The following is a 72089-nucleotide window of genomic DNA, read 5'->3' on the forward strand; positions in this document are numbered from 1 at the left end:
GTTGCTGTTCATGAAAGATGCTGCTACTTTTATAATGTGTTGCTGTTTATGAAAGATGCTGCTGCCTTGATGTGTTGCTGTTTATGAAAGATGCTGCTGTATTTATAATGTGTTGCTGTTTATGAAAGATGCTGCTGTATTTATAATGTGTTGCTGTTTATGAAAGATGTTGCTACATTTATTATGTGTTGCTGTTTTTGAAAGATGCTGCTACATTTGTAATGTGTTTCTGTATGAAAGATGCTGCTACATTTATAATGTGTTGCTGTTTATGAAAGATGTTGCTATATTTATAATGTGTTGTTTATGAAAGATGCTGTTGCATTTATACTGTGTTGCTGTTTTCATAAGATGCTGCAGCATTTATAATGTGTTGCTGTTTATGAAAGATGCAGCTACATTTATAATGTGTTGATGTTTATGAAAGATGCTGCTGCATTTATAATGTGTTGATGTTTATGAAAGATGCTGCTACATTTATAATGTGTTGAAGTTTACGAAATATGCTGCTGCATTTATAATGTGTTGCTGTTTATGAAAGATGCTGCTACATTTATAATGTGTTGTTTATGAAAGATGCTGCTGCATTTATAATGTGTTGCTGTTTATGAAAGATGCTGCTACATTTATAATGTGTTGCTGTTTTCGTAAGATGCTGCAGCATTTATGATGTGTTGCTGTTTATGAAAGATGCTGCTACATTTATAATGTGTTCAAGTTTACGAAATATGCTGCTGCATTTATAATGTGTTGCTGTTTATGAAAGATGCTGCTACATTTATAATGTGTTGTTTATGAAAGATGCTGTTGCATTTATACTGTGTTGCTGTTTATGAAAGATGCAGCTACATTTATAATGTGTTGCTGTTTATGATAAGATGCTGCAGCATTTATGATGTGTTGCTGTTTTCATAAGATGCTGCAGCATTTATGATCTGTTGCTGTTTTCATAAGATGCTGCAGCATTTATGATGTGTTGCTGTTTTCATAAAATGAAGCTGCATTTGTAACGTGTTGCTGTTTTCATAAGATGCTGCAGCATTTATAATGTGTTGCTGTTTATGGAAGATGCTGCTGCATTTATAATGTGTTGCTGTTTATGAAAGATGCTGCTGCATTTATAATGTCTTGCTGTTTATGAAAGATGTTGCTATATTTATAATGTCTTGCTGTTTATGAAAGATGTTGCTATATTTATAATGTGTTGCTGTTTATGAAAGATTCTGCTGCATTTATAATGTCTTGCTGTTTATGAAAGATGTTGCTATATTTATAATGTCTTGCTGTTTATGAAAGATGTTGCTGCATTTATAATGTCTTGCTGTTTATGAAAGATGTTGCTATATTTATAATGTGTTGCTGTTTATGAAAGATGTTGCTATATTTATAATGTCTTGCTGTTTATGAAAGATGTTGCTATATTTATAATGTCTTGCTGTTTATGAAAGATGCTGCTGCATTTATAATGTCTTGCTGTTTATGAAAGATGTTGCTATATTTATAATGTCTTGCTGTTTATGAAAGATGCTGCTGCATTTATAATGTCTTGCTGTTTATGAAAGATGTTGCTATATTTATAATGTCTTGCTGTTTATGAAAGATGCTGCTGCATTTATAATGTCTTGCTGTTTATGAAAGATGTTGCTATATTTATAATGTCTTGCTGTTTATGAAAGATGTTGCTATATTTATAATGTCTTGCTGTTTATGAAAGATGTTGCTGCATTTATAATGTCTTGCTGTTTATGAAAGATGTTGCTATATTTATAATGTCTTGCTGTTTATGAAAGATGCTGCTGCATTTATAATGTCTTGCTGTTTATGAAAGATGTTGCTATATTTATAATGTCTTGCTGTTTATGAAATAAGTTGCTGCATTTATAATGTCTTGCTGTTTATGAAAGATGCTGCTGCATTTATAATGTCTTGCTGTTTATGAAAGATGTTGCTATATTTATAATGTCTTGCTGTTTATGAAAGATGTTGCTATATTTATAATGTCTTGCTGTTTATGAAAGATGTTGCTATATTTATAATGTCTTGCTGTTTATGAAAGATGCTGCTGCATTTATAATGTCTTGCTGTTTATGAATGATGTTGCTATATTTATAATGTCTTGCTGTTTATGAAAGATGCTGCTACATCATAATGTGTTGCTGTTTATGAAAGATTCTGCTATATTTATAATGTGTTGCTGTTTATGAAAGATTCTGCTACATTTATAATGTGTTGCTGTTCATGAAAGATGCTGCTACTTTTATAATGTGTTGCTGTTTATGAAAGATGCTGCTGTATTTATAATGTGTTGCTGTTTATGAAAGATGTTGCTACATTTGTAATGTGTTTCTGTATGAAAGATGTTGCTGTATTTATAATGTGTTGCTGTTTATGAAAGATGCTGCTACATTTGTAATGTGTTTCTGTATGAAAGATGCTGCTACATTTATAATGTGTTGCTGTTTATGAAAGATGTTGCTATATTTATAATGTGTTGCTGTTTATGAAAGATGCTGCTACATTTATAATGTGTTGCTGTTTATGAAAGATGCTGCTGTATTTATAATGTGGTGCTATTTATGAAAGATGCTGCTGTATTTATAATGTGTTGCTGTTTTCATAACATGCTGCTACATTTATAATGTGTTTCTGTATGAAAGATGCTGCTACATTTATAATGTGTTGCTGTTTATGAAAGATGTTGCTATATTTATAATGTGTTGCTGTTTATGAAAGATGCTGCTGCATTTATAATGTGTTGCTGTTTAGGAAAGATGCTGCTACATTTATAATGTGTTGCTGTTTATGAAAGATGCTGCTACATTTATACTGTGTTTCTGTATGAAAGATGCTGCTACATTTATAATGTGTTGCTGTTTATGAAAGATGCTGCTACATTTATACTGTGTTTCTGTATGAAAGATGCTGCTACATTTATAATGTGTTGCTGTTTATGAAAGATATTGCTATATTTATAATGTGTTGCTGTTTATGAAAGATGCTGCTACATTTATAATGTGTTACTGTTTATGAAAGATGTTGCTGTATTTATAACGTGTTGCTGTTTTCATAACATGCTGCTACATTTATAATGTGTTGCTGTATGAAAGATGCTGCTACATTTATAATGTGTTGCTGTTTATGAAAGATGTTGCTGCATTTATAATGTGTTGCTGTTTAGGAAAGATGCTGCTACATTTATAATGTGTTGCTGTTTATGAAAGATGTTGCTGCATTTATAATGTGTTGCTGTTTAGGAATGATGCTGCTACATTTATAATGTGTTGCTGTTTATGAAAGATGTTGCTGCATTTATAATGTGTTGCTGTTTATGAAAGATGTTGCTGCATTTATAATGTGTTGCTGTATGAAAGATGCTGCTACATTTATAATGTGTTGCTGTTTATGAAAGATGCTGCTACATTTATAATGTGTTTCTGTATGAAAGATGCTGCTATATTTATGTGTTGCTGTTTATGAAAGATGTTGCTATATTTAAAATGTGTTGCTGTTTATGAAAGATGTTGCTACATTTATAATGTGTTGCTGTTTATGAAAGATGTTGCTATATTTAAAATGTGTTGCTGTTTATGAAAGATGTTGCTACATTCATAATGTGTTGCTGTTTATGAAAGATGTTGCTATATTTAAAATGTGTTGCTGTTTATGAAAGATGTTGCTACATTCATAATGTGTTACTGTTTATGAAAGATGTTGCTACATTTATAATGTGTTGCTGTTTATGAAAGATGTTGCTATATTTAAAATGTGTTGCTGTTTATGAAAGATGTTGCTACATTCATAATGTGTTGCTGTTTATGAAAGATGTTGCTATATTTAAAATGTGTTGCTGTTTATGAAATATGTTGCTATATTTGTGTTGCTGTTTATGAAAAATGTTGCTACATTCATAATGTGTTACTGTTTATGAAAGATGTTGCTATATTTAAAATGTGTTGCTGTTTATGAAAGATGTTGCTACATTCATAATGTGTTGCTGTTCATGAAATATGTTGCTATATTTATGTGTTGCTGTTTATGAAAAATGTTGCTACATTTATAATGTGTTGCTGTTTATGAAAGATGCTGCTACATTTATAATGTGTTGATGTTTATGAAAGATGCTGCTACATTCATAATGTGTTGCTGTTCATGAAAGATGTTGCTATATTTATAATGTGTTGCTGTTTCATAATGTGTATTATGAAAATGTATTAATGTATAATGTATTAATGTGTGACCTTTGACATTGTTTTATTCATCAGACTGTATTAATGTGTGACATGTGACTTTACTTTATTCACCAAACTGTATTAATGTGTGACATGTGACTTTACTTTATTCACCAAGATGTATTCATGTGTGACATGTGACTTTACTTTATTCACCAAACTGTATTAATGTGTGACCTTTGACATTGTTTAATTCACCAAACTATATTAATGTGTGACCTTTGACAATGCTTTCTTCATCAGACTGTATTCATGTGTGACATGTGACTTTACTTTATTCACCAAACTGTATTAATGTGTGACCTTTGATATTGCATTCTTCATCAGACTGTATTAATGTGTGACCTTTGACTTTACTTTATTCACCAAACTGTATTAATATGTGACCTTTGACATAACTTTCTTCATCAGACTGTATTCATGTGTGACATGACTTTACTTTATTCACCAAACTGTATTAATGTGTGACATGAGACTTTGCTTTATTCACCAAACTGTATTAATATGTGATGTTTGACTTTGCTTTATTCACCAGACTGTATTAATATGTGACATATGACTTTGTTTTATTCACCACACTGTATTAATGTGTCACATGTGACTTTGGTTTATTCACTACACTGTATTAATGTGTGACATGTGACTTTCCTTTCTTCATCAGACTGTATTAATGTGTGACATGTAACTTTACTTTATTCACCAAACTATATTGTGTGACATGTGACTTTACTTTGTTCACCAAACTTTATTAATGTGTGACATGTGACTTTACTTTATTCACGAAACTGTATTAATGTGTGACCTTTGACTTTACTTTCTTCATCAGACTGTATTCATGTGTGACATGTGACTTTACTTTTTTCACCAGACTGTATTAATGTGTGACATGTGACTTTGCTTTATTCACCAAACTGTATTGTGTGATGTTTGACTTTGCTTTATTCACCAGACTGTATTAATGTGTTACCTTTGACTTTGCTTTATTCATCACACTGTCTTAATGTGTGACATGTGACTTTACTTTAGTCACCTAACTGTATTAATGTGTCATGTGACTTTATTCACCTAACTGTATTAATGTATGAGCTTTGACTTTGCTTTATTCTTAAGACTGTATTAATGTGTAACATGTGACTTTATTCACCTAACTGTATTAATGGGTGAGCTTTGACTTTACTTTATTCAACAAACTGTATTAATATGTGACATGTGACTTTGTTTTATTCACCAAACTGTATTAATGTGTGACATGTGACTTTGTTCACCAAACTGTATTAATATGTGATATGTGACTTTCCTTTCCTCATCAGACTGTATTAGTGTGTGACATGTGACTTTACTTTATTCACCAAACTGTATTAATGTGTGATGTTTGACTTTGTTTTATTCACCAGACTGTATTAATGTGTTACCTTTGACTTTGCTTTATTCACCAGACTGTATTAATATGTGACATGTGACTTTGTTTTATTCATCAGACTGTATATGTGACTTATGACTTTACTTTATTCACCAGACTGTATTAATATGTGACATGTGACTTTGTTTTATTCATCAGACTGTATATGTGACATGTGACTTTGTTTTATTCACCAAACTGTATTAATGTGTGACATGTGACTTTGTTCACCAAACTGTATATATGTGTGACCTTTGACTTTATTCACCAAACTGTATTAATGTGTGACATGTGACTTTACTTTATTCACCAAACTGTATTAATGTGACATGTCACTTTCCTTTATTCACCAAACTGTATTAATGTGTGACCTTTGACTTTACTTTATTCACCAAACTGTATTAATGTGACATGTCACTTTCCTTTATTCACCAAACTGTATTAATGTGTGACCTTTGACTTTACTTTATTCACCAAACTGTATTAATGTGTGACCTTTGACTTTACTTTATTCACCAAACTGTATTAATGTGTGACATGTGACTTTACTTTATTCACCAAACTGTATAAATGTGTGACCTTTGACTTTACTTTATTCACCAAACTGTATTAATGTGTGACATGTGACTTTACTTTATTCACCAAACTGTATTAATGTGTGACATGTGACTTTCCTTTATTCACCAAACTGTATTAATGTGTGACCTTTGACTTTACTTTATTCACCAAACTGTATAAATGTGTGACATGTGACTTTACTTTATTCACCAAACTGTATAAATGTGTGACCTTTGACTTTACTTTATTCACCAAACTGTATTAATGTGTGACCTTTGACTTTACTTTATTCACCAAACTATTAATATGTGACCTTTGACATTACTTTCTTCATCATACTGTATTGATGTTTGACATGTGACTTTAGTTTATTCACCAGATTGCATTAATGTGTGACATGTGACTTTCCTTTATTCACCAAACTGTATTAATGTGTGACATGTGACTTTGCTTTATTCACCAAACTGTATTAATGTGTGACATGTGACTTTGCTTTATTCACCAGACTGTGTTAATATGTGACATGTGACTTTGTTTTATTCATTAGACTGTATTAATATGTGACATATGACTGACTTTACTTTATTAATCAGACTGTATCAATGTGTGACCTTTGTCTTTGCTTTATTCATCTGACTGTATTAATGTGTGACATGTGACTTTTGCTTTATTCACCAAACTGTATTAATGTGTAACATGTGACTTTATTCACCAAACTGTATTGTGTGACATGTGACTTTGCTTTATTCACCAAACTGTATCAATGTGTGTGACCTTTGACATTGCTTTCTTCATCAAACTGTATTAATGTGTGACATGTGACTTTACTTTATTCACCAAACTGTACTAATGTGTGACATGTGACTTTATTCACCAAACTGTATTAATGTGTGACATGTGACTTTACTTTATTCACCAAACTGTACTAATGTGTGACATGTGACTTTATTCACCAAACTGTATTAATGTGTGACCTGTGACTTTACTTTATTCACCAAACTGTATCAATGTGTGTGAGCTTTGATATTGCTTTCTTTATCAGACTGTATTAATATCTGACATGTGACTTTCCTTTCCTCATCAGACTGTATTAATGTGTGACATGTGACTTTCCTTTCCTCATCAGACTGTATTAATGTGTGACATGTGACTTTACTTTATTCACCAAACTGTATTAATGTGTGACATGTGACTTTGCTTTATTCACCAGACTGTATTAATGTGTGACATGTGACTTTACTTTATTCACCAAACTGTATAAATGTGTGACCTTTGACTTTATTTTATTCACCAAACTATATTAATGTGTGACATGTGACTTTACTTTCTTCATCAGACTGTATTAATATGTGACTTTCCTTTCCTCATCAGACTGTATTCATGTGTGACATGACTTTACTTTATTCACCAAACTGTATTAATGTGTGACATGTGACATTGCTTTATTCACCAAACTGTATTAATGTGTGACATGTGACTTTGCTTTATTCACCAAACTGCATTAATGTGTGACATGTGACTTTCCTTTCTTCATCAGACTGTATTAATGTGTGATATGTGACTTTATTTTATTCACCAAACTGTATTAATGTGTGACATGTGACTTTACTTTATTCACCAAACTGTATTAAAGTGTGACATGTGAGTTTGCTTTCTTCATCAGACTGTATTAATGTGTGAGCTTTGACTTTACTTTATTCATCATACTGTATTAATGTGTGACATGTGACTTTATTCACCTAACTGTATTAATGTGTCATGTGGCTTTATTCACCTAACTGTATTAATGTGTGAACTTTGACTTTGCTTTATTCTTCAGACTGTATTAATGTGTAACATGTGACTTTATTCACCTAACTGTATTAATGTGTGAGCTTTGACTTTACTTTATTCAACAAACTGTATTAATATGTTACCTTTGACTTTGCTTTATTCATCACACTATATTAATGTGTGACATGTGACTTTACTTTAGTCACCTAACTGTATTAATGTGTCATGTGACTTTATTCACCTAACTGTATTAATGTGTGAGCTTTGACTTTGCTTTATTCTTCAGACTGTATTAATGTGTAACATGTGACTTTATTCACCTAACTGTATTAATGTGTGAGCTTTGACTTTACTTTATTCAACAAACTGTATTAATGTATTACCTTTGACTTTGCTTTATTCACCAGACTGTATTAATATGTGATATGTGACTTTGTTTTATTCATCAGACTGTATATGTGACATATGACTTTACTTTATTCACCAAACTGTATTAATGTGTGACATGTGACTTTGTTCACCAAACTGTATTAATGTGTGACCTTTGACTTTGCTTTTTTCATCAGACTGTATTAATGTGTGACAGGTGACCTTTCTTTATTTACCAAACTGTATGAATGTGTGACCTTTGACCGGGGGCAGAGTTAGCCCATTTTTAGGATTGCTCAAACACCCCTAAATATGTTTTAAGCACCCCTAAAAAAATACATAAATAAATAAATAAATATATATATATATATATATATATATATATACACACACACACGAGGTATGTCTTTTTATTTTTTACAAAAACTATATGGATTTGAATCATGTGCGCTTGCATCAGCCAAGCTTGAACCTTCGTGCGCATGCGTGAGTTTTTTCACGCCTGTCTGTTGCGTCATTCGCCTGTGAGCACACCTTGTGGGAGGAGTGATCCAGCCTCCTCGGCGGATTTTCATTGTCAGGAAATTGGCTTATCGACTGCCTCTTTAGTGCATCAAAATTTTTTCAGAAACTGTGAGAGACAGCCAGTTGGAAACCATTCGGAAAATTCAGATGGCTTTCGGTGAAGATCTTTTGGGGATCACACAGGTTAAGGAGTGTTACAACCGGTTTAAAGACGGCGCACAATGGCGGAGGGTGCGCCGCGCTCCGAGCAGCAATCGGCAGGCTGAAACGACCAGATAATTTCCAAAGTGAAGGCTGTGTTGATCTGGGATGTCGTTTGACTATTACAGAAATGGCAGAAGATGTGGACATGGCACTTTTTCGGCACATTCCGCTGTTACAGGAGTTTTTGTCATGGAAAGAGGAGCGGAGGAATCCGCCACAGAGCCGCTAATGGCGCGGGACAAAGGCACCTCTGTGTTGGTCTCACAGGACATGTTCTAACGTGCCCAGCTTTTGCACCATTCGGAAGATTCAGACGGCTTTCAGTGGCTTTTCAGTCGTGTGACTATCTGAGAAATTGTGGACGAGCTGGTCATGCCACAACATGTCCTGTGAGGCTTCATCACGGCGTTGCTTTTTTGTTGTGCGCCTCTGTCCCAACGTGCGAATTCCTCCGCACGTCTTTTCATGACAAAAAACTCCTGTAACAGTGGAATGTGCCGTTCATTTCCAAAGTGAACGCTTTTGTTGATACGGGACGTCGTCTGACTAACAGAGAAATGCAAAAGAGTTGGACATCAGCACTTTTTTGGGGCTGGAGCCTATCCCAGCAGCCATAGAGCGCAAGGCGGGGTACACCCAGGACAGGACGCCAGTCTGTCGCAGGGCCACAAACAGACAAACAAACACAGACACGCCAACACACACACCTACGGACAATTTCAAAGATTCCAATCCACCTAATCCACATGTCTTTGGATGTGGGAGGAAACCGGAGCACCCGGAGGAAACCCACACAAACACGGGGAGAACATGCAAACTCCACACAGAAAGGCCACGGGAATTGAACCCATGACCTTCTTGCTGTGAGGCAATAGTGCTAACCACTAAGCCACCGTAATAGAGACACATGTCCTTTTTAATATTTTTGCTGTTTATAATTCATTTTTTAAACTCTGAATCAGTTGTTACACCTGACCTGGTAGCCAGCAGTAATCCAGGCAAAGTCTGCTTTTTTTTTAAGCTATAAATCAAACTGGAATTGATTTATTGATTACCAGTGTGGAGGAGTGGATAAGGAACTGACGGGGTTTGAATCATGCTCATGGTACCTGTCTTTGTCCTTGGACAAGACACGTAATTAATATGTTGTTTGAGTCCACCAGCTGTAAATGGGAACCAACCTTAACTGAGAGAGAAAGTCTGGTGGATTTTCATGATTTTAATATGTACACTGGTTGCACAGGATCAGAATGTGTGTTTTGGGCTTCACTTTTATTTTGAGATGCTCCTTTACTGCACTTCTCCAAAGATTGGACACTAATGTTAAGGTTGTCTTCATCCCCAGTTGCTCCTCAATTCCCCAAAGATGTCAATAAGTGTTTTAAGAACCTTTTGTTTGTGTCTTTCAGTCACTGCATAGTCAAAAAGGTGGTCCAGAAAAGGTGAAGGTACCTTTATTGAACAATAATCTAAAGTCTTATTATTTAAGAGAGTCCTTTCAGGGCCACCCTGTAGTCGAACTCGCTCCGTGACCACGTAGACACTTTGACAGATTCCACTGATCGACTGCATTGAGAGATGGACACGATGTTGAACTCTGCTAACAGCAAAAAAAATACTAAGTGCGACAAAACAAATGCACGTCTGATTTACATTTATAATTAGAAAGAAATCTCGAGCCTTTTGTTCCACAGTGTCTGATGTCTGATGTTGTTGCCATAGTAACCATAAAGCTGGTTAAATTGTTCCCCTGCTGGTCAGGCAGCGCCGGTGGAGCGAATAATTATTCAAATGTAAATGTTTATTAATGACACCTGTCCCCACAGATCCATCATACGTCAAAATGCATCATGTCCCTGTGAACATTGGTCTCCTTCTCTTCCTCCTCTTTCAACTTCTGACCTCAGCTGACCTGGAGGAGACAGAGCTCATGGACGTGGAGGTCGTGATCAGCAGGACACCCTGTAGCGCCACCTGTGGGGTGGGGCTTCAAACTGAGATGCTGTGTTTCCTCAGAGGTGGAGAGAAAGTCCTGGAAGAAGCACCAGGAGGTCAAAGTGACCTTGAGGTCTGACACAAAGCTCTTCCCACTTTTCATTCTTACATTTGGTCATAATTCATGACAATAACAATTATTATTGACTTTAATGACTAATGTTTCTGTTTCTCCTCATGATGAATTCTGCTGTGGAAAATATCTGGAACAAAGGTGTCAGACAAGTGTCGGGTCCGTAAGGTAAATTGTCTACAGATGTGGTGGTGTGGACTCAAGACCTTCACTGTGACTGTAGGAGACAGAGTGGAGCTCAACTGTCTGCAAGAGGTCTTGGAAGACAAGGGGAGGTTCTCCTGGAGGTAAGGTCTGAGAGGAGATGAATGGAAGGATGCAGAAGTGTCTTTTCACTGCTATTTGTTTTGGAACTAGAACGGCACTCAGAGAGTTCAGTCTTTATCCCTTCTGACCTTTGTGATGTTATAAAGTGAGGACACAAAAGACATAAAAGGATAAAACTCTGAGGCAGATCTGGATCACTAAAAAACATGACTCAACTCTTCACGAATAAAGACCAACTTTGCACAAAAATTTTACCAAAGCCTTTGTACTCCCTTATGCCGCTTTCACACCGGACGACACGCGGGCGACAGTGGCAACGGGTTGCCATGTAATCCCTATGGAAGGATGCGTTGTGGCGACACAAAAGTTCAAGCCACGCAATGCGACATGATGGACATGAATGAAGCGGCGCGAATGAAGCGTTTTTGAGTGATTGGCGCATTTGTGGCATGATATCACGTTGCGTTGCCCTCCTCCCCAAGTTGAAAAATCTGAACTTTTTCGTCTTGTCGCGCCGCGATGACCAATCAGGGACTGGATATGTAGTGACGTGGAGATGTCTGGAGTTTATATGTGGACATGTCCTGTCTCTGGCAACCAGCCTGTGAGCAGGACTTATGTCCCTTATTTCATAATTATGGGAGAGCGAGCAGCACCACCGCAGCAGCGGCAGCAGCCAGTTTTTTGTTTTTTATGTGAGCGCGTGAACGAATCATCTGTGAAGATTATTTTATTTATTAACTACACAGATGTATAATTAAACAAATGGTGACTGGTTTATAACACAATTATGACAGAGTTTGAGGGGAGAGCGAGCAGCAGCACCGCAGCAGCGGCAGCAGCAGTGGCAGCAGCAGCCAGTTTTTTTTTTTCACATGTGCGCGCGAGCGAATCGTCTGTGAAGATTATTTTATTTATTAACTACACAGATGTATAATAAAACAAATGGTGACTGGTTTATAACACAATTATGACAGAGTTTGAGGGGAGAGCGAGCAGCAGCACCGCAGCAGCGGCAGCAGCCAGTTTTTTTTTTTTTTTTTCACGTGTGCGCGTGAACGAATCGTCTGTGAAGATTATTTTATTTATTAACTACACAGATGTATAATAAAACAAATGTTGACTGGTTCCTAAAACAATTATGACAGAGTTGGAGAGGAGAGCAAGGAACTGCAGCGGCAGCCTTTTTTTTTTTTTTTATTGTTTACATGTGCGCCCATGAATGGGACAGGAGGTCCTCAAACTGGGTCCTGGAGAGGCAGAAGTACCGCTGAAAGCGGCCGTCATCCAGACGCAGCTCCTGTGGCAAATAATGAAACTACCCGAATTGGGAACACCTCATGAGGATGTTGTGAACACAGGGTCGCCTCAAATGTCGCCTCTGGTGACATTTGTCAGCTTTCCACAACAAATTGAGCACAGCAACTCGCTCCGTTGATCAAGGTCTGCCGTGTTGACTTGACTGACAACTGGAGCCTGCAAGCAGAATGGAAGCTTCTCCTATTTGAGGACTCATTGGGACAAATTTTCGCAGCGAAAGCAGAGAGACACACCGGGTGATGGTGGCGCGTCCATCACCAGGCGAGGCACGCAAATTTGTGGTGTCGCGTGTTGTGCGGTGTGAAGGCGGCATTATGAGATACCACAAGGTCCACAACCAGTGCATCATGATTCAGAAGCTTCATCCAGATCTGGATGAAGATCAGTCAGGGCGATGTGACGTTTTGTTTCAGTGTGATGTGATGTTTCGTTTCAAGATGTGTCATTTTGTTTCAGGGTGATTTGGCGTTTTGCTAAAGGGCTCATCACTCCTGAGGATGCTCTGTTTGCTCATCTCAAGGCTCCTATGATGGACCGGGTGATTCTAGATCCAGTCACAGAGAGTGATGCAGGTAATTACACACACATATTAAAGACATCTTTACAATGACAACTAATATATTTCTAACAGTTCTAAAAAAAAAAAAAACACCCATTCAGTTGGTCTGATTCAGTGTTTTACGATTACAACTCTGCACAAATGGACTTCATGAGACAAAATACAGTTTCAATTGTTGCTTTAAAACTCAGTAATGATTACAAATATGAAGAAGTGCCTTAGATTGAAGATAAATCAGTGTGAGTAACTAATCATACAATTCACCAAAAATTTAATTGATTGACAAATTATACAAACTGAAATATTTTTGTGGCACTCTTCAAATTGAAAACATCAGCTAAAACACACACACACACTAAACAGCATCCCGTTTGATAAAAATCAATCTGGTTTCTTTCAGGTACCTATCGCTGCACTGTGCTGGACTCCGGCTTCCGCAGGGTGAAGAGGATCGAGTGGGGGATCCGGGTTCTGCCTGTTGGGTTTATGGATCTGCAGTACCACAGCTCTCAGGAAGACTGGGACCAGCAGAACCAGACTGTGACCTCAACCCAGCAAAACAAGGAGAGAACTGCACTTAAAGTGGTATGTTTTAATTTGAATTATTTTAGATTACTGTCATCCTGCTTGATTGGTTGAGGCTCAGTCTGTCAGAAGGACCTTCGGCAGTGAATTAACTGATTATTTTTGCAACACGCAATATTAAAATTGATCCCTTTCTGATATGTATCCAGATCATTATGATTTGGGCAAACAAAACATGTAAACATGTGCGCTTGGAGGGGGTCTTGCCCGGGGAGTAATTCAGTGCAGAACCGCCACTGTGGCCGATCGTGTTCACTGTCACCTTACCGATTTTTTTTAAACTAATCTTTAAAATTAGGATATTTTCCATTTTTGAAACTATAAATGATATTAAGAGTGTCCTCAGAACAGGCTGAATGTCTGGGTTGTGGGAGGTTTTTGCTCCTCAGTGTTTTTGTTTTCACTATACAAATTTTAAACATGTAAAAAAACAGAAATAAAGAAACGAAAATCAAAGTATGAATATCATATGTGCAAAACTGAGCAAGCACACAGGCGACAGTGTTGACAATGAGGAAGAAACCTCAAGCAGACCAGACTCAGAGGGGTGACCCACTGCTTAGGCCATTCTAACAGTTACAAGGTTTTTACAGATTGTACAAGAATGTCTTAACAACAGAAGAAATAGAAAACAGAAAAACAAAAACCAGAAAAGCAACAAACAGTATTTAATTGAAACTAAAAAGCAGCCCATCTGGGGTCTTTAATCCACAGATGTCCAGGTCCAGGTAGGTTCCAAGATGTCCGAGTTCCAGTCATTAGTGCACCAATGACGGGAAGTTGGACCTCTTGCCGGGGCTAAACACGCATTTAAAAGATGAATGACTGCTCGTCGCCTTGCCTCTGTCTCTTGTAGCTAATGTTACTGTGTGGTTAATGACTCAGCATGCAGGCGTATTTGTGAGTGTATTTCTGAAGCACGTTTTTACACACACGCAAACCGTGATTAAATCAGGCCTTGTAGCCCCAAAAATGCTGACTTTTACAGTGACTTTCCTACAATCTGACAGAGGTTCCTAAAAGTCAACTTTACAAAATAAGACTTTATTCATCTCACATGTTACATCAGCTCTTAAAAAAACACACAAGATGAGTGTGAATAGAGGAAAATGTGCATCAAACAGCGTGTGCAAGGATAAGCAATAATAATAATAATAATACTTGTAACAATACAAGATAAGAAAATGAGGTAGAAATAGAATATATATATATACACACACACACACACACAAACATGACTGAATTAAAAAATAGGATATATATAATAGGATGTAAATATATTCACAATATGTGAAGTGGAATTTAGATGTGATAAGGTGACATTAGTGCTGGGATGTGAAAACAAGTTATTGCACGTGAGTGTTATTGTACAGTCTGACAGCAGCAGGGAAGAATGATCTGCGGTATCGTTCCTTCTTGCACTGAGGGTGCCTCAGTCTGTCACTGAATGAGCTGCACAGCTCCACTACAGTCCGATGCAAAGGGTGAGAGGAGTTGTCCATGATGGATTTGAACTTGGCTAACACCCTCCTCTCAGCCACCTCCTCCGGAGAGTCAGGTGAGACAGGACGAGCTGCTCCATGGTCTTCATGAGGTGGGAGGTCAGGGCAACAGTGTTTTGGGAACCCGGACCACACAGGAGGTTTTCCACAGGGTGGGGACCACCCCCAGGCTGAGGCTCTTGTTAAAGATGTGGCTGAGGACCTCACATAACCTCACTCACCTCACTTTTATTTTTAATCTGAGCTGAAAGTTGTGTCCAAGGCTTCAGTGTCACTTGTTCCACTGCAGACAAACAAACGTTTCCTGGTTAAACCCTTTATATTTACACAGCTTGGTTTGTTAGTGAGGTTTAACGCCTTGTGACCAAGTAAAAACTCTGTTAACAAAATCCAGATGATCATGTTATTTCATAGAGTGATGGACATCAGTGAATAAATGTGACAGAACAAAATCATCCCAATCAACCCCATTTTACAAATAACCCATGGAATTATTTTTTACACTTTTATTTGGTGAAAGCAATTATTGTTTTTTTAATGTGCTAGATAATTACAGTTATTTATTCTTATTATTATCTGTAATAGTAATCAGAGTACTCAGCAGCAGTGTGTGTTTCTGTGTGTTGATGTAAAGGTGGTGATGAGCTTCGTCATCGGTGGAACGACATTTGGACTCATCGTCCTGCTCCTGGTCAGGACGAACAGACGACTGCTGAAATGGAAGAGATGGTCAAGATGATCCTGAAAGTTCCAGCTGGAGAACTGAAGAAATGTGAAGCTAAAGGTTCCACCAAAGTCAGCCGACTCGTTTCTTCATTTGTGTTCTCCATCGTGTCAAAATGTCAGAAAGTCAGTTTGAATAAAACTGTGAAACATGAAACAGTATTTGTTCAGTGACAGAATAGTAATTAAAAAGCTGCCATGGAACAAACCGTGACATCTCAACACATCCACATCATGACACTTTGTCATTTCCCAACCAGAGAGGGCGAGAACACAGACCTCTGCCAGGGCTGAGGTGTCCTAGAACTTAGACACCAACACCACGTTCACTAGAACACAGACCTCTGCCAGGGCTGAGGCGTCCTAGAACTTAGACACCAACACCACGTTCACTAGAACACAGGCCGGCCGTCTGCGTAGGCCAGTCTGGTTATTACCTTCTTTCTAAGAAGAAGAAGCCATAAATATTCCAGACATCCTGTGGTTAAATGACATGACTCCACCTTACTGTATAAAACTAATCATGTCTGCAGCTTTGATCCTTTTGGACAGGATGACCTGGGTTCACATGCAGGTCTGTTAATGTCATTACTGACAGTGTAACAGTGATTTTAATCCAAATACATTGTGTTATTTATCAGAAGGCATGCTGCCGTGTCACTAATGACTCTGGTGACTTTTACCTTCTCTAAAACCATCTTTAGAAGTGACCTCATTACTGATCCCGTGCAAACAGACATGTCTGTAAATATTCTGTCATGTAATTTGTGGTGCTTCCTCTGTCAGGACTCTTGTGAGGTCATGGGCGGGGCCAAGCTGTATAAAGGTCTGTGACTTGTGTGAATAAAGAAGGACAAAGAAAATGTAGAAATAACGAGAGAAATAAACGGCACACACTTGTGTTTCCAAAATGGGGAAATGTGTCTCCTTCATCCATCACAATTTCTACAAGATTAACTTTTTTTTTGAGCAGCAAAAGCTTCATATTATGTATCTATATTTGAGAGGTGACAGTCGTGGAAAAAAAATCCCAAGAAAGTGCAAATTGGCCACAAATCATCCTGTGATAAAACTACATGACAAAGTAATGCTGTTTGAAGTGAGCAGCAGTGAGGGAACAGTAACTTTCACTTTAGTGGAAATGACACACACCTCAATAACCAGGAGGATCTTCATTTAACTATAAAAAATAACCATAAAAAGCATCATCACAACAGTTCAGTTTTACAAAGAGTGGAAAGAACTAGATTAAACTTACTAAAGTGTAAGTTCAACAAACAGTTAAGACACATTGATGTGTTCAGACAACTGTAATATCTCCCCCTGGTGGTACGTTGCTGGAACAGCTTTTCGGATCATAGCAGAAACTCGTTTCAGGAGAGAAAACGAGCAGACTCCATCCATCCATCCATCCATCCATCCATCCTCTAAGCCAGTTCATTGAAACCTGTGTTTCTGTGGAAGTGGGAGGAAGCCGCCAGAGGGAACCCACACAAACATGGGGTGAACATGCAAACTTCACACAGCAAGGACCTGGTCAGAAGAGAACCTGGAACCTTCTTGCTGTGAGACAGCAGTTCTAACAACTGAGTCACCGTGTCACCCACAGGAGCAGTACTCCTTCAACAGAACTTCTCCAAAGATCACACAGCTAACACTAAAAAAAAATGAGCCAATCTGAACATTCATTCATTTATTTACATTTTGTTTTCCTTTCAGCTGCTCCCGTTTCATTCAGGGTCACCACAACAGATACAACCAGTGTTAAGGTTTAATTGCAGAGTTCAATTGCAACCCAAAAATGCAGTCAGCGTGGACACAAAGGATTTTATCAACCACAGCGATTTATTGTGACATAGTTCCAAAAAAAAGGTGCAAAGGTTTTTAACAGTCCCAAAATATCCCATACATACAGTGCGGCAAAAACACAACAGAGGCTGCAAAGTAGTGATATTAAGCTCGACTCAGTCTGCTTGACACAGCATCGAGCTTTTTGAACCAGAAGTGTCAGTGAGCAGCGTTTCGACCACGCCCCCATCACGTGACCACTGCGAGCGAGGCCTCGTTACGTCACACCACGTGTCGAGCTTCGCGGAAAATTTGAACAATCTGGACATTTCAATACAACCCTCCAAGTATTTAAATGAGATCTGAATCGCGGCTCAAAACCGTGGGTTTTTGAGAGGAGAAGATTGCTAGTGACATTGTTATTGCCAATTATCAGAATCAGAAGAACATGATTACCAGATTACCACGTGAATCTGAGCCAGGGAAAGTATTAGTTAATATTTAGGTCTAGTTTAGAGTTGATTTAGTATAGTTAGCTACATACACATAGGATCTAACAGACAGACACACACCATACACAACAGGCATCTATATACATTTATTCACACAGGACATCAACATAGGTTAGACTATATATTATAGGTAGATCAGAGACTGAGCTGAGTGACTGAAGAGCTGTGATTTTGTTGAAGAGAAAGGTGTGAGAAAGGTGAGTGTGTGTGTGAGTGAGTCGTGAGGAAGGGACATGGAGGAGCCAGTGCCAAAAAGAGCACGATCAATTGCTTGGGAGCACTTTGATCTAATAAGCCCCAAAAAGGTCAAGTGCTTGATTTGTGCTCAAGAGCTGAGGTACAGTAACAATATGTCTTCAATGCTGCGACACCTGAGGTCCAAACACCCCGAGACATCAATGGCTGCTGCTTCTGTTGCTGCTCCTGGAGCAGGAATCAGGCCATGTAAGCTATATTTTATTCTTTATCTAAGATTAAAACATACTCATAAACAAAAATAGCTAAGCATGTCATACTGTATTTCCATTAAAAGCAGACAAGCTGATTTGGATGAGGCACTGGTGGACTATGTTGTGCAAGATGCACAACCGTTCAAAATAGTGGAGCGCAAAGCCTTCAGGACTTTACTACAAAGGTTTGAACCAACATATGCCCACCTCCAGAGGAGAAGACCTGCTCAAATACTGGGCGACACGAGTCGCAGTCTGTCCCAATTTACAGAGAATGGCAAAAAAATATTTGTCGATGCCAGCAACATCAGTGCCTTGTGGGTGGGTCTTCTCCAAAGCTGGAGAGGTAGTGAGGCAGAAGAGGAGCCGATTAAAGCCCAGCACTGGTGAAATTATTCTTTTTTTGAATAAAAATTGTTGAAAGTTGCACAATCACCATCTCCTATCCCCTCTATTCTAATTTACAAATTACAGTAACATAAGCACATGCCTATGGGTGCGACGATGTTCTTAACAGTAAACGTCTTCAAAGGAGCATGAATTTCAACTCAAGGCAAGAATAAGCTCTTAAATCATGCAAGTGCAATATCAGGATTATCAATCAATCTATCAATCAATTTTATTTATATAGCGCCAAATCACAACAAACAGTTGCCCCAAGGTTCTTTATATTGTAAGGCAAGGCCATACAATAATTACGTAAAAACCCCAACGGTCAAAACAACCCCCTGTGAGTAAGCACTTGGCGACAGTGGGAAGGAAAAACTCCCTTTTAACAGGAAGAAACCTCCAGCAGAACCAGGCTCAGAGAGGGGCAGTCTTCTGCTGGGACTGGTTGGGGCTGAGGGAGAGAACCAGGAAAAAGACACGCTGTGGAGGGGAGCAGAGATCAATCACTAATGATTAAATGCAGAGTGGTGCATACAGAGCAAAAAGAGAAAGAAACACTCAGTGCATCATGGGAACCCCCCAGCAGTCTAAGTCTATAGCAGCATAACTAAGGGATGGTTCAGGGTCACCTGATCCAGCCCTAACTATAAGCTTTAGCAAAAAGGAAAGTTTTAAGCCTAATCTTAAAAGTAGAGAGGGTGTCTGTTTCCCTGATCCGAATTGGGAGCTGGTTCCACAGGAGAGGAGCCTGAAAGCTGAAGGCTCTGCCTCCCATTCTACTCTTACAAACCCTAGGAACTACAAGTAAGCCTGCAGTCTGAGAGCGAAGCGCTCTATTGGGGTGATATGGTACTATGAGGTCCCTAAGATAAGATGGGACCTGATTATTCAAAACCTTATAAGTAAGAAGAAGAATTTTAAATTCTATTCTAGAATTAACAGGAAGCCAATGAAGAGAGGCCAATATGGGTGAGATATGCTCTCTCCTTCTAGTCCCCGTTAGTACTCTAGCTGCAGCATTTTGAATTAACTGAAGGCTTTTCAGGGAACTTTTAGGACAACCTGATAATAATGAATTACAGTAGTCCAGCCTAGAGGAAATAAATGCATGAATTAGTTTTTCAGCATCACTCTGAGACAAGACCTTTCTAATTTTAGAGATATTGCGTAAATGCAAAAAAGCAGTCCTACATATTTGTTTAATATGGGCTTTGAATGACATCCTGATCAAAAATGACTCCAAGATTTCTCACAGTATTACTAGAGGTCAGGGTAATGCCATCCAGAGTAAGGATCTGGTTAGACACCATGTTTCTAAGATTTGTGGGGCCAAGTACAATTAACTTCAGTTTTATCTGAGTTTAAAAGCAGGAAATTAGAGGTCATCCATGTCTTTATGTCTGTAAGACAATCCTGCAGTTTAGCTAATTGGTGTGTGTCCTCTGGCTTCATGGATAGATAAAGCTGGGTATCATCTGCGTAACAATGAAAATTTAAACAATGCCGTCTAATAATACTGCCTAAGGGAAGCATGTATAAAGTGAATAAAATTGGTCCTAGCACAGAACCTTGTGGAACTCCATAATTAACCTTAGTCTGTGAAGAAGATTCCCCATTTACATGAACAAATTGTAATCTATTAGATAAATATGATTCAAACCACTGCAGCGCAGTGCCTTTAATACCTATGGCATGCTCTAATCTCTGTAATAAAATTTTATGGTCAACAGTATCAAAAGCAGCACTGAGTTCTAACAGAACAAGCACAGAGATGAGTCCACTGTCTGAGGCCATAAGAAGATCATTTGTAACCTTCACTAATGCTGTTTCTGTACTATGATTCTAAATGATTCTAAAACCTGACTGAATTATGAATAGATAACACCTCATCCCAACGAATGGCCTTCACATAATCAACAAATTTCTCATTATTAAACATTTTATATGACCTCTTGAATATTACTGTGGGTCCAGGTCTACATACCATTGTGGCTAATACACTTATGATCAGGTTATGATCACTACAGCCATTGGGAACAGAAATTGCTTTATGACACCGCTCAGGCGAAGTGGTAAAAATGTGATCAATACATGTTGCTATTCTGGCACCATCATTCTTAACATGTATTCTCAAAGTTTTTTTAATAACCTGAGTAAAAGTAAAAAACTTATTTTTTAAATGGCAGTTTTTAGCAAACCAGTCGATGTTGAAATCACCCATAACGTACGTATCCTGACCCACAGTAGTATAGGTATCAAACATTTCACAAATTGTATCTACGAGGTCTATTAGAAAAGTATCCGACCTTATTATTTTTTTCAAAAACCATATGGATTGGAATGGCTCAGAGACTGCTGCTTTGTTTGAAAACTGTAAGGCACAACTGAGTGGACAAAAATTTTAACGGCTGATGAGAGATTTTGGTCTGGTAGTGTCGCCGTAAGGACGGCCCACAGCGCCTGACGGTGATCTGCGCTTCGAGGCGGCAGCGTCTCGCCGTTTCAAGTTGAAAACTTCCACATTTCAGGCTCTGTTGACCCAGTAAGTCGTCAGAGAACAGAGAACTTTCAGAAGAAGTCGGCATGATGAGTTTATTCGGACATTCCATTGTTAACGGACATTTTGTAATGAAAGAACGTGCGGGCAGAGTCGCATGTCGGGCCGGACCCAACCGCGGGGGGCTGCGACAGGAAAAACACCTCCGTTGGAAACCTTAACGGGCAAGTTGGAACATGCCCAACTGTTAAACAATTTCTCAGTTACTCACTTGTTGAAAGCCATCAAAAGCCGCCTGAATTTTACAAATGGTTTTCATCACGGAGGTGTTTTTCCTGTCGCGGCACACACAGATTTGCCAAGTCATCACGGAAATGACTCGGCGAATTTGCGCGCACGTCTTTCATTAAAAAATGTCCTTAAACAGTGGAATGTCCGCATAAAGTCCTCATGCTGGCCTCTTCTGAATCTTCTCTGTTATCTCACGACGTCATGGGTGAATTAAGCCTTAAATTAGGATGTTTTCAGCTCGAAACAGGCCGACGACGGCGCCTTGAAGCGCTGCAGGACGTCCTCCTCTGTGGGAAGTCCTTACAGTGACAGAAGCACCCCATAATCTCTCGAGCCCGTCTCGAACAGCGTGTGAAACAAAGGAATTCAGCCGAGAGGGCGGGACCACATCTCACTCAAGGCCTGCCCACAGGGAAATGACGTCACCGACACGCGTGAAAAAACTCAAGCATGCGCACAAGGGTTCAAGCATGATTGGTGCAATCGCACATCATTCAAATCCATATAGTTAAAAAAATAAATAAAAGGGTCGGTTTATTATCTAAGAGACTTCGTAAATATTCACAATTAGCATTTGGTGGTCGGTAACAGCAACCCAACAAAATCGGCTTACGGTGAGGTAAATAAACTTGCAGCCATAACACTTCAACATTAAATTTCATCATATCATTTCTGATTTGTGTTGGTAAGTGATCTTGAATATTAAAAGCAACTAAATCCACCAAATCTATTTCTATCATTTCTGTAAATATTGTAGCTGTCAATATATAGCTCAGTGTCATCAAAAAAGGAATCCAGATGAGTTTCTGAAATAGCAAGTATGTGTAGTTTATATTTATGCAGCAGATTATTGACCTCACAGATTTTGTTCCTCAGACTATTAATGTTAATACACTCAACAAAAATATAAACGCAACACTTTTGGTTTTGCTCCCATTTTGTATGAGATGAACTCAAAGATCTAAAACTTTTTCCACATACACAATATCACCATTTCCCTCAAATATTGTTCATAAACCAGTCTAAATCTGTGATAGTGAGCACTTATCCTTTGCTGAGATAATCCATCCCACCTCACAGGTGTGCCATATCAAGATGCTGATTAGACACCATGATTAGTGCACAGGTGTGCCTTAGACTGCCCACAATAAAAGGCCATTCTGAAAGGTGCAGTTTTATCACACAGCACAATGCCACAGATGTCGCAAGATTTGAGGGAGCGTGCAATTGGCATGCTGACAGCAGGAATGTCAACCAGAGCTGTTGCTCGTGTATTGAATGTTCATTTCTCTACCATAAGCCGTCTCCAAAGGCGTTTCAGAGAATTTGGCAGTACATCCAACCAGCCTCACAATCGCAGACCACGTGTAACCACACCAGCCCAGGACCTCCACATCCAGCATGTTCACCTCCAAGATCATCTGAGACCAGCCACTCGGACAGCTGCTGAAACAATCGGTTTGCATAACCAAAGAATTTCTGCACAAACTGTCAGAAACCATCTCAGGGACGCTCATCTGCATGCTCGTCGTCCTCATTGGGGTCTCGACCTGACTCCAGTTCGTCGTCGTAACCAACTTGAGTGGGCAAATGCTCACATTCGCTGGCATTTGGCACGTTGGAGAGGTGTTCTCTTCACGGATGAATCCTGGTTCACACTGTTCAGTGACAGCAGACAGATTGGAGCTGTTTGACTTCAGCCAGTCAGCGGCAGAGCAGCAACACTCTCTGTGTCTGGTCTGGGTGAGGTGCACATGCATTGTGGTACGAGGACGTGTGCGCGTGTATGTGTGTGCGTGCGCACGTGAGAGTGCAATGGTACCAAATGTATGGAACCAAATTTGCACTCTAAATGGAACCAAGCCACACTGAATGCAATGCAGCACAAATGGGATGAATTAATCCATGTCATGTGACCACCAATCAAATGACAAGGATGCACTCAGCTGTTATATAATGCCATACATATATTTTTTTTTTCATGATTTTGATTATGATTTTTTTAACCACCTTCAACACTCAGTATTTTCCCCTTTTCACATAAAGCAGGACTTTCGAACAAAGTAATTCTGTTAGTCCACGTCTGCCCCTTGTCTTGGTTCATGATAAGAATGTTCAGATCAATTCCTAGTCAAAGCCGTAGTGGGGGGTGCTTGGGGGCATGTTTCCATTGTTCTGTAACAGGTGATGATGCTCAGGAATGGAAGGTGTTGTAATTGGAGGCGACCTGCACATCTATTAGTATGATAAACAGAGTTTACGATCATTCAGCTATACGAGGTCTATTAGAAAAGTATCCGACCTTATTATTTTTTTGAAAAACCATATGGATTTGTATCATGTGTGATTGCGTCAGACAAGCTTGAACCCTCGTGCACATGCGTGAGTTTTTCCACGCCTGTCGGTTGCGTCATTCGCCTGTGGGCAGGCTTTGAGTGAGGAGTGGTCCACCCCCTCGGCGGATTTTCATTGTCAGGAAATGGCGGAATGATTTGGGCTTTTTTTCCATCAGAATTTTTTCAGAAACTGTTAGAGACTGGCAGCTGGAAACCATTAGAAAAATTTATCTGGCTTTCGGTGAAAATGTTACAGGCTTGGTAGAGAATAAGGAGTGTTACTGTCGCTTTAAGGACGGCCTCCAGCGGCTGCGGGGCGCGCCGCGCTCCAAAGCCGCCATCGACAGGCTGAACGACCATTCCATTTCTAAACAGATGGCTGTCTGGATCCGTGACCATCGTGTGCCATTTCTCTGGTTATCACAAGAGCTGGACATCAACCATTTTCCGGCAGATTTCACTTTTAACAAGAGATTTTGTCATGGAAAGCCGAGCGGAGGCTTCGCGCGTCACGATGGATTCGCTACTGGAGCGAGACAAAACCACCTCCATTTTGGTCTCATAGGACGGCTTTGAGATGGCGTTTAGACAGCTGTCGGTGGTTTTTCCATCGAGTGATTATCTGAGAAATTGTGGATGTGCCTGGACATGCCAGAACATGTCCCTTGAGGCTTCATCACGGCGTTGCTTTGCGCCATGCGGCACCGCCGCGACACGCGGATTTCCTCCACACGTCTGTCTCAATGTGCCAAAAAAGTGCTGATGTCCACATCTTTTCACAATTCCTGTGCTAGTGAGACGACGTCCCGGATAAAACACAGCGTCCAGTTTGGAAATGAACGGCACATTCCACTGTTACAGGAGTTTTTTTATTATTATTATTTATTATTATTATTATTTTATTATTAAGTTATTTTCCCGGCCTGAATTCTCTCCTTCCATCTTTTAGAAGCCGTACCAGGATGAATCTACCTCAAGAAAATCGATTAATATACCTCTTCAAAATGAATTCTCCCATTCCATCGGAATAAGAAAAACAAAAAACAGAATACACATTTTCAAAAAAGTTGCGAGATGAGATTAATCCCAGCTCAGAATATCTTCGAGCCTTGCGTCTCGTGGAAAATAGACGGTCTCCCTCCACCGCGAGCTGAAAAAAAAGAGAAAAACATTAGTTATTAAATATTTTAAATAAATAAATACATAAACTCCGACTCCTTACTGTGTAAATCCGTGGATCGTTTTACGGTTCTCTGCCGCTGACCCGCTTCTCCACAGGCTGTAACAGAAAAAATCGGGTTATTCCAGAGTTTTAACCGTGATTTAATTTCAGTCGGTGTACTTACATCTGCGTGGTGAAGTCGGGGCTTCCAGCCTTCAAACTTCTTCAGGGGGCTCTGACTTGATTTCTAGAATTAAAATAAATAAATAAATAAAAAGCAGCACCCTCGCAAGCAGATATTCTGTAATATTTCAAATATATTACAGAGGCCGGGTCCGAACGCATTCTGGAGCGTCTGCATGGTTTTGTCTAAAAAAGACACAGTTTCAGACCGCGTGCATCATTTAAAAACAGTCATTTCTATCAAAAAAAGATTACTTAAATCACTTACCCTGAAAGCTGATGTGGTTTTCGCACTCTGCTCAAAGACAAGAAAACTTAATTAAAAAACATGGTTTTTCAGGACCAGGGGATTTTTTATACCGCAAATTAATTCTATTTTATACCCATCGCGGGGTCCAGGCGGCTTCACTCTTCACCGGTTGTAGTGGAAATGAGCGGTGACTCCTTCCCACAGGGGGACGTGACTGAGAAGAAACTTTGTTTTTTCCGCCTTCATCACCTCGGGCGGCATCTCCGATCAGCAGGTGTCCCGCAGCCCCTGATCGACCGGGTAATATCTTAAAAGAAACTGCATCTATCATGACTAAGAATAAGCTTTGTTTTTCCGTCTTCAAACAAGCCCAGCGAACGACCCCGTCATCAGGAAATCGGATGTAATAAAACATTCAAGCTTCAACCAAAGATTCAAGCTTCTCTACTATGTTATAAAAGACCATCCGGCGTGACACCCCCACTGCGCAGGTCTCACACACACACACACACACACACACAGCGCTCCAAAACACACACACGCACACACACATACACACACACACCCCCCCAGACAGACACACACGCACACAGCTAGCGTCTGCAACAGGTATTACAGCCGTGGGGTCATGTTTCCATGAGGAGCTCTATGCGTGGGTATTTGACCGTCTTGCTGCAAAGACTTACAGCCGTTACAGCCAAGAGACGGTTATTTTTAACCCTTCTTTAATTTAAGAATTAAAAAACAGAAAAGGAGACGCATTAATTTAAGAATTAAAAAATATTAAAGGGGTATTAAAATATTCGTGTCTAATCACTAAATTGAAGAAAACCTCCCATAATTGTGCAAAAGATACGGGTATTTTTAATCCTTCTTTAATTGAGGCATTAAAAACCATAAAAGGACGCACTTTAATTTAAGAAGTAAAAATATTAAAGGGGTATTAAATATTAGACACTGATTTATGTTTAATTATTTCAGAATTAGTTAATTCTTTAATACATTAAAAAAGAGCTAGGTATTTTTTTAATCGTAATTCATGAAATAAAATGACATTAAAATATTAGACCCGGGTGGGAGGGGAGGTAGGGCTTGGAGGTGGAGCTTGGGGCGGGGTTAGGGGAGGTGGTAGGGGTGGGGTTAGGAGTGGAGCTTCCATGAAATATTTTAATTGAAAAAATATGATGAAACAACAGGAATGCATTGCAAACACATAAAAAATAAAGTGCGCTGGTTGTTGTCAGGCTGCCTGAGAGTCACAGTCACGACCTGATGGTTTTACCCTGCACACAAAAACAGAAAACAAACACACAATAAGACTTCATATATGTCAAGGGTCACGTGTGTGTGACATTAACATCCAACATGGCAGGATTGTCTTACAGACATAAAGACATGGATGACCTCTAATTTCCTGCTTTTAAACTCAGATAAAACTGAAGTTATTGTACTTGGCCCCACAAATCTTAGAAACATGGTGTCTAACCAGATCCTTACTCTGGATGGCATTACCCTGACCTCTAGTAATACTGTGAGAAATCTTGGAGTCATTTTTGATCAGGATATGTCATTCAAAGCGCATATTAAACAAATATGTAGGACTGCTTTTTTGCATTTACGCAATATCTCTAAAATCAGAAAGGTCTTGTCTCAGAGTGATGCTGAAAAACTAATTCATGCATTTATTTCCTCTAGGCTGGACTATTGTAATTCATTATTATCAGGTTGTCCTAAAAGTTCCCTAAAAAGCCTTCAGTTAATTCAAAATGCTGCAGCTAGAGTACTGACGGGGACTAGAAGGAGAGAGCATATCTCACCCATATTGGCCTCTCTTCATTGGCTTCCTGTTAATTCTAGAATAGAATTTAAAATTCTTCTTCTTACTTATAAGGTTTTGAATAATCAGGTCCCATCTTATCTTAGGGACCTCGTAGTACCATATCACCCCAATAGAGCGCTTCGCTCTCAGACTGCAGGCTTACTTGTAGTTCCTAGGGTTTGTAAGAGTAGAATGGGAGGCAGAGCCTTCAGCTTTCAGGCTCCTCTCCTGTGGAACCAGCTCCCAATTCAGATCAGGGAGACAGACACCCTCTCTACTTTTAAGATTAGGCTTAAAACTTTCCTTTTTGCTAAAGCTTATAGTTAGGGCTGGATCAGGTGACCCTGAACCATCCCTTAGTTATGCTGCTATAGAGGTAGACTGCTGGGGGGTTCCCATGATGCACTGTTTCTTTCTCTTTTTGCTCTGTATGCACCACTCTGCATTTAATCATTAGTGATCGATCTCTGCTCCCCTCCACAGCATGTCTTTTTCCTGGTTCTCTCCCTCAGCCCCAACCAGTCCCAGCAGAAGACTGCCCCTCCCTGAGCCTGGTTCTGCTGGAGGTTTCTTCCTGTTAAAAGGGAGTTTTTCCTTCCCACTGTAGCCAAGTGCTTGCTCACAGGGGGTCGTTTTGACCGTTGGGGTTTTACATAATTATTGTATGGCCTTGCCTTACAATATAAAGCGCCTTGGGGCAACTGTTTGTTGTGATTTGGCGCTATATAAAAAATTGATTGATTGATTGATTGATTGCTCCTCGTGAAATTTCTCTTTTTGTTGTGGAGAGAGAGAATTCCACTGCAAAAAGACGACAACACACAGTCGGTTAACACGCTCACCGACACAAGATCATGCATGTGCAAGAGTGTGCAGGCAACACTCACCATCTGTCCCAGAACTTTGTTGACAGTGGCACAATTTTTCACTTTAAGTTGTGCCACCACATGGGGGCGCTGCTCCTTCCGGAAAATCATGAAGGAGTTGGGAGGTTTTTTGTTGTGCGGTTTGGTCTGTGCAGAGCTGGAGGGATGGACGTGAACTGGTGTATGGACAGGAGTGGAGGGAGGGACAAAAACTGGTGTATGGACAGATGTGGAGGGAGGGACAAAAACTGGAGGGTGGACAAGAGTGGAGGGAGGGACAAAAACTGGGGGATCGACAGGAGTGGAGGGAGGGACAAAAACTGGAGGGCGGACAAGAGTGGAGAGAGGGACAAAAGTTGAAGGATGGACAGGAGTGGAGGGAGGGACAAAAACTGGAGGGCAGACAAGAGTAGAGGGAGGGACAAAAACTGGTGTATGGACAGATGTGGAGGGAGGGACAAAAACTGGAGGGCGGACAAGAGTGGAGGGAGGGACCAAAACTGGTGTATGGACAGATGTGGAGGGAGGGACAAAAACTGGAGGATGAACAGGAGTACAGGGAGGGACAAAAGCTGGAGGACGGACAGCAGTATAGGGCGGGACAAAAATCCGCTGAGAGCACTACATACTACCTCACGCAAATGCTGCTTGCCAGCAACTGATGCTATCGACAGGCGGGAAAAAATTCATGCATGCGCACACTTGATTCAGATCCATCAGGTTTTCGCCAAAAAAAAGGTCGGATACTTTTCTAACAGACCTCGTATATTGGGCTACGAGCTAAGCTAGCAGCAGTGCTTTGTTTGCTGTCTGTATGAATGCTAACAGTTAGCCTGTATGTCAAAATTTCTGAATAACTTTTGTAAAGGGTAACGCTTCAGTTTTTAAAAGCTGAAACTTTTTTCTCAAGTCAACAAAAATAACACAAATTGAATCTTTAATTTAAAAAAATATGATAAAACCCAGTGACTCTAATCTGACCACTTTTTTTAGTAATGAGTAATCTAACGCGTTCATCTTTCCAAATCAGTAATCAGATTAAAGTTACTTCTCCAAGTCACTGTGCGTTACTATTATTTTTCATTGTGGGTCGATAGCAGCATTAAACGTGGTCCGTGGGCAGGGGTTCAGGGTTCGACTGAACTGCCCACTTTAAGCGAGCTGTGAGCTTTTCATCCGCGGTTTTCTGCAGCAGCTCGTCCTCACCTCTTAAAGCACGGTGACAACAGCACACCTGCACTGAGCTTTACAAAGACATTTTTATGTTTTTTCTCCTTTATTTAGAATTCTGAGCTGAGCCGCTCCGTATCTGGTCGTTAAAAACAGCTGATCCTCCGCGACGCGTCAACAACTAACACTGTTTTCCACTCAAATGCACCTAAACTCTCTTTCTGAGGACCACATGATGTGAAAACGCAATAAAACTTTCTTACCTGTAAATCTGATCATGTTTTCTGCATAAATAAATGTTATCCATTCTTTGTGCTCAACCACAAAAGCAGGGGCGAATCCAGATGGAATGGGGGCGTGGGGCAAGGATGTGCCCCACCCACAACACCCCTAGATTAAAGGTCCAGTTTTGAAGCCTTTTTTTTACAACAACTACTAATACTACTTATACTAATAATAATTTTGACAAGTAAAATGTTTAGAGAGAATTTAAATGTTAGAAAAATGTTAGAAAGAATTTAATAGTTACATTTATAAACAAAGAAATTGCAAGTTTTACTGTTACAGTGCTGTCAACAGTTAAATACGAGATCAAGAAAGAGGTCTTTATTTTACTTTTTATAAAACAAGTATTTATTTTCATTGAAGTCAAGAAAGGTGTTGTGTGGGCCGCCAGAAGAGGAGGTACTGCTGGCCCACCACCAGAGGGCGCCCTGCCTGAAGTGCGGGCTTCAGGCACGAGAGGGCGCTGCCGCCTACAGGAACAGCCGAGGTGACAGCTGTCACCCATCAACCATGACAGCTGTCACCGATCATCTGCATCACACCTGGAATAAAAGCAGGAAGACACCTCCACCACATCGCCGAGATATCGACTTCAGTGAGAGGTAATATCCTCAGCCATTTGTGGTTATCTAATAATCTGCCTATTGTGAGTGTTTGCAGGAGTACCGGTCCCTAGTTTTGTGGAAGCTGAGTGAGTGCAGGACGGCACTCTTTTCCTCTGAGGGATCACTGCTTACACATCAGAATATTGAGTGAGAGGTGGAGGTGGAATTCCCACCATTATTGTTACAGGGTGTACACACACCCACACTTGACTGTCTTTGTTTTCCGCCAGCAGTACCAGATCCGACACGCTGAGACGATGGCCACCTGGGGACTTCGGGACTTGGCGGCTCCAGTATCCCTCGGGTTCGGTGGCGGTGGAAATCGTGTGGTTCCGGTTCCTCTCCAGACGGGCGTCTCCTATCATCGAGCCTGCCCACACGACACCTTTATTGATTGACTTGTATTCATTCTGTAATCTGCTGTGTTTGGTTGTGGCATTCACAACAGTAAAGTGTTCTAATTTAACTCCTTCTATTGTCTGTTCATATACGCCCCCTGTTGTGGGTCCGTGTCACTACACTTTCCCAACAAAATAAAGGGAGTTTTGGCTAAACAAGTATCATTGTCATGTTGAGGTGGCAGAGGGTTGTTGTCAACAGCTGGGGAAAGTAACTAAAAAAGTAACTAGTAATCTTAACTTAGTTACTTTTACAACTCAGTAATCAGTAATTGGATTACTTTTTCAAAGTAACTGTGGCAACACTGATAAAACCTCATTGTCTCACTCAAAATACTTTGATTTTGTGACATATGTCACAGAACTTTAAAATGATCCGTTCAGCTCTGAGGGACTTTGGGGATGTTTATTTAACATGATAATTTTTTAATGACGTCTCATGGTTTATCAGGGGGCTGTGGTCCACACTTTGGGAAACACTTGTCTGGTCAGGGTGCTCCACCCACTTCTTTTTGTCGTGTTTTTGTTTGTAAAGTGCAGGGGTCACAAACTCTGGTCTCTGAGGTCACCTGCCAGTGTTATCTGAACGTCTCCCTGCTGTAGTCACAGCTGATTTGTCGACTCTGGTGTTTCCTCGCCCTTGATTGGCTGAGCACACCTGACAGAGTTAATTAGCAGTGGGTGGAGCAGGGAGGGTTGGAAAACAGGGCAGGGCAGGTGACCTCAAAGACCGGAGGTAGTGACCCCTGGAGGTGTTCCACAAAGTGGATTTAGTCACTTTTATCGACACCTCAACTCACATTAAGAAGTAAAATTAAAATCAGATTTTCTTTTCCAAAAACCTCAGACTTGGTTGGTGACTGTGGGAACAGGTGCTCTGAACATAACCTGCTCCGGGGTTGGATACGTTCAGGATGACTGGTGTTTTGTCAGTGCTACACGATGGCGCCCCCCTCTGGTGTGGTATCTGCATCTTCTTTGTGTCATTAGTGTTAATAATCATGTTGGCTGTGGGATCATGAAGGACGACACTGAGTGTGAAATGACGGACTCACAGTGTTCACCATTATAACTCATGGTTTGGACGCTCAGTTGATGATGTCTTTATAGTTTGGCCGTGAACGCGCACGTCACTCATTTATTAAATTATGAGCTGATTGAGTAAATTGATAACTGGTGTTCTGGAACCGACAAGTTGGGATACGTTGTGTCAGGTTCACACAAGCGGGAGTTCAGGATTTATTCGTGGAATAGGTTGATCACACTTTGTGGAACATCCCCCTGGTCTCCCTGCATCATCTCCTCCAATAAAATATCAAAGTAAGACTCCTTCAGGCCGCCACCCACCTCACTGAACGGGTGGAGTTCACCATCGAGGTTCAACACCTTGAAGACAAAAGCCTTTGAAGAATCCATGATGACTTCTGGAACCTGAACGCAACAAAACCACATCATTTTAATTATGGAACACTTTTAAGACACAAAATTACAAATTAATTAAAAAAAATGCAAAAGTTTAACATTTAAACATGAATAACAGATTACAAATCAAAACGATGACAGTTATAAATAAAAACTGATGTCAGAGCATGTGCTGGTGCTGGGTGTGGCCACATCCACACACTGCTGAACCACCTGGGTAGCAACCACCCAGGCAAACAAACTGGTCCATTGCCACCTCATCAAAGTAACCATGTACATGTTACAGTCAGGTCAAAGACGGGCGTGTCCTTGCCCTTCTCCAGTCACTGGACTCCTCAACACTGAGATACCTGTGTGCTGGATCATGTCCAGAGAAACACAACAGATGGACAAAACTCTGCAGTGACGCTGACCCACAATGCAAGTGACAACAGGTCTGCTTACCCCTATCACTACATTACAACAGTATATTACTCCACATTCGACACTGGAGTCACTTTTAAACAGGTTGAGAAACACTTTTAAGTGAGAATATGATATTAATTTAAATTAAAATGTGGTATTTTCCAATATACTCAATGACCACTAGGGGGCGGGCACAGACTGCCAGTGGACCACGGATCACTCTGAGAAGGGTCGATCCAAAGCCTATGTGGTAATTTTAACCCAGAAAATAATTCAAGACAGTAATCAGTTGTTGAGAACACAAAAGCATAAATCAGTGTTTCAGCAACTGACACACAAATCTCCAGTTTTCAACACAAAAACAGGCAGGTCCATCATCTGCAGGTGATCAATATAACAATGAACATCAATGCAATCTGATCAGCAAGTGTAACATGCAGAAAGAGCAGCAGTGGACCGAGAACAGAACCTTGTTTTCTGTGGAAATTTAGAGAGAGTTTGACCTGACAGGTAACATCTCAGCAGAAAAACAAAAGTAATTTTCAGTTCTGTTCAACAAAATATAAAATGAACAAAAGCTGCACTGTGATCAACAAACAACATAGATGATGAATCTGCATCAAATCCAACAAAATCATACACAAAACGTGAGCACCGCACTCTTAGAGCACAAACCTTCACCAACGCTAGTTTCCAATTCCACCAATTTATATCTTGGAAAGTCATATTCGAAGCGACTTTTCATAAGCTAAAATATGATACAAAATATAGATCAGAAGGGCTTTTCAATGTTAAAATCAAATATCTGCTAAATTTGCAATACGGAACACATGCAAATCAAACTTTGTTCATTGAGAGTTCCAGTTTGCACCTCATTGTCACAAAAGAGAGTGACTGAGACACTTTTGATTGAGTTATAATGCAAAATGTCCACCAAATGGGCTTTTCAATATTAAATTCAAATGTCCACAAAATCCACAATCTAGATCAGATCCATATCAAACTCTGTCAGGTGATAGTGTGTGCCAGTCTGAACCTCACTTTCAAATATGAGAGTGATTGGGGCACGCTTGATAAAGATATAATGTAAAATATTATTAAATGGGGTTTTAAATGTTAAATGTACCTAAATGGACACAAAATCTATAATCTGGATCAGATCTGGATCAAACTTTGTCAGCCAATAAAAGGTAGCATCCTACATAACCCTCTACAATATTAGAGAAATTTGATCTTTTTTGAGTTATGAATTTTTTAAAATTCATTCAGTGTTAAAGGATAGGGATTTTTACAGTTTTCTAAGATTTTTCCTGACTTTCCCCTTTAACCTACAACCTTGAAAATTGAATCACTTCTTGCCTATCAGGATATGAATCTTCAGTAAAAAATTCATAAGGATATATGAAAAATTGTAGGCTCCAGACTGTTCACAAACAAACAAACAACATCCAGCTTCACTGGCAGAGGTAATAAATGCACGATTTAAAACACACACGCAAAAACACACACATACATCATCTTTATCAAAAATATGAATTGTCAGGATTAATAGTCACAATTTATCTTCATATTACATTTTCAAACACTAAAATGTATTAACAGCTCAGCTCTGTTTTGTCTTCAACTTTCACTTCTGATGTTTTTCCAATTTCGTCTCAGTTGCAGCAGAAATGAATCCAAAACGAGCGTCTTTGGTTAATAAATATGCTTTTTAGGAGGAGCAGTCTGTGTTTTCATCTTGTTCCTTCTGAGGTCTTGTTTCTTCTGTCCAATGTGCGTGACGTATGAGCGAACTAACAGCTATTGTGATGAGTCAGGGGTCAAGTTAATGTCTATTAGACGTTGATTATGCTTTTATTTTTGTATTTCCTGTTAATCCGGAAGTAAGTTGAAAGAGACGATACCGGAATGTAACTTGACATAAGAAAAAAAAAAACAACAAAGGTGAACCAAGCGCGAGGAGAAAGATGGCGGAGACTAAATGAGGAGAGAAAGTTTAGCTTCAGTCCAAAGTGGCTACAAGGTAAATGTTGTCAATATGTAAAGTGATAACGTTGGTACAGGGTATTATTAAGTTATATTAAGTTAAAATACTGAAAACCTACGTCGTTCATAACTGCAAACAACTAATAAAGTCTTTAAATCATCAGTCCTGGTGAACTAAATTTGACTGGATGCTATAATTTGTACTTTTTAATCATATGGGTTAATGTTTTTTTAAAGAAATATCTTATTGTTTAAATAATAACGCATAAAATGTTTAAATATGTCTTGAAATAAACAAAAAACGTATTTATTTTTACAAAGCTAAGTTATTAAAGTCAGATAATTATTTTTTAAATAGCAAATGTACTTAAATCACAATATAGAGTTCACACAAGGCACTGGTACAGAGTTGAGCGAAAAAAAGGAGGAAAAAGTTTTTAAAATAAACAGAATTACTGTAATTTAATGCACAGAATATCATGTTTAAACAATGCTGTTTTAGAGGGTGACATAGTATAACAGCAATAACGCTCCTTATCATATACCTATACATGATACGCCATTATGATTGGATAAAACACTAAAGAATAAATAGCAATACACCCTTTTCGCAGACGGGTAATATTTTTCATACCACCCGAGTAATCAGCCAATCTGGACAGCGGAGCGGCGCCACGACGAATAGGCGCGGTCAGAGGAACTGTGAAATACAGTGGTCCCTCGCTATAACGCGGTTCACCTTTCGCGGCCTCGCAGTTTCGCAGATTTTTTTAGTGCAGTTTTGCATGTTTTTTTTAAACAGCGCATTGTGTTCTGCATCCTTATCAGGGGGGCCGGTCGCGGCACCGGTCAGCATCAACGCGATCCACTGTCTCCGATGTGCTTTCTGCGGGCTCGGTAAACGCAGCAGCGGGCCACTCACACCACCCTCCTGTCTGCTGTGCGGAGCTGCGCCAAATCTGGCAACAGGTCCAGAGACTACGCTCGCTGTTTTGATGCAAATGTTGACCACAACCGCAGAGCTCCATGGCCACCGAGAGAGGACTTGGATTCTTTGCGGGTCCCGCATCCGTACCTCCGGAGGCAGTGAACGAAGGAAAGCTGGCAGAATTCCAGACAGGGAAGCTAATGCAGCTGCAACAGAAAACAGTATTTCTATTTTGCTTCATAAACCACTATTTATGGGATAAAAACCCTGAAACAGTTTTTGGGGGTGAAATATGTATGCGATTTTTGCCACGAGGGGTATAACAGCCCTACTCCTCTGTCTATGTCTCTGTCTGACCCAGAGTGACACAGAGTTTGTTCTGATCGGTGCCTAACTGCAGCCTTGAGACAAAACATTTTTTTGTGGGAATTCGTCTCTCCACAGCCTGTTTCCAGATGAAGACATTTTCAGATAGCTACCAGTATCAGTTTGGGTAGATGAGCTCATGAGAACTTGTGCACGAACACCGCTCTGACATGTGAACATAAGGGTGCACTCTAAGTGCTCACACACACACACACACGCTCAGACACTGGCTGTATGCTGTCCATTGGTGTGTCCAAAGCTCTTTCTATAATAAACCTGTTAATTTTGACAAACAGACAACCTCCTGACTCTTCTTTTCACGACAGCCAGAGACCGTTTGGTCCAAAGTTTGAAATTTTGCCTCCACAAGCTGGTGTCAGAAGTGGGATGCTCTCTGGACCGTTGGACCGGACCGGACGGATGGTCAAACAGGTCTAGTAGGTAGAGCTCTGCCTCGTACCCGCTATTAACGGATGGAGGACCGACCGGCTCCGGGTTCCCGATTGTCAGTTCAGCATACCAACGATTCTGGTGAGAGAGGCTGTCACTTTTATTGTGGAAGTTAAAATTGACTGTTTGACAACCAGGTGTTGCTAGTTAAGAATAAAACTTTATTTTAACTGAGTGTGGGCCCTAGTAAGAGACTCTTTAAAGACGAGTGGTCTGAGTTTCTGAGATAAGAGTCAACAACACCAAAAAAAAAACCTGACTCCAAGTTTAGAAGGTCAAAGGTGACTCTGAGTTGTAGAAAATAATCATACTGCAGTGTGTTATTTCTGAATGAAATGAGGAACAAAACAGGGAAAGAAAAACCTGATGAAGTCGACTGGTGCTCTCCAACACCCTCTATCCGAGCCTGGCTGTGCCCAAAGTCAAGGGTCCAAGTCCTTGAGGGGAGGACTGGTGTCCTGTGTATCGCCGACCCCAACCGCCACAACAAGTCCAGCAACTTGACGCCGCCCAACCAGGTCCGCCCACTCCACCACAAGACGAGCCCTAACCACCTCTCCACCAGAGCTCCTGTATGACCATGATCCATCAGCCGCTGTGGGACAACAACTGCAACTACCCGTTGAGGGCAAAGCTGTCCACCGCTCGCCTCCTAATACCAGAGCGCGCGGCACCAAGCCTCAGGTGAAACAGCAAGACGTCCTTGCCTTGCCAATGATAGAGGTTCCTGGTGTCCACAGTGAAAATGTCCTCGTCCACCGCCATATGTGGACTGAGATGATGGCTGCTGCAAAAGACCATCTCCCTCCACTCAGCCAAGGTGGAGAGGGGTTTGCTGAAAAACTGACTGCTTTCTGTCAAGCCTGGAGACCAACAGGTGAAGAACTGACCAACCTTTTAAAGACACTCGTTCCAGTCCAACAATATCTGAAATCCAGGCTGTGGTTGAACGACAAGCTGCACAAAGACTGAGAGCTGAAACTATCACCTGCGAAAACTCCAGGGAGTACGAACTGCATGTCAAAGCAGTTTGTGATGACATCAAGGCCAAATGTCCAGTCACAGTGGACATGGTGATGATCCAAGCCTGCAGACAAGAGCCTGGTGAGACTGTGACAGACTTCTTCATTTGGCTGGAAAAAGAGAGCACTGCACACAGTGGACATGTGAGACCTGACAGAGCTTACGATGCAGACGTAGAGACACCATTTGAAGCTGTCCTAAAGTCCTGTCTGGTCCCTGGCCTGAGGTCAGAAGTCTGTCAGGGAGTCGAACAAACCCTGATTGGAGGATGGGCTGACAACCAAGTGAAAGAAATCTTGAAACATGCATGTCATGCTGAAGGAAAGGAGGTGAGGAAAGCCACCAAGAAAAAAGACTGATCATTGCACCATGATGAATGCCCCTGAAATGTCCAGCAATCCCCAACCCAAAGACACTGAAGATCCAGATGGCTGTTTTATCTGTGGGACGTTTGACTGCTGGTCCACTTTAGTGCCCATTATGCCATCCAGAGCACAACGCGGACGTGGAGGCTTCTCTCATGGACGAGGCAGATGCAGAGGGGGACAGGGTCCAGCCCAGCAGACTCAGGACACCCAAGCAGACTGACCACGACAGACAGCCAGCACGGCACACGGTAAATCAAACACACACAACACAGTCACACCCGCCGCAGAACACCACACAAATATACATTTTGAGAGTAAAGTAAATGATTATTTGAATGAATGAATGAATGAATGGTGTACCAGCATCTTTCATGAACAGCAACACATTATAAATGTAGCAGCATCTTTCATAAACAGCAGCACATTATAAATGTAGCAGCATCTTTCATAAACAGCAACACATTATAAATGCAGCAGCATCTTTCATAAACAGCAGCACATTATAAATGTAGCAGCATCTTTCATAAACAGCAACACATTATAAATGTAGCAGCATCTTTCATAAACAGCAACACATTATAAATGTAGCAGCATCTTTCATAAACAGCAGCACATTATAAATGTAGCAGCATCTTTCATAAACAGCAACACATTATAAATGTAGCAGCATCTTTCATAAACAGCAGCACATTATAAATGCAGCAGCATCTTTCAGAAACAGCAACACATTATAAATGAAGCAGCATCTTTCATAAACAGCAGCACATTATAAATGCAGCAGCATCTTTCAGAAACAGCAACACATTATAAATGAAGCAGCATCTTTCATAAACAGCAGCACATTATAAATGTAGCAGCATCTTTCATAAACAGCAACACATTATAAATGTAACAGCATCTTTCATAAACAGCAGCACATTATAAATGCAGCAGCATCTTTCATAAACAGCAGCACATTATAAATGCAGCAGCATCTTTCATAAACAGCAACACATTATAAATGAAGCAGCATCTTTCATAAACAGCAACACATTATGAATGTAGCAGCATCTTATGAAAACAGCAACACATTATAAATGTAGCAGCATCTTTCATAAACAGCAACACATTATAAATGTAGCAGCATCTTTCATAAACAGGCAACACATTATAAATGAAGCAGCAACTTTCATAAACAGCAGCACATTATAAATGAAGCAGCATCTTTCATAAACAGCAACACATTATGAATGTAGCAGCATCTTATGAAAACAGCAACACATTATAAATGAAGCAGCATCTTTCATAAACAGCAGCACATTATAAATGTAGCAGCATCTTTCATAAACAGCAACACATTATAAATGAAGCAGCAACTTTCATAAACAGCAGCACATTATAAATGAAGCAGCATCTTTCATAAACAGCAACACATTATAAATGCAGCAGCAGCTTTCATAAACAGCAGCACATTACAAATGTAGCAGCATCTTTCATAAACAGCAACACATTATAAATGCAGCAGCATCTTTCATAAACAGCAACACATTATAAATGTAGCAGCATCTTTCATAAACAGCAGCACATTATAAATGTAGCAGCATCTTTCATAAACAGCAACACATTATAAATGTAGCAGCATCTTTCATAAACAGCAACACATTATAAATGTAGCAGCATCTTTCATAAACAGCAGCACATTATAAATGTAGCAGCATCTTTCATAAACAGCAACACATTATAAATGTAGCAGCATCTTTCATAAACAGCACATTATAAATGCAGCAGCATCTTTCAGAAACAGCAACACATTATAAATGAAGCAGCATCTTTCATAAACAGCAACACATTATAAATGCAGCAGCATCTTTCAGAAACAGCAACACATTATAAATGAAGCAGCATCTTTCATAAACAGCAGCACATTATAAATGTAGCAGCATCTTTCATAAACAGCAACACATTATAAATGTAACAGCATCTTTCATAAACAGCAGCACATTATAAATGCAGCAGCATCTTTCATAAACAGCAACACATTATAAATGCAGCAGCATCTTTCATGAACAGCAACACATTATAAATGAAGCAGCATCTTTCATAAACAGCAGCACATTATAAATGCAGCAGCATCTTTCATAAACAGCAGCACATTATAAATGCAGCAGCATCTTTCATAAACAGCAACACATTATAAATGTAGCAGCATCTTTCATAAACAGCAGCACATTATAAATGCAGCAGCATCTTTCATAAACAGCAACACATTATAAATGAAGCGGCATCTTTCATAAACAGCAACACATTATGAATGTAGCAGCATCTTATGAAAACAGCAACACATTATAAATGTAGCAGCATCTTTCATAAACAGCAACACATTATAAATGTAGCAGCATCTTTCATAAACGGCAACACATTATAAATGAAGCAGCAACTTTCATAAACAGCAGCACATTATAAATGAAGCAGCATCTTTCATAAACAGCAACACATTATGAATGTAGCAGCATCTTATGAAAACAGCAACACATTATAAATGAAGCAGCATCTTTCATAAACAGCAGCACATTATAAATTAAGCAGCATCTTTCATAAACAGCAACACATTATGAATGTAGCAGCATCTTATGAAAACAGCAACACATTATAAATGAAGCAGCATCTTTCATAAACAGCAGCACATTATAAATGCAGCAGCATCTTTCATAAACAGCAACATATTATAAATGAAGCAGCATCTTTCATAAACAGCAGCACATTATAAATGCAGCAGCATCTTTCATAAACAGCAACACATTATAAATGAAGCAGCATCTTTCATAAACAGCAGCACATTATAAATGCAGCAGCATCTTTCATAAACAGCAACACATTATAAATGAAGCAGCATCTTTCATAAACAGCAGCACATTATAAATGAAGCAGCATCTTTCATAAACAGCAGCACATTGTAAATGCAGCAGCATCTTTCATAAACAGCAACACATTATAAATGAAGCAGCATCTTTCATAAACAGCAGCACATTATAAATGAAGCAGCATCTTTCATAAACAGCAACACATTATAAATGAAGCAGCATCTTTCATAAACAGCAACACATTATAAATGAAGCAGCATCTTTCATAAACAGCAGCACATTATAAATGAAGCAGCATCTTTCATAAACAGCAACACATTATAAATGTAGCAGCATCTTTCATAAACAGCAACACATTATGAATGTAGCAGCATCTTATGAAAACAGCAACACATTATAAATGCAGCAGCATCTTTCATAAACAGCAACATGTTTAAATGTAGCAGCATCTTTCATAAACAGCAACACATTATAAATGTAGCAGCATCTTTCATAAACAGCAACACATTATAAATGTAGCAGCATCTTTCATAAACAGCAACACATTATAAATGTAGCAGCATCTTTCATAAACAGCAACACATTATAAATGAAGCAGCATCTTTTTTAAACAGCAGCACATTATAAATGTAGCAGCATCTTTCATAAACAGCAACACATTATAAATATAGCAGCATCTTTCATGAACAGCAACACATTATAAATATAGCAGCATCTTTCAAAAACAGCAACACATTATGAATGTAGCAGCATCTTTCTTAAACAGCAACACATTATAAATGCAGCAGCATCTTTCATAAACAGCAACACATTATAAATGTAGCAGCATCTTTCATAAACAGCAGGACATTATAAATGTAGCAGCATCTTTCATAAACAGCAGGACATTATAAATGTAGCAGCATCTTTCATAAACAGCAGGACATTATAAATGCAGCAGCATCTTTCATAAACAGCAACACATTATAAATGTAGCAGCATCTTTCATAAACAGCAGGACATTATAAATGCAGCAGCATCTTTCATAAACAGCAACATGTTTTGAATGTAGCAGCATCTTTCATAAACAGCAACACATTATAAATGTAGCAGCATCTTTCATAAACAGCAACACATTATGAATGTAGCAGCATCTTTCATAAACAGCATCACATTATGAATGTAGCAGCATCTTTCTTAAACAGCAACACATTATGAATGTAGCAGCATCTTTCATAAACAGCATCACATTATGAATGTAGCAGCATCTTTCTTAAACAGCAACACATTATGAATGTAGCAGCATCTTTCATAAACAGCATCACATTATGAATGTAGCAGCATCTTTTTTAAACAGCAACACATCATGAATGTAGCAGCATCTTTCTTAAACAGCAACACATTATAAATGAAGCAACATCTTTCATAAACAGCAACACATTATAAATGTAGCAGCATCTTTCTTGAACAGCAACACATTATAAATGTAGCAGCATCTTTCAAAAACTGCAACACATTATAAATGTAGCAGCATCTTTCAAAAACTGCAACACATTATAAATATACCAACATCTTTCATAAACAGCAACACATTATAAATGTAGCAGCATCTTATGAAAACAGCAACACATTATAAAAGTAGCAGCATCTTTCATAATCAGCAACACATTATAAATATAGCAACATCTCTCATAAACAGCAACACATTATAAATGCACCAGCATCTTTCATAAACAGCAACACATTATGAATATAGCAGCATCTTTCATAAACAGCAACACATTATGAATATAGCAGCATCTTTCATAAACAGCAACACATTATAAATATAGCAACATCTCTCATAAACAGCAACACATTATAAATGCACCAGCATATTTCATAAACAGCAACACATTATAAATATAGCAGCATCTTTCATAAACAGCAACACATTATAAATGTAGCAGCATCTTTCATAAACAGCAACACAGTATAAATATCGCAGCATCTTTCATAAACAGCAACACAGTATAAATATAGCAGCATCTTTCATAAACAGCAACACATTATAAATGTAGCAGCATCTTTCTTAAACAGCAACACATTATGAATGCAGCATCATCTTTCATAAACAGCAACACATTATAAATATAGCAGCATCTTTCATGAACAGCAACACATTATAAATATAGCAACATCTTTCATAAATAGCAACACATTATAAATATAGCAGCATCTTTCATAAACAGCAACACTATGAATGTAGCAGCATCTTTCATAAACAGCAACACATTATAAATGTAGCAGCATCTTATGAAAACAGCAACACATTATGAATATAGCAGCATCTTTCAGAAGCAGCAACACATTATGAATGTAGCAGCATCTTATGAAAACAGTAACACATTATAAATGCAGCAGCATCTTTCAAAAACAGCAACACATTATAAATGTAGCAGCATCTTTCAGAAGCAGCAACACATTATGAATGTAGCAGCATCTTATGAAAACAGCAACACATTATGAATATAGCAGCATCTTTCAAAAACAGCAACACATTATAAATGTAGCAGCATCTTATGAAAACAGCAACACATTATGAATATAGCAGCATCTTAAGAAAACAGTATCACATTATAAATATAGCAGCATCTTTCAAAAACATCATCACATTATAAATATACCAACATCTTTCATAAACAGCAACACATTATAAATGTAGCAGCATCTTATGAAAACAGCAACACATTATAAATGTAGCAGCATCTTTCAAAAACAGTATCACATTATAAATATAGCAGCATCTTTCATAAACAGCAACACATTATAAATGTAGCAGCATCTTATGAAAACAGCAACACATTATAAAAGTAGCAGCATCTTTCATAAACAGCAACACATTATAAATATAGCAACATCTTTCATAAACAGCAACACATTATGAATGTAGCAGCATCTTATGAAAACAGCAACACATTATAAATGCAGCAGCATCTTTCATAAACAGCATCACATTATAAATATAGCAGCATCTTTCAAAAACAGCAACACATTATAAATGTAGCAGCATCTTAAGAAAACAGTATCACATTATAAATATCGCAGCATCTTTCAAAAACAGCATCACATTATAAATATAGCAGCATCTTTCATAAACAGCAACACATTCTAAATATACCAACATCTTTCATAAACAGCAACACATTATAAATGTAGCAGCATCTTATGAAAACAGCAACACATTATAAAAGTAGCAGCATCTTTCATAAACAGCAACACATTATAAATGCAGCAGCATCTTTCATAAACAGCAACACATTATAAATATAGCAACATCTTTCATAAACAGCAACACATTATGAATATAGCAGCATCTTTCATGAACAGCAACACATTATAAATGTAGCAGCATATTTCATAAACAGCAACACATTATGAATGTAGCATCATCTTATGAAAACAGCAACACATTATAAATACAGCAGCATGTTTCATAAACAGCAACACATTATGAATGTAGCAGCATCTTATGAAAACAGCAACACATCATAAATGTAGCAGCATCTTTCATAAACAGCAACATAATATAAATGTAGCAGCATCTTTCATAAACAGCAACACATTATGAATGTAGCAGCATCTTTCATGAACAGCAACACATTATAAATATAGCAACATCTTTCATAAACAGCAACACATTATAAATGTAGCAGCATCTTATGAAAACAGCAACACATTATAAATATAGCAACATCTTTCATAAACAGCAACACATTATGAATATAGCAGCATCTTTCATGAACAGCAACACATTATAAATGTAGCAGCATATTTCATAAACAGCAACACATTATGAATGTAGCATCATCTTATGAAAACAGCAACACATTATAAATACAGCAGCATGTTTCATAAACAGCAACACATTATGAATGTAGCAGCATCTTATGAAAACAGCAACACATCATAAATGTAGCAGCATCTTTCATAAACAGCAACATAATATAAATGTAGCAGCATCTTTCATAAACAGCAACACATTATGAATGTAGCAGCATCTTTCATGAACAGCAACACATTATAAATATAGCAACATCTTTCATAAACAGCAACACATTATAAATGTAGCAGCATCTTTCATAAACAGCAACACATTATAAATATAGCAACATCTTTCATAAACAGCAACACATTATAAATGTAGCAGCATCTTTCATAAACAGCAACACATTATGAATGTAGCATCATCTTATGAAAACAGCAACACATTATAAATGCAGCAGCATCTTTCATAAACAGCAACACATTATGAATGTAGCAGCATCTTATGAAAACAGCAACACATCATAAATGTAGCAGCATCTTTCATAAACAGCAACATAATATAAATGTAGCAGCATCTTTCATAAACAGCAACACATTATAAATGTTGCACCATCTTTCATAAACAGCAACACATTATAAATATAGCAGCATCTTTCATAAACAGCAACACATTATGAATGTAGCAGCATCTTTCATAAACAGCAACACATTATAAATGTAGCACACATATTTCATAAACAGCAACACATTATAAATGTAGCAGCATCTTTCATAAACAGCAACACATTATGAATGTGGCAGCATCTTATGAAAACAGGAATACATTATAAATATAGCAGCATCTTTCAGAAACAGCAACACATTATAAATGTAGCAGCATCTTATGAAAACAGCAACACATTATAAATGCAGCAGCATCTTTCAGAAACAGCAACACATTATAAATGTAGCAGCATTTTTCATAAGCAGCAACACATTATAAATGTAGCAGCATCTTTCATAAACAGCAATACATTATAAATGTAGCAGCATCTTTCATAAACAGCAAAACATTATAAATATAGCAGCATCTTTCATAAACAGCAAAACATTATAAATGCAGCATCAACTTTCATAAACAGCAACACATTATAAATATAGCAGCATCTTTCATGAACAGCAACACATTATAAAAATAGCAACATCTTTCATGAACACCAACACATTATAAATATAGCAGCATCTTTCATGAACAGCAACACATTATAAATGTAGCAGCATCTTTCATAAACAGCAATACATTATAAATGTAGCAGCATCTTTCATAAACAGCAAAACATTATAAATATAGCAGCATCTTTCATAAACAGCAAAACATTATAAATGCAGCATCAACTTTCATAAACAGCAACACATTATAAATATAGCAGCATCTTTCATAAACAGCAAAACATTATAAATATAGCAGCATCTTTCATAAACAGCAACACATTATAAATGCAGCATCAACTTTCATAAACAGCAACACATTATAAATATAGCAGCATCTTTCATGAACAGCAACACATTATAAAAATAGCAACATCTTTCATGAACACCAACACATTATAAATATAGCAGCATCTTTCATGAACAGCAACACATTATAAATATAGCAACTGAGAGATTAGGAAACTCATCTCGGCCGCTTGTACTCGCAAACTCGTTCTTTCGGTTAATGAGCCAAATCTCATGACCATAGGTGAGGATTGGAACGTACATCGATCGGTAAATCGAGAGATTTGCCCCCCTACTCAGCTCTCTCTTCACCACGACGGTCCGATACAGTGACTGGCACTCACGCTCCATCCGTCCCTCACTCGTGAACGAGACCCCGATATACTTAAACTCCTCCACTTGAGGCAAGGACACTCCACCGACCTGACGAGGGCAAAGCACCTTTTTCCAGTCGAGAACCATAGCCTCGGATTTGGAGGTGCTGATTTTCATCCCGGACGCTTCACACTCGGCTGCAAACCGCCCCAGTGCACGCTGAAGATCCTGATTTGATGAAGCCAACAGAACCACATCGTCCGCAAACAGCAGAGACAAGATTTTGTGGTTCCCAAACCAGACCCCCTCTACACCCTGGCTGCGCCTAGAAATTCTGTCCATAAAAATAATGAACAGAACCGGTGACAAATGGCAGCCCTGGCGGAGGCCAACGTGCATTGGAAACAGGTTTGACTTGCTACCTGCAATGCGAACCAAGCTCCTGCTGCGGTCGTACAGGGACCGGATAGCCCTTAGCAAAGTACCCCCCACATGGTGCCTCGAGGGACACGGTCGAATGCCTTCTCCAGATACACAAAACACATGTGGACTGTTTGGGCGAACTCCCATGAACCCTGGAGCACCCTATGGAGCGTGTAGAGCTGGTCCAGTGTGCCGCGACCCGGACAAAAATCACACTGCTCCTCCTGAATCCGAGGTTCGACTATCGGTCGAATTCTCCTCTCCAGTACTCTGGAATAGACCTTACCAGGGAGGCTGAGGAGTGTGATCCCCCTACAGTTGGAACACACCCTCCGGTCCCCCTTCTTAAACAGAGGGACCACCACCCCGATCGCCACGCGATGTTGCACAGGCGTGACAGCCAAGACAGTCCCACAACATCCAGCGACTTAAGGTACTCAGGAGGGATTCCATCCATCCCAGGAGCCTTGCCACCAAGGAGCTTTCGAACCACCTCGGTGACTTCGGCCCAGGTAATGAATGAGTCCGCCTCTGAGTCCCCAGTCTCTGCTTCCTCTTCGAAAGACATGACGATGGGATTGAGGAGATCCTCGAAGTACTCCTTCCACCGCCCGACAACATCCCCAGTCAGGGTCAACAGCTCCCCACGCGCACCGTAAACAGTGCTGGTGGAGAGCTGCTTCCGCCTCCTGAGGCATCGGACGGTTTGCCAGAATCTCTTCGAGGCTGACCGATAGTCCTCCTCCATAGCCTCCCCGAACCCCTCCCAGACCCGAGTTTTTGTCTCTGCCACCGCACGGGCTGTGGCACGCTTGGCCTGCCGGTACCTGTCAGCTGCCTCTGGGGTCCCACCTACCAACAAAGATAAGTAGGACTCCTTCTTCAGCTTGACAGCATCCCTTACTTCCGGTGTCCACCACCGGGTTCGGGGCTTGCTGCCGCGACAGGCACCAGAGACCTTGCGACCACAGCTACGAGCGAACGCATCGACAATAGAGGTGGAGAACATGGTCCACTCGGACTCCATGTCTCCAACCTCTCCCGGGATCTGGGAGAAGCTCTCCCGCAGGTGGGAGTTGAAGACCTTGCTGACAGAGGGTTCCGCCGGTCATTCCCAGCAGACCCTCACGATACGTTTGGGCCTGCCAGGTCTGACCGGCTTCCTCCCCTCCCAGCGGATCCAACTCACCACCAGGTGGTGATCGGTCGACAGCTCTGCCCCTCTCTTCACACGAGTGTCCGAGACACGTGGCCGAAGGTCAGATGATACGACTACAAAGTCGATCATCGACCTCCGGCTCAGGGTGTCCTGGTGCCACGTGCACTTATGGACACCCTTGTGCTCGAACATGGTGTTCGTGATGGACAAACTGTGACTAGCACAGAGGTCCAACAACTGAACACCACTCGGGTTCAGATCGGGGAGGCCATGCTTCCCGATCACCCCCCTCCAGGTCTCACTGTCGCCGCCCACGTGGGCGTTGAAATCCCCCAGGAGAACAATGGAGTCCCCAGTCGGAGCGCTATATAGTACCCCTCCCAGGGACTCCAGGAAGGTCGGGTACTCTGCACTGCTGCTCGGCCCGTAGGCCAAGACAACGGTGAGAGACCTGTCCCTGACCCGAAGGCGTAGGGATGCGACCCTCTCGTTCACCGAAGTGAACTCCAACACATGGCGACTGAGCTGCGGAGCAATAAGCAATGCAACCCCAGCTCTCCGCCTCTCCCTGTGGGCCACGCCAGAAAAATGAAGCGTCCAGCCCCTCTCCAGGAGTTGGGTATCAGAGCCCAAGCTGTGCGTGGAGGTAAGCCCGACTATCTCTAGTCGGTATCTCTCAACCTCCCGCACAAGCTCATGCTCCTTCCCCCCCAGAAAGGTGACATTCCATGGACCGGCTGCCGGGCCACCAGCCCTCGACCGCCACCCAATCCTCTCTGCACCCGACCCCCATGGCCCCCTCTGCAGGTGGTGAACCCACAGGAGGGCGGCCCCACGTCACTCTTTCGGGCTGAGCCCGGCCAGGCCCCATGGGCTAAGGTCCGACCACCAGACGTTTGCGCGCGAGCCCCAACCCCAGGCCTGGCTCCAGGGTGGGGCTCCGGCTCTGCCATACCGGGCGACATCTCGGTCCTTGATTTTTTTTTTACTGGTCATGGAGGTTCTGAACTGCTCTTAGTCTGACCCGTCACCTAGGATCTGTTTGCCTTGGGAGACCCTACAAGGGGCACAAAGCCCCCGACAGCATAGCTCCTAGGATCATCCGGGTACGCAAACTCCCCCACCACGATAAGGTGGCAGCGAGAGGGGGAGTTGATTGCAGTGAAAATTCAAATATTCCATCTGTTGTTTGCAGTCAAAATTCAAATATTCCATCTGTTGAATGCAGGCAAAATTCAAATATTCCATCTATTAATTGCAGTGAAAATTCAAATATTCCATCTGTTGATTGCAGTCAAAATTCAAATATTCCATCTGTTGATTGCAGTCAAAATTCAAATATTCCATCTTTTGCTTGCAGTCAAAATTCAGATATTCCATCTGTTGCTTGCAGTCAGTATTCAAACATTCCATCTGTTGCTTGAAGTCAATATTCAAACATTCCATCTGTTGATTGCAGCCAAAATTCAAATATTCCATTTGTTGATTGCAGTCAAAATTCAAATATTCCATCTGTTGAATGCATCCAAAATTCAAATATACCATCTATTGATTGCAGTAAAAATTCAAATATTCCATCTGTTGATTGCAGTCAAAATTCAAATATTCCATCTGTTGATTGCAGTCAAAATTCAAATATTCCATCTGTTGATTTTAGTCAAAATTCAAATGTTCCATCTGTTGATTGCACTCAAAATTCAAATATACCGTCTGGTGCTTGCAATCAAAATTCTTATATTCGATCTGTTGAATGCAGCCAAAATTCAAATATTCCATCTGTTGATTGCAGTCAAAATTCTAACATTCCATCTGTTGATTACAGCCAAAATTCAAACAATCCATCAGTTGCTTGCAGTCAAAATTCAAATATTCCATCTGTTGCTTGCACTCAAAATTCCAACATTCCATCTGTTGCTTGCAGTCAGAATTCAAACATTCCATCTGTTACTTGTTGTCAAAATTCAAATATTCTATCTGTTGATTGCAGTCAAAATTCAAATATTCCATCTGTTGATTGCAGTCAAAATTCGAATAATCCATTTGTTGATTGCAGTCAAAAATTCTAATATTCCATCTGTTGATTGTAGTGAAAATACAAACATTCCTTCTGTTGAATGCAGTCAAAATTCAAATATTCCGTCTGTTGCTTGCAGTCAAAATTCTAACATTCCATCTGTTGATTACAGCCAAAATTCAAACAATCCATCAGTTGCTTGCAGTCAAAATTCAAATATTCCATCTGTTGATTGCAGTCAAAATTTGAATATTCCAAATATTCCATCTGTAGACTGCACTCACAATTCAAATATTCCATCCGTTGATTGCACTCACAATTCAAATATTGCATCTGTTGACTGCACTCACAATTCAAATATTCCATCTGTTGATTGCAGTCAAAATACAAACATTCCATCTGTTGAATGCAGTCAGAATTCAAATATTCCATCTATTGATTGCAGTGAAAATTTAAATATTCCATCTGTTGCTTGCAGTCAGAATTCAAATATTCCATCTGTTGCTTGCAGTCAAAATTCAAACATTGCATCTGTTGCTTGTATTCAAAAAGCAAATATTCCATTGTTTGCTTGGAGTCAAAATTTGAATATTCCATCTGTTGATTACATTCAAAAATTCTAATGTTCCATCTGTTGACTGCACTCAAAATTCAAATATTTCATCTCTTGCTTGCAGTCAAAATTCAAACATTCCATCTGTTGCTTGCAGTCAGAATTCAAACATTGCATCTGTTGCTTGTATTCAAAAAGCAAATATTCCATTGTTTGCTTGGAGTCAAAATTTGAATATTCCATCTGTTGATTACATTCAAAAATTCAAATATTTCATCTGTTGATTGCAGCCAAAATTCAAATATTCCATTTGTTGAATGCATCCAAAATTCAAATATTCCATCTATTGATTGCAGTAAAAATTAAAATATTCCATCTGTTGATTGCAGTCAGAATTTGAATATTCCAAATATTCCATCTGTTGACTGCACTCACAATTCAAATATTCCATCTGTTGATTGCACTCAAAATTCAAATATACCATCTGGTGCTTGCAATCAAAATTCTAATCTTCGATCTGTTGAATGCAGCCAAAATTCAAATATTCCATCTGTTGATTGCAGTCAAAATTCAAATATACCGTCTGTTGCTTGCAGTCAAAATTCAGATATTCCGTCTGTTGCTTGCAGTCAAAATTCAAATATTCCGTCTGTTGCTTGCAGTCAAAATTCTAACATTCCATCTGTTGATTACAGCCAAAATTCAAACAATCCATCAGTTGCTTGCAGACAAAATTCAAATATTCCATCTGTTGCTTGCACTCAAAATTCAAACATTCCATCTGTTGCTTGCAGTCAGAATTCAAACATTCCATCTGTTGCTTGTTGTCAAAATTCAAATATTCCATCTGTTGCTTGCTGTCAAAATTCAAATATTCCATCTGTTGATTGCAGTCAAAATTAAAATATTCCATCTGTTGATTGCAGTCAAAATTCGAATAATCCATTTGTTGATTGCAGTCAAAAATTCTAATATTCCATCTGTTGACTGCACTCACAATTCAAATATTCCATCTGTTGATTGCACTCACAATTCAAATATTGCATCTGTTGACTGCACTCACAATTCAAATATTCCATCTGTTGATTGCACTCACAATTCAAATATTCCATCTGTTGATTGCAGTCAAAATACAAACATTCCATCTGTTGAATGCAGCCAGAATTCAAATATTCCATCTATTGATTGCAGTGAAAATTCAAATATTCCATCTGTTGCTTGCAGTCAAAATTCAAATATTCCATCTGTTGATTGCAGTCAAAATTCTAATATTCCATCTGTTGATTGCAGTCAAAATTCAAATATTACATCTGTTGATTGCAGTCAAAATTTGAATTTTCCAAATATTCCATCTGTTTACTGCACTCACAATTCAAATATTCCATCTGTTGATTGCACTCAAAATTCTAATATTCCATCTGTTGCTTGCCGTCAAAATTCAAATATTCCGTCTGTTGCTTGCAGTCAAAATTCAAATATTCCATCTGTTGATTGCAGTCAAAATTCAAATATTCCATCTGTTGATTGCACTAAAAATTCAAATATACCATCTGTTGATTGCAGTCAAAATTCAGATATTCCATCTGTTGATTGCAGTCAAAATTCTAATATTCCATCTGTTGATTGCAGCCAAAATTCAAATATTCCATCTGTTGCTTGCAGTCAAAATTCAAATATTCCATCTGTTGGTTGATGTCAAAATTCAAATATTCCATCTGTTGAATGCAGCCAAAATTCAAATATTCCATCTGTTCATTGTATTCAAAATTCAAATATTCCATCTGTTGCTTGCAGTCAAAATTCAAATATTCCATCTGTTGCTTGAAGTCAAAATTCAAATATTCCATCTGTTGCTTGAAGTCAAAATTCACACATTCCATCTGTTGCTTGCTGTCAAAATTCAAATATTCCATCTGTTGCTTGCATTCAAAATTCAAATATTCCATCTGTTGCTTGTATTCAAAAATCAAATATTCCATTGTTTGCTTAGAGTCAAAATTTGAATATTCCATCTTTTGATTACATTCAAAAATTCTAATGTTCCATCTGTTGACTGCACTCAAAATTCAAATATTTCATCTGTTGATTGCAGTCAAAATTCAAATATTCCATCTGTTGCTTGCAGTCAAAATTCAAATATTCCATCTGTTGCTTGCAGCCAAAATTCAAATATTCCATCTATTGATTGCAGTCAAAATTCAAATATTCCATCTGTTGAATGCAGCCAAAATTGAAATATTCCATCTATTGACTGCACTCAAAATTCAAATATACCGTCTGGTGCTTGCAATCAAAATTCTTATATTCGATCTGTTGAATGCAGCCAAAATTCAAATATTCCATCTGTTGATTGCAGTCAAAATTCTAACATTCCATCTGTTGATTACAGCCAAAATTCAAACAATCCATCAGTTGCTTGCAGTCAAAATTCAAATATTCCATCTGTTGCTTGCACTCAAAATTCCAACATTCCATCTGTTGCTTGCAGTCAGAATTCAAACATTCCATCTGTTGCTTGTTGTCAAAATTCAAATATTCCATCTGTTGCTTGCTGTCAAAATTCAAATATTCTATCTGTTGATTGCAGTCAAAATTCAAATATTCCATCTGTTGATTGCAGTCAAAATTCGAATAATCCATTTGTTGATTGCAGTCAAAAATTCTAATATTCCATCTGTTGATTGTAGTGAAAATACAAACATTCCTTCTGTTGAATGCAGTCAAAATTCAAATATTCCGTCTGTTGCTTGCAGTCAAAATTCTAACATTCCATCTGTTGATTACAGCCAAAATTCAAACAATCCATCAGTTGCTTGCAGTCAAAATTCAAATATTCCATCTGTTGATTGCAGTCAAAATTTGAATATTCCAAATATTCCATCTGTAGACTGCACTCACAATTCAAATATTCCATCCGTTGATTGCACTCACAATTCAGATATTGCATCTGTTGACTGCACTCACAATTCAAATATTCCATCTGTTGATTGCAGTCAAAATACAAACATTCCATCTGTTGAATGCAGTCAGAATTCAAATATTCCATCTATTGATTGCAGTGAAAATTTAAATCTTCCATCTGTTGCTTGCAGTCAGAATTCAAATATTCCATCTGTTGCTTGCAGTCAAAATTCAAACATTGCATCTGTTGCTTGTATTCAAAAAGCAAATATTCCATTGTTTGCTTGGAGTCAAAATTTGAATATTCCATCTGTTGATTACATTCAAAAATTCTAATGTTCCATCTGTTGACTGCACTCAAAATTCAAATATTTCATCTCTTGCTTGCAGTCAAAATTCAAACATTCCATCTGTTGCTTGCAGTCAGAATTCAAACATTGCATCTGTTGCTTGTATTCAAAAAGCAAATATTCCATTGTTTGCTTGGAGTCAAAATTTGAATATTCCATCTGTTGATTACATTCAAAAATTCAAATATTTCATCTGTTGATTGCAGCCAAAATTCAAATATTCCATTTGTTGAATGCATCCAAAATTCAAATATTCCATCTATTGATTGCAGTAAAAATTAAAATATTCCATCTGTTGATTGCAGTCAGAATTTGAATATTCCAAATATTCCATCTGTTGACTGCACTCACAATTCAAATATTCCATCTGTTGATTGCACTCAAAATTCAAATATACCATCTGGTGCTTGCAATCAAAATTCTAATCTTCGATCTGTTGAATGCAGCCAAAATTCAAATATTCCATCTGTTGATTGCAGTCAAAATTCAAATATACCGTCTGTTGCTTGCAGTCAAAATTCAGATATTCCATCTGTTGCTTGCAGTCAAAATTCAAATATTCCGTCTGTTGCTTGCAGTCAAAATTCTAACATTCCATCTGTTGATTACAGCCAAAATTCAAACAATCCATCAGTTGCTTGCAGACAAAATTCAAATATTCCATCTGTTGCTTGCACTCAAAATTCAAACATTCCATCTGTTGCTTGCAGTCAGAATTCAAACATTCCATCTGTTGCTTGTTGTCAAAATTCAAATATTCCATCTGTTGCTTGCTGTCAAAATTCAAATATTCCATCTGTTGATTGCAGTCAAAATTCAAATATTCCATCTGTTGATTGCAGTCAAAATTCAAATAATCCATTTGTTGATTGCAGTCAAAAATTCTAATATTCCATCTGTTGACTGCACTCACAATTCAAATATTCCATCTGTTGATTGCACTCACAATTCAAATATTGCATCTGTTGACTGCACTCACAATTCAAATATTCCATCTGTTGATTGCACTCACAATTCAAATATTCCATCTGTTGATTGCAGTCAAAATACAAACATTCCATCTGTTGAATGCAGCCAGAATTCAAATATTCCATCTGTTGATTGCAGTCAAAATTCTAATATTCCATCTGTTGATTGCAGTCAAAATTCAAATATTACATCTGTTGATTGCAGTCAAAATTTGAATTTTCCAAATATTCCATCTGTTTACTGCACTCACAATTCAAATATTCCATCTGTTGATTGCACTCAAAATTCAAATGTTCCATCTGTTGATTGCACTCAAAATTCTAATATTCCATCTGTTGCTTGCCGTCAAAATTCAAATATTCCGTCTGTTGCTTGCAGTCAAAATTCAAATATTCCATCTGTTGATTGCAGCCAAAATTCAAATATTCCATCTGTTGCTTGCAGTCAAAATTCAAATATTCCATCTGTTGGTTGATGTCAAAATTCAAATATTCCATCTGTTGAATGCAGCCAAAATTCAAATATTCCATCTGTTCATTGTATTCAAGATTCAAATATTCCATCTGTTGCTTGCAGTCAAAATTCAAATATTCCATCTGTTGCTTGAAGTCAAAATTCAAATATTCCATCTGTTGCTTGAAGTCAAAATTCACACATTCCATCTGTTGCTTGCTGTCAAAATTCAAATATTCCATCTGTTGCTTGCATTCAAAATTCAAATATTCCATCTGTTGCTTGTATTCAAAAATCAAATATTCCATTGTTTGCTTAGAGTCAAAATTTGAATATTCCATCTTTTGATTACATTCAAAAATTCTAATGTTCCATCTGTTGACTACACTCAAAATTCAAATATTTCATCTGTTGATTGCAGTCAAAATTCAAATATTCCATCTGTTGCTTGCAGTCAAAATTCAAATATTCCATCTGTTGCTTGCAGCCAAAATTCAAATATTCCATCTATTGATTGCAGTCAAAATTCAAATATTCCATCTGTTGAATGCAGCCAAAATTGAAATATTCCATCTATTGACTGCAGTGAAAATTCAAATATTCCATCTGTTGACTGCACTCACAATTGAAATATTCCATCTGTTGATTGCACTAAAAATTCAAATGTTCCATCTGTTGATTGCACTAAAATTTCAAATATACCGTCTGTTGCTTGCAGTCAAAATTCAGATATTCCATCTGTTGATTGCAGTCAAAATTCTAATATTCCATCTGTTGATTGTTGTCAAAATTCAAATATTCCATCTGTTGCTTGCTGTCAAAATTCAAATATTCCATCTGTTGATTGCAGTCAAAATTAAAATATTCCATCTGTTGATTGCAGTCAAAATTCGAATAATCCATTTCTTGATTGCAGTCAAAAATTCTAATATTCCATCTGTTGACTGCACTCACAATTCAAATATTCCATCTGTTGATTGCACTCACAATTCAAATATTCCATCTGTTGATTGCACTCACAATTCAAATATTCCATCTGTTGATTGCACTCACAATTCAAATATTCCATCTGTTGATTGCAGTCAAAATACAAACATTCCATCTGTTGAATGCAGCCAGAATTCAAATATTCCATCTATTGATTGCAGTGAAAATTCAAATATTCCATCTGTTGCTTGCAGTCAAAATTCAAATATTCCATCTCTTGATTGCAGTCAAAATTCTAATATTCCATCTGTTGATTGCAGTCAAAATTCAAATATTACATCTGTTGATTGCAGTCAAAATTTGAATTTTCCAAATATTCCATCTGTTGACTGCACTCACAATTGAAATATTCCATCTGTTGATTGCACTAAAAATTCAAATGTACCGTCTGTTGCTTGCAGTCAAAATTCAGATATTCCATCTGTTGATTGCAGTCAAAATTCTAATATTCCATCTGTTGATTGTTGTCAAAATTCAAATATTCCATCTGTTGCTTGCTGTCAAAATTCAAATATTCCATCTGTTGATTGCAGTCAAAATTCGAATAATCCATTTGTTGATTGCAGTCAAAAATTCTAATATTCCATCTGTTGACTGCACTCACAATTCAAATATTCCATCTGTTGATTGCACTCACAATTCAAATATTGCATCTGTTGACTGCACTCACAATTCAAATATTCCATCTGTTGATTGCACTCACAATTCAAATATTCCATCTGTTGATTGCAGTCAAAATACAAACATTCCATCTGTTGAATGCAGTGAAAATTCAAATATTCCATCTGTTGCTTGCAGTCAAAATTCAAATATTCCATCTGTTGATTGCAGTCAAAATTCTAATATTCCATCTGTTGATTGCAGTCAAAATTCAAATATTACATCTGTTGATTGAAGTCAAAATTTGAATTTTCCAAATATTCCATCTGTTTACTGCACTCACAATTCAAATATTCCATCTGTTGATTGCACTCAAAATTCAAATGTTCCATCTGTTGATTGCACTCACAATTCTAATATTCCATCTGTTGCTTGCCGTCAAAATTCAAATATTCCGTCTGTTGCTTGCAGTCAAAATTCAAATATTCCATCTGTTGATTGCAGTCAAAATTTAAATATTCCATCTGTTGATTGCACTAAAAATTCAAATATACCATCTGTTGATTGCAGTCAAAATTCAGATATTCCATCTGTTGATTGCAGTCAAAATTCAAATATTCCATCTGTTGATTGCAGCCAAAATTCAAATATTCCATCTGTTGCTTGCAGTCAAAATTCAAATATTCCATCTGTTGGTTGATGTCAAAATTCAAATATTCCATCTGTTGAATGCAGCCAAAATTCAAATATTCCATCTGTTCATTGTATTCAAAATTCAAATATTCCATCTGTTGCTTGCAGTCAAAATTCAAATATTCCATCTGTTGCTTGAAGTCAAAATTCACACATTCCATCTGTTGCTTGCTGTCAAAATTCAAATATTCCATCTGTTGCTTGCATTCAAAATTCAAATATTCCATCTGTTGCTTGTATTCAAAAATCAAATATTCCATTGTTTGCTTAGAGTCAAAATTTGAATATTCCATCTTTTGATTACATTCAAAAATTCTAATGTTCCATCTGTTGACTGCACTCAAAATTCAAATATTTCATTTGTTGCTTGCAGTCAAAATTCTAATATTCCATCTGTTGCTTGCAGTCAAAATTCAAATATTCCATCTGTTGCTTGCAGTCAAAATTAAAATATTCCATCTGTTGCTTGCAGCCAAAATTCAAATATTCCATCTATTGATTGCAGTCAAAATTCAAATATTCCATCTGTTGAATGCAGCCAAAATTGAAATATTCCATCTATTGACTGCAGTGAAAATTCAAATATTCCATCTGTTGACTGCACTCACAATTGAAATATTCCATCTGTTGATTGCACTAAAAATTCAAATGTTCCATCTGTTGATTGCACTAAAAATTAAAATATACTGTCTGTTGCTTGCAGTCAAAATTCAAATATTCCATCTGTTGATTGCAGTCAAAATTCTAATATTCCATCTGTTGATTGCTGTCAAAATTCAAATATTCCATCTGTTGGTTGATGTCAAAATTCAAATATTCCATCTGTTGCTTGTATTCAAAAATCAAATATTCCATTGTTTGCTTAGAGTCAAAATTTGCATATTCCATCTTTTGATTACATTCAAAAATTCTAATGTTCCATCTGTTGACTGCACTCAAAATTCAAATATTTCATCTGTTGATTGCAGTCAAAATTTGAATATGTCATCTGTTGCTTGCAGTCAAAATTCAAATATTCCATCTGTTGCTTGCAGTCAAAATTCAAATATTCCATCTGTTGCTTGCAGCCAAAATTCAAATATTCCATCTATTGATTGCAGTCAAAATTCAAATATTCCATCTGTTGAATGCAGCCAAAAGTGAAATATTCCATCTATTGACTGCAGTGAAAATTCAAATATTCCATCTGTTGACTGCACTCACAATTGAAATATTCCATCTGTTGATTGCACTAAAAATTCAAATGTTCCATCTGTTGATTGCACTAAAAATTCAAATATACTGTCTGTTGCTTGCAGTCAAAATTCAAATATTCCATCTGTTGATTGCAGTCAAAATTCTAATATTCCATCTGTTGATTGCTGTCAAAATTCAAATATTCCATCTGTTGGTTGATGTCAAAATTCAAATATTCCATCTGTTGCTTGTATTCAAAAATCAAATATTCCATTGTTTGCTTAGAGTCAGAATTTGAATATTCCATCTTTTGATTACATTCAAAAATTCTAATGTTCCATCTGTTGACTGCACTCAAAATTCAAATATTTCATCTGTTGATTGCAGTCAAAATTCAAATATTCCATCTGTTGCTTGCAGTCAAAATTCAAATATTCCATCTATTGATTGCAGTCAAAATTCAAATATTCCATCTGTTGAATGCAGCCAAAATTGAAATATTCCATCTATTGACTGCAGTGAAAATTCAAATATTCCATCTGTTGACTGCACTCACAATTGAAATATTCCATCTGTTGATTGCACTAAAAATTCAAATGTTCCATCTGTTGATTGCACTAAAAATTCAAATATACCGTCTGTTGCTTGCAGTCAAATTCAGATATTCCATCTGTTGATTGCAGTCAAAATTCTAATATTCCATCTGTTGATTGCTATCAAAATTCAAATATTCCATCTGTTGATTGCACTTAAAATTCAAATATTCCATCTGTTGCTTGCTGTCAAAATTAGAATAATCCATCTGTTGATTGCAGTCAAAAATTCTAATATTCCATCTGTTGATTGCAGTCAAAATTCAAATATTCGATCTGTTGATTGCAGTCAAAATTCAAATATTCCATCTGTTGCTTGATGTCAAAATTCAAACATTCCATCTGTTGCTTGATGTCAAAATTCAAATATTCCATCTGTTGCTTGATGTCAAAATTCAAATATTCCATCTGTTGCTTGCTGTCAAAATTCAAATATTCCATCTGTTGATTGCACTTAAAATTCAAATATTCCATCTGTTGCTTGCTGTCAAAATTAGAATAATCCATCTGTTGTTTGCAGTCAAAAATTCTAATATTCCATCTGTTGATTGCAGTCAAAATTCAAATATTCCATCTGTTGAATGCAGCCAAAATTCAAATATTCGATCTGTTGATTGCAGTCAAAATTCAAATATTCCATCTGTTGATTTCAGTCTGTCCATCCATCCATCCATTTTCTTCCGCTTTATCCGGAGGCTGGTCGCGGGGGCAGCAGCTCAAGCAAAGCCGCCCAGACCTCCCGATCCACACACACCTCCCCCAGCTCCTCCGGGGGAACCCCAAGGTGTTCCCAAGCCAGCCGAGACATGTAGTCCCTCCAGCGTGTCCTGGGTCTTCCCGGTGGCCTCCTCCCAATGGGACGTGCCCAGAACACCTCTCCAGCGAGGCATCCAGGGGGCATCCGGAAAAGATGCCCGAGCCACCTCAACTGACTCCTTTCAACGTGGAGGAGCAGCAGCTCGACTCCGAGCTCCTCCGGAATGACCGAGCTCCTCACCCTATCTCTAAGGGAGCGCCCAGCCACCCTGCGGAGGAAACTCATCTCGGCCGCTTCTACTCACGATCTCGTTCTTTCGGTCATGAGCCAAATCTCATGACCATAGGTGAGGTTCGGAACGTAGATTGATTGGTAAATCGAGAGCGTTGCCCCCCTACTCAGCTCTCTCTTCACCACGACGGTCGGATACAGCGAACACATCACTGCAGATGCTGCACCGATCCGTCTTTGGATCTCACGCTCCATCCGTCCCTCAGTAGTGAACAAGACCCCGAGATACTTAAACTCCTCCACTTGAGGCAAGGACACTCCACCGACCTGAAGAGGGCAAAGCACCTTTTTCCGGTCGAGAACCATGGCCCGGACGCTTCACACTCGGCTGCAAACCGCCCCAGTGCACGCTGAAGGTCCTGATTTGACGAAGCCAACAGAACCACATCGTTCGCAAACAGCAGAGACGAGATTCTGTGGTTCCCAAAAAAGACCACCTCTACACCCTGGCTGCGCCTAGAAATTCTGTCCATAAAAATAATGAACAGAACCGGTGACAAAGGGCAGCCCTGGCGGAGGCCAACCCCAGGCCTGGCTCCAGGGTGGGGCCCCGGCTCCGCCATACCGGGCGACGTCTCGGTCCTTGATTTTTTTACTGGTCATGGAGGTTCTAAACTGCTCTTAGTCTGACCCGTCACGTAGGACCTGTTTGCCTTGGGAGACCCTACAAGGGGCACAAAGCCCCCGACAACATAGCTCCTAGGATCATCCGGGTACGCAAACTCCCCCACCACGATAAGGTGGCAGCGATAGGGGGAGTTGATTGCAGTGAAAATTCAAATATTCCATCTGTTGTTTGCAGTCAAAATTCAAATATTCCATCTGTTGAATGCAGGCAAAATTCAAACATTCCATCTATTAATTGCAGTGAAAATTCAAATATTCCATCTGTTGATTGCAGTCAAAATTCAAATATTCCATCTGTTGATTGCAGTCAAAATTCAAATATTCCATCTTTTGCTTGCAGTCAAAATTCAGATATTCCATCTGTTGCTTGCAGTCAGTATTCAAACATTCCATCTGTTGCTTGCTGTCACAATTCAAATATTCCATCTGTTGATTGCAGCCAAAATTCAAATATTCCATCTGTTGATTGCAGCCAAAATTCAAATATTCCATCTGTTGATTGCAGTCAAAATTCAAATATTCCATCTGTTGAATGCATCCAAAATTCAAATATTCCATCTATTGATTGCAGTAAAAATTCAACTATTCCATCTGTTGATTGCAGTCAAAATTCAAATATTCCATCTGTTGATTGAAGTCAGAATTTGAATATTCCAAATATTCCATCTGTTGACTGCACTCACAATTCAAATATTCCATCTGTTGATTGCAGTCAAAATTCAAATATTCCATCTTTTGCTTGCAGTCAAAATTCAGATATTCCATCTGTTGCTTGCAGTCAGTATTCAAACATTCCATCTGTTGCTTGAAGTCAATATTCAAACATTCCATCTGTTGCTTGCTGTCAAAATTCAAATATTCCATCTGTTGATTGCAGCCAAAATTCAAATATTCCATCTGTTGATTGCAGTCAAAATTCAAATATTCCATCTGTTGAATGCATCCAAAATTCAAATATTCCATCTATTGATTGCAGTAAAAATTAAAATATTCCATCTGTTGATTGCAGTCAAAATTCAAATATTCCATCTGTTGATTGAAGTCAGAATTTGAATATTCCAAATATTCCATCTGTTGACTGCACTCACAATTCAAATATTCCATCTGTTGATTGCACTCAAAATTCAAATGTTCCATCTGTTGATTGCACTCAAAATTCAAATATACCGTCTGGTGCTTGCAATCAAAATTCTAATATTCGATCTGTTGCTTGCAGTCAAAATTCAAATATTCCGTCTGTTGCTTGCAGTCAAAATTCAAATATTCCGTCTGTTGCTTGCAGTCAAAATTCTAACATTCCATCTGTTGATTACAGCCAAAATTCAAACAATCCATCAGTTGCTTGCAGTAAAAATTCAAATATTCCATCTGTTGCTTGCAGTAAAAATTCAAATATTCCATTTGTTGCTTGCAGTCAAAATTCGAATAATCCATTTGTTGATTGCAGTCAAAATTTGAATAATCCATTTGTTGATTGCAGTCAAAAATTCGAATATTCCATCTGTTGATTGCAGTCAAAAGTCAAATATTCCATCTGTTGATTGTAGTGAAAATACAAACATTCCTTCTGTTGAATGCAGCCAAAATTCAAATATTCCATATATTGATTGCAGTCAAAATTCAAATATTCCATCTATTGATTGCAGTGAAAATTCAAATATTCCATCTGTTGCTAGCAGTGAAAATTCAAATATTCCATCTGTTGATTGCAGTCAAAATTCAAATATTCCATCTGTTGATTGCACTCAAAATTCAAATGTTCCATCTGTTGATTGCACTCAAAATTCAAATATACGGTCTGGTGCTTGCAGTCAAAATTCCAATATTCCATCTGTTGATTGCAGTCAAAATTCTAATATTCCATCTGTTGATTACAGCCAAAATTCAAATATTCCATCCGTTGATTGCAGTCAAAATTAAAATATTCCATCTGTTGATTGCAGCCAAAAATTCTAATATTCCATCTGTTGATCACACTCAAAATTCAAATATTCCATCTGTTGATTGCAGTCAAAATTCGAATATACCGTCTGTTGCTTGCAATCAAAATTCAAATTTTTCAACTGTTGCTTGCAGTCAAAATTCAGATATTCTGTTGGGGAAAGTGAGGAACACGGACCCACAACAGGGGGCGCAAATGAACGGACAATGAAGAAAGTCAAATAGCAAGGTTTTACTGTTGTGAACACGCACAACAAACACAACAGATCACAATTGTGAAATAAATCAATTCCAACGGTGTCGTGTGGGCAGGCTCGACGATAGGAGACGTCCGTCTGAGTCGAACCGGAACCACCCGATTTCCTCTGCCACCGAACCCCGGGAATACTGGAGCCGCCAAGTCCCGAACTCCCAGGTGGCCACTGCCTCCGCTCGTCAGATCCGGTACTGCTGGCGAGGAACAAAAACAGTCAGATGTGGGTGCGGCTGCACCCAGCAACACGTAGGGTGGAAACACCACCTCCACCTCTCGTCAGGTAAATACTGATAAGTGCAGGAATGTGAGTACTTATCCAAAACAAGTCCAACACAGTCTCCAGCTGTAGTATTCACTATCTGTACACAAGCAACAAAGGATTACTGTCAAGAAGACAACACAATTGGCTGAGTACGTTACCTTCCTAGTAGAACGATATCTCGGCAATGAGATGGAGATGCCGTCCAGCTGATATACCCCTCAGCTGATGGATGTCAGCTGTTTCAGTTGATAAGTGACAGCTGTCACCTGGGCTGCTCCTGTGAGGCGGCAGCGCCCTCTGGTGCCTGGAGCCCGCACTCCAGGCGGGGCGCCCTCTGGTGGTGGTGGGCCAGCAGTACCTCCTCTTCAGCGGCCCACACAACAATATTCCATCTGTTGCTTGCAATCAAAATTCAGATATTCCAACTGTTGCTTGCAGTCAGAATTCAAATATTCCATCTGTTGATTGCAGTCAAAATTCGAATATTCCAAATATTGCATCTGTTGACTGCACTCACAATTCAAATATTCCATCTGTTAATTGCACTCAAAATTCAAATATTCCATCTGTTGATTGCAGTCAAAATTCAAATATTCCCTCTGTTGATTGCACTCCAAATTCAAATATTCCGTCTGTTGATTGCATTCAAAATTCAAATATTCCATCTGTTGCTTGTAGTCAAAATGAGAATATTCCATCTGTTGATTACAGTCAAAAATTCTAATGTTCCATCTGTTGATTGCCCTCACAATTTAAATATTCCATCTGTTGATTGCAGTCAAAATTCAGATATAATGTCTGTTGCTTGCAGTCCAAATTCCAATATTCCAACTGTTGCTTGCAGTCCAAATTCAAATATTCCAACTGTTGCTTGCAGTCAAAATTCAAATATTGCATCTGTTGATTGCAGTCAAAATATCCCATCTGCTGATTGCACTCAAAATTCGAAGATTCCATCTGTTGCTTGCAGTCAAAATTCTAATATGCCATCTGTTGCTTGCAGTCAAAAGTCAAATATTGCATCTGTTGCTTGCATTCAAAATTCAAGTATTCCATCTGTTGCTTGTAGTCAAAATTAGAATATTCCATCTTGTGATTACAGTCAAAAATTCTAATGTTCCATCTGTTGACTGAAATCAAAATTCAAATATTCCATCTGTTGATTGCAGTCAAAATTCAAATATTCCATCTGCTGATTGCAGTCAGAATTCTAATATTCCATCTGCTGATTGCAGTCAGAATTCTAATATTCCATCTGTTACTTGCAGTCAAAATTCAAACATTCCATCTGTTGCTTGAAGTCAAAATTCAAATATTCTATCTGTTGCTTGCAGTCAAAATTCAAATATTCCAAATATTCCATCTGTTGATTGCACTCAAAATTCAAATGGTCCATCTGTTGATTGCACTCAAAATTCAGATATACGGTCTGGTGCTTGCAGTCAAAATTCAAAATACCATCTGTTGCTTGCAGTCAAAAATTCTAAAATTCCATCTGTTGATTTTAGTCAAAATTTAAATATTCCATCTGTTGACTGCACTCAAAATTCAGATATTCCATCTGTTGATTGCAGTCAAAATTCTTATATTCCATGTGTTGATTGCAGTCAAAATTCAAATATTCCATCTGTTGCTTGCAGTCAAAATTCAAATCTTCCGTTGATTGCAGCCAAAATTCAAATATTCAATCTCTTGCTTGCTGTCAAAATTCAAATATTCCATCTGTTGCTTGCAGTCAAAATTCAAATATTTCATCTGTTGATTGCACTCAAAATTCAAATATACGGTCTGGTGCTTGCAGTCAAAATTCAAATATACCGTCTGTTTCTTGCAGTCAAAATTCTAATATTCCATCTGTTGATTGCAGCCAAATTCAAATATTCCATCTGTTGATTGCACTCAAAATTCGAAGATTCCATCTGTTGCTTGCAGTCAAAATTCTAATATGCCATCTGTTGCTTGCAGTCAAAAGTCAAATATTGCATCTGTTGCTTGCATTCAAAATTCAAGTATTCCATCTGTTGCTTGTAGTCAAAATTAGAATATTCCATCTTGTGATTACAGTCAAAAATTCTAATGTTCCATCTGTTGACTGAAATCAAAATTCAAATATTCCATCTGTTGATTGCAGTCAAAATTCAAATATTCCATCTGCTGATTGCAGTCAGAATTCTAATATTCCATCTGCTGATTGCAGTCAGAATTCTAATATTCCATCTGTTACTTGCAGTCAAAATTCAAACATTCCATCTGTTGCTTGAAGTCAAAATTCAAATATTCTATCTGTTGCTTGCAGTCAAAATTCAAATATTCCAAATATTCCATCTGTTGATTGCACTCAAAATTCAAATGGTCCATCTGTTGATTGCACTCAAAATTCAGATATACGGTCTGGTGCTTGCAGTCAAAATTCAAAATACCATCTGTTGCTTGCAGTCAAAAATTCTAAAATTCCATCTGTTGATTTTAGTCAAAATTTAAATATTCCATCTGTTGACTGCACTCAAAATTCAGATATTCCATCTGTTGATTGCAGTCAAAATTCTTATATTCCATGTGTTGATTGCAGTCAAAATTCAAATATTCCATCTGTTGCTTGCAGTCAAAATTCAAATCTTCCGTTGATTGCAGCCAAAATTCAAATATTCAGTCTCTTGCTTGCTGTCAAAATTCAAATATTCCATCTGTTGCTTGCAGTCAAAATTCAAATATTTCATCTGTTGATTGCACTCAAAATTCAAATATACGGTCTGGTGCTTGCAGTCAAAATTCAAATATACCGTCTGTTTCTTGCAGTCAAAATTCTAATATTCCATCTGTTGATTGCAGCCAAAATTCTAATATTCCATCCGTTGATTGCAGTCAAAATTCAAATATTCCATCTGTTGATTGCAGTCAAAAATTCTAATATTCCATCTGTTGATCGCACTCAAAATTCAAATATTCTGTTGTGTGGGCCGCCAGAAGAGGATGTACTGCTGGCCCACCACCAAAGGGCGCCCTGCCTGAAGTGCGTGCTTCAGGCACGAGAGGGCGCTGCCGCCACGGACACAGCCGGGAGTGACAGCTGTCACTCATTAATTCCTGACAGCTGTCACACATTCTTCATCATCGCACTCCATAAAGACCAGACGTCATCTCCACCTCATCGCCGAGATATCATACTTCATTGGAGGTAATACTCTCAGCCTTTTTGTGAGATTTATAAATCTGTTATTGTGAGTGTTTGCAGGAGAACCGGCCGTTTTTGCGGAGGCTGTGCAAGACGGCGCTCCTTTTCATCTGAGACCGCTGCAACATATTGAGTGAGAGGTGGAGGTGGCATTCCCACCGCTGTTGTTACTGGGTGTACACACACCCACACTTGACTGTCTTTGTTCTTCGCCAGCAGTACCAGATCCGACAGTTGGGGACGGTGATCACCTGGGAATTCGGGACTTGGCGGCTCCAGTATTCACCAGGTTCTGTGGGGGCGGAAATCGTGTGGTTCCGGCTCTTCTCAGGACAGACGTCTTCTATCCTCGAGCCTGCCCACACGTCACCTTTGTAATTTGACTGTAATTATATTCTGAGATTGTCTGTATGTTCGTTGTGCACGTTTCACAACATTAAATTGTTACCTTTTGGCTCATCTATTGACCGTTTATTTGCGCCCCCTGTTGTGGGTCCGTGTCACTACACTTTCACAACATATTCCATCTGTTGGTTGCAGTCAAAATTCAAATGTTCCATCTGTTGCTTGCTGTCAGAATTCAAATATTCCATTTGTTGCTTGCAGGCAAAATTCAAACATTCCATCTGTTGCTTGAAGTCAGAATTCAAACATTCCATCTCTTGCTTGTTGTCAAAATTAAATATTCCATCTGTTGCTTGCAATCAAAATTCAAATATTCCATCTGTTGATTGCAGTCAAAATTCAAATATTCCATCTGTTGATTGCAGTCAAAATTTAACTATTCCATCTGTTGAATGCAGCCAAAATCCAAATATTCCATCTCTTGCTTGCTATCAAAATTCAAATATTCCATCTGTTGCTTGCAGTCAAAATTCAAATATTTCATCTGTTGATTGCAGTCAAAATTTGAATATTCCAAATATTCCATCTGTTGACTGCACTCACAATTCAAATATTCCATCTGTTGATTGCAATCAAAAATTCTAATATTCCATCTGTTGATCGCACTCAAAATTCTAATATTCCATCTGTTGATTACAGTCAAAATTCGAATATACCGTCTGTTGCTTGCAGTCAAAATCCAAATATTCCAACTGTTGCTTGCAGTCAAAATTCAAATATTCCATCTGTTGCTTGCAGTCAAAATTCAAACATTCCATCTCTTGTTTGCTGTCAAAATTCATATATTCCATCTGTTGATTGCAGTTAAAGTTCGAATATTGCATATGTTGATTGCACTCAAAATTCAAATATTCCATCTGTTGATTGCAGTCAAAATTCAGATATACTGTCTGTTGCTTGCAGTCAAAATTCTGATATTCCATCTGTTTATTGCAGCCAAAATTCAAACATTCCATCTGTTGCTTGAAGTCAAAATTAAATAATTCCGTCTGTTGCTTTCTATCAAAATGAAAATATTCCATCTGTTGCTTGCAGTCAAAATTCAAATATTCCATCTGTTGCTTGCAATCAAAATTTGAATATTCCATCTGTTGACTACAGTCAAAATTTGAATATTCCATCAGTTGATTGCAGTCATAATTCTAATATTCCATCTGTTGATTGCAGTCAAAATTCAAATATTCCATCTGTTGCTTGCAGTCAAAATTCAAATATTCAAAAATTTTGCTGTGTACTACAGAAATTAATGGTATTTTACAGTGACTAGATGACAACAGAAAGTTGCTAAATTTCATCAATTTTGGTAAAAAAAAATCAAAGTGGACTCCACCTTTAAATTTCCGTTATAAATGCTTAAATTTATAACACACATAAAATACATAAATGCTAACTGTAACTATAATGCTAACTATAACTTACTGTGTTTTGGGTTCAGTGCAGAAAATAGTTGAGTAAAACAGTTGTCTGCTCTCTCTGTGGATGTCTGACTTAAACTAAATGCATTACATGAAAGTTTTTGTCTTTGTTATCAATCAATCAATCAATCAACTTTTTTCTTATATAGCGCCAAATCACAACAAACAGTTGCCCCAAGGCGCTCCACATTGCAAGGCAAGGCCATACAATAATTATGAAAAACCCCAACGGTCAAAACGACCCCCTATGAGCAAGCACTTGGCCACAGTGGGAAGGAAAAACTCCCTTTTAACAGGAAGAAACCTCCAGCAGAACCAGGCTCAGGGAGGGGCAGTCTTCTGCTGAGACTGGTTGGGGCTGAGGGAAAGAACCAGGAAAAAGAGATCGATCACTAATGATTAAATGCAGAGTGATGCATACGGAGCAAAAAGAGAAAGAAACAGTGCATCATGGGAACCCCCCCACAGTCTACGTCTAAAGCAACATAACCAAGGGATGGTCCAGGGTCACCCGATCCAGCCCTAACTATAAGCCTTAGCGAAAAGGAAAGTTTTAAGCCTAATCTTAAAAGTAGAGAGGGTATCTGTCTCCCTGATCTGAATTGGGAGCTGGTTCCACAGGAGAGGAGCCTGAAAGCTGAAGGCTCTGCCTCCCATTCTACTCTTACAAACCCTAGGAACTACAAGTAAGCCCGCAGTCTGAGAGCGAAGCGATCTAATGGGGTAATATGGTACTACGAGGTCCCTAAGATAAGATGGGACCTGATTATTCAAAACCTTATAAGTAAGAAGAAGAATTTTAAATTCTATTCTAGCATTAACAGGAAGCCAATGAAGGGAGGCCAACACGGGTGAGATATGCTCTCTCCTGCTAGTCCCCGTCAGTACTCTAGCTGCAGCATTCTGAACCAACTGAAGGCTTTTTAGGGAACTTTTAGGACAACCTGATAATAATGAATTACAATAGTCCAGCCTAGAGGAAATAAATGCATGAATTAGTTTTTCAGCATCACTCTGAGACAAGACCTTTCTGATTTTAGAGATATTGCGTAAATGCAAAAAGGCAGTCCTACATATTTGTTTAATATGCGCTTTGAATGACATATCCTGATCAAAAATAACTCCAAGATTTCTCACAGTATTACTAGAGACGCTTCTTGACATTATCCTCAAATGTCAAGAAGCGGGTGATCTCTCTTTGTGACATCATCACTGTCACATGACTTTTTCTCTTTTCAGTATATTGAAGCCTTAAATTTTTTATAGTAAATGTGACAATGACAACTTAAATTATTGTTATTGTCCAAAAATTGCCTCGCTCCGCCAAATAGTTTACTCACAATAAAATTAGCTGTAATTTTGCTGTGAACCACAGAAATTAAAGGTATTTTACAGTGACGAGATGTCAACAGAAAGTAAATTTCATCAATTTTTGTAAAAAAAAAAAAAATCAAAGTGGCCTCCACCTTTAAATTTCAATTCTAAAGTCTTAAATTTATAGCACACATGAAATACATAAATGCTAACTGTAACTATAATGCTAACTATAACTTACTGTGTTTTGGGTTGAGTGCAGAAAATAGTTGAGAATAACAGTTGTCTGCTCTCTCTGTGGATGTCTGACTTAATCGAAATGCATTACATGAAAGTTTTTATCTTTGTTATCCTCAAATGTCAAGAAGGGGGGTGATCACTCTTTGTGACATCATCACTGTCACATGACTTTTTCTTTGCAATATGTGATAATGACAACTTCAATTTTTGTTATTGTCCAACCCCCCCCCACCAAATAGTTTACTCACATTAAAATTTGCTGTAATTTTGCTGTGTACCACAGAAATTAATGGTATTTTACAGTGACTAGATGACAACAGAAAGTAGCTAAATTTCATGAATTTTTGTTAAAAAAAAATCAAAGTGGACTCCACCTATAAATTTCAGTTATAAAGGCTTAAATTCATAACACATATGAAATACATAAATGCTAACTGTATCTATGATGCTAACTATATCTTACTGTGTTTTGGGTTGAGTGCAGAAAATAGTTGTTGACTAAAACAGTTGTCTGCTCTCTCTGTGGATGTCTGACTTAAACTAAATGCATTACATGAAATTTTTTGTCTTTGTTATCCTCAAATGTCATAAAGGGGGGTGAAATCTCTTTGTGACATCAGTGTCACGTGACTTTTTCTTTGCAGTATATTGAAGCCTATTTTTTTTATAGTTAATGTGATAATGACAACTTAAATTATTGTTATTGTCCAAAAATTGGCCCTCCCCCCCCCCCGCCAAATAGTTTACTCACATTAAAATTTGCTGTAATTTTGCTGTGTACCACAGAAATTAATGGTATTTTACAGTGACTAGATGACAACAGAAAGTAGCTAAATTTCATCAATTTTTGTTAACCCTTTATCTACGGCGATGGCGCCCACGCCATATTTTCCATATGCGTATTTTTTTTTACCGTAACTCCGCCATAGTTTGTCCAATCCGAATGATTCAAAGTGCATTGTTAAGCAAACACCAAGGGCTTTCCAATGATATATGGTGTATTACGGTAAACGTAAGCCTGTGACGTCATAACGCAGAGGAAAAACACAGAAGTTTCACACTAGTGCGCCGCTGATTCTCATTACCGTAAGTTCTCATGTAAGCCCTCAATCTGAAAAATTTCAACACTGACAGCAAGCCAAGAACCTGTGCTTTCCAACAGTATGCTATATGTTGCATATATTATGGTAAAGTGCGTTCGGTGACTTTTGAAACGAGGAAAAAGTATGAAAAAGAGCGCAAAAGTGACAGAAAAGTACAGAGACAGACAGCAAACATAAATGTAGTAATTTCTGAGGAAAAGGCAGGGTGTTAGTGTCATTTGTGAAGGTGTGTGTGCGTGTTTGTGTGGGTGTAATGGCTCCATCAGCCACAAGCCACTGCCCGGTGCCAACAAGCAGTGGAAACCCACTTTGCCAGCAATCCACAAAGGGGCGGCGTTCTTGCAAGGTTTGCAAGAGGTCAACCTGCTGGATGTGCAAACTTTGTAAAATTGGCCTCTGTCTTCAGCCAGACAGAAACTGTTACAAACAGTACCACACTGACAATGGACTGATGTAGTTTAGATCTAATTTTGATTCTTGGTTATATATTTGTATATATTTTGACACTTTATTGTTTTATTCATATTGTATAATTTTGCACAAAATGAGTGATCAAATGAGTGATTTATTACACATTTTAATAATACAGATAATAATTGATATATTTATATATAGTTTTGCTCTTTGTTGTTATTCATATTGTTTGGTTCTGCACTTTAAAATTGGTTACTTTTTGCATATTTTCGCCTTGTAAAATGTTTACTTTTGCACTGCTTCTGCGCTGTTTCTGAGTTCTAGACATACAAAATTAATTATTTTGATTGTAAACACTTACAGCTTCCTGTTAAAAATGTGAAATCCAAACTTCCTTTACATAACAATCATTTTTCACTAAAAAACTGAAAAAAAAACAAGTTCGTTTTTGTGTTTTGTCTCATGCTAATTAAATGCTAAAACTTACAAATAATGTGTATAAATAGTTAATCAAGTGTAATATAATTGAAATTCAGGTAATCTTGGAAAAGGGTATTTTACAGTGACTAGATGT

At 38.5% G+C, this 72089-nt stretch overlaps 1 long non-coding RNA gene across 1 annotated transcript; it reads left to right on the top strand.

The window, feature by feature from the left end:
* The first annotated feature begins 23165 nt into the window (after positions 1 to 23165).
* On the top strand, positions 23166 to 38008 carry LOC117515031. Its single transcript, XR_004562005.1, has 3 exons — positions 23166 to 23175; positions 35591 to 35597; positions 37822 to 38008. It is a non-coding gene; the product is annotated as an uncharacterized LOC117515031 (long non-coding RNA).
* The last annotated feature ends 34081 nt before the right edge of the window (positions 38009 to 72089 follow it).

Source organism: Thalassophryne amazonica, chromosome 8 (genome assembly GCF_902500255.1).
Source record: "Thalassophryne amazonica chromosome 8, fThaAma1.1, whole genome shotgun sequence".
Lineage (NCBI taxonomy): Eukaryota > Metazoa > Chordata > Actinopteri > Batrachoidiformes > Batrachoididae > Thalassophryne > Thalassophryne amazonica.